The sequence below is a fragment of the Entelurus aequoreus genome, linkage group LG14 (assembly GCF_033978785.1).
Source record: "Entelurus aequoreus isolate RoL-2023_Sb linkage group LG14, RoL_Eaeq_v1.1, whole genome shotgun sequence".
Classification (NCBI taxonomy): domain Eukaryota; kingdom Metazoa; phylum Chordata; class Actinopteri; order Syngnathiformes; family Syngnathidae; genus Entelurus; species Entelurus aequoreus.
The window spans coordinates 3,186,260-3,258,348 of NC_084744.1; the positions used below are offsets into that span (position 1 = coordinate 3,186,260).

At 37.2% G+C, this 72,089-nt stretch overlaps 1 protein-coding gene across 2 annotated transcripts; it reads left to right on the plus strand.

Moving 5' to 3' along the window:
* Positions 1 to 3,646: 3,646 nt before the first annotated feature.
* On the plus strand, positions 3,647 to 45,845 carry LOC133665216 (growth factor receptor-bound protein 14-like). 2 transcript variants are annotated; one of them, XM_062070464.1, is made up of 14 exons: positions 3,647 to 3,714; positions 3,790 to 3,871; positions 10,177 to 10,333; positions 11,558 to 11,679; positions 21,776 to 21,850; positions 21,926 to 22,063; positions 30,200 to 30,310; positions 30,376 to 30,471; positions 31,981 to 32,043; positions 35,423 to 35,539; positions 35,602 to 35,671; positions 35,745 to 35,832; positions 39,128 to 39,221; positions 43,570 to 45,845. In XM_062070464.1, exons 2-14 carry the CDS (start codon positions 3,809 to 3,811, stop codon positions 43,714 to 43,716), a joined length of 1,341 nt encoding a protein of 446 aa, XP_061926448.1. In that variant the 5' UTR covers positions 3,647 to 3,714; positions 3,790 to 3,808; the 3' UTR covers positions 43,717 to 45,845. The 2 variants fall into 2 exon arrangements, with proteins under 2 accessions (XP_061926448.1, XP_061926449.1); XM_062070465.1 differs by lacking the exons at positions 3,647 to 3,714; positions 3,790 to 3,871; positions 10,177 to 10,333 and adding an exon at positions 11,126 to 11,326 and having other exon boundaries at positions 11,500 to 11,679.
* The last annotated feature ends 26,244 nt before the right edge of the window (positions 45,846 to 72,089 follow it).

The following is a 72,089-nucleotide window of genomic DNA, read 5'->3' on the forward strand; positions in this document are numbered from 1 at the left end:
AGAACAACATAATAGTGTGTATAAAGGACATTTATTGTCAGAACAACATAATAGTGTGTATTAAGGACATTTATTGTCAGAACAACATAATAGTGTGTATAAAGGACATTTATTGTCAGAACAACATAATAGTGTTTATTAAGGACATTTATTGTCAGAACAACATAATAGTGTGTATAAAGGACATTTATTGTCAGAACAACATAATAGTGTGTATAAAGGACATTTATTGTCAGAACAACATAATAGTGTGTATAAAGGACATTTATTGTCAGAACTACATAATAGTGTGTATTAAGGACATTTATTGTCAGAACAACATAATAGTGTGTATAAAGGACATTTATTGTCAGAACAACATAATAGTGTGTATAAAGGACATTTATTGTCAGAACAACATAATAGTGTGTATAAAGGACATTTATTGTCAGAACAACATAATGGTGTGTATAAAGGACATTTATTGTCAGAACAACATAATAGTGTGTATAAAGGACATTTATTGTCAGAACAACATAATAGTGTGTATAAAGGACATTTATTGTCAGAACAACATTATAGTGTGTATTAAGGACATTAATTGTCAGAACAACATAATAGTGTGTATTAAGGACATTTATTGTCAGAACAACATAATAGTGTGTATAAAGGACATTTATTGTCAGAACAACATAATAGTGTGTATAAAGGACATTTATTGTCAGAACAACATAATAGTGTGTATAAAGGACATTTATTGTCAGAACAAGATAATAGTGTGTATAAAGGACATTTATTGTCAGAACAACATAATAGTGTGTGTAATGGACATTTATTGTCAGAACAACATAATAGTGTGTATAAAGGACATTTATTGTCAGAACAACATAATAGTGTGTATAAAGGACATTTATTGTCAGAACAACATAATAGTGTGTATAAAGGACATTTATTGTCAGAACAACATAATAGTGTGTATTAAGGACATTTATTGTCAGAACAACATAATAGTGTGTATAAAGGACATTTATTGTCAGAACAACATAATAGTGTGTATAAAGGACATTTATTGTCAGAACAACATAATAGTGTGTATAAAGGACATTTATTGTCAGAACAACATAATAGTGTGTATAAAGGACATTTATTGTCAGAACAAGATAATAGTGTGTATAAAGGACATTTATTGTCAGAACAACATAATAGTGTGTGTAATGGACATTTATTGTCAGAACAACATAATAGTGTGTATAAAGGACATTTATTGTCAGAACAACATAATAGTGTGTATTAAGGACATTTATTGTCAGAACAACATAATAGTGTGTATAAAGGACATTTATTGTCAGAACAACATAATAGTGTGTATCAAGGACATTTATTGTCAGAACAACATAATAGTGTGTATAAAGGACATTTATTGTCAGAACAACATAATAGTGTGTATTAAGGACATTTATTGTCAGAACAACATAATAGTGTGTATAAAGGACATTTATTGTCAGAACAACATAATAGTGTGTATTAAGGACATTTATTGTCAGAACAACATAATAGTGTGTATAAAGGACATTTATTGTCAGAACAACATAATAGTGTGTATAAAGGACATTTATTGTCAGAACAACATAATAGTGTGTATAAAGGACATTTATTGTCAGAACTACATAATAGTGTGTATTAAGGACATTTATTGTCAGAACAACATAATAGTGTGTATAAAGGACATTTATTGTCAGAACAACATAATAGTGTGTATAAAGGACATTTATTGTCAGAACAACATAATAGTGTGTATAAAGGACATTTATTGTCAGAACAACATAATGGTGTGTATAAAGGACATTTATTGTCAGAACAACATAATAGTGTGTATAAAGGACATTTATTGTCAGAACAACATAATAGTGTGTATAAAGGACATTTATTGTCAGAACAACATAATAGTGTGTATTAAGGACATTAATTGTCAGAACAACATAATAGTGTGTATTAAGGACATTTATTGTCAGAACAACATAATAGTGTGTATAAAGGACATTTATTGTCAGAACAACATAATAGTGTGTATAAAGGACATTTATTGTCAGAACAACATAATAGTGTGTATAAAGGACATTTATTGTCAGAACAAGATAATAGTGTGTATAAAGGACATTTATTGTCAGAACAACATAATAGTGTGTGTAATGGACATTTATTGTGAGAACAACATAATAGTGTGCATAAAGGACATTTATTGTCAGAACAACATAATAGTGTGTATAAAGGACATTTATTGTCAGAACAACATAATAGTGTGTATTAAGGACATTTATTGTCAGAACAACATAATAGTGTGTATAAAGGACATTTATTGTCAGAACAACATAATAGTGTGTATAAAGGACATTTATTGTCAGAACAACATAATAGTGTGTGTAATGGACATTTATTGTCAGAACAACATAATAGTGTGTATAAAGGACATTTATTGTCAGAACAACATAATAGTGTGTATAAAGGACATTTATTGTCAGAACAACATAATAGTGTGTATAAAGGACATTTATTGTCAGAACAACATAATAGTGTGTATAAAGGACATTTATTGTCAGAACAACATAATAGTGTGTATAAAGGACATTTATTGTCAGAACAAGATAATAGTGTGTATAAAGGACATTTATTGTCAGAACAACATAATAGTGTGTGTAATGGACATTTATTGTCAGAACAACATAATAGTGTGTATAAAGGACATTTATTGTCAGAACAACATAATAGTGTGTATAAAGGACATTTATTGTCAGAACAACATAATAGTGTGTATAAAGGACATTTATTGTCAGAACAACATAATAGTGTGTATAAAGGACATTTATTGTCAGAACAACATAATAGTGTGTATAAAGGACATTTATTGTCAGAACAAGATAATAGTGTGTATAAAGGACATTTATTGTCAGAACAACATAATAGTGTGTGTAATGGACATTTATTGTCAGAACAACATAATAGTGTGTATAAAGGACATTTATTGTCAGAACAACATAATAGTGTGTATAAAGGACATTTATTGTCAGAACAACATAATAGTGTGTATAAAGGACATTTATTGTCAGAACAACATAATAGTGTGTATAAAGGACATTTATTGTCAGAACAACATAATAGTGTGTATAAAGGACATTTATTGTCAGAACAACATAATAGTTTGTATTAAGGACATTTATTGTCAGAACAACATAATAGTGTGTATAAAGGACATTTATTGTCAGAACAACATAATAGTGTGTATAAAGGACATTTAAGGCCTACTTCTCGTCATCTACATGGTTGGCTACGATCGACCTTCTAGAAGTCCGAGGAGAACATTTGGGGTATATTTCACCAGGAGTCAGCTGCTTATCGGCTTGGAAAGGCGGGACTTATCTTCTTGGGCCGAATGTTCCTGTCGTGTCCACTTCCTGCGAGACTAAACATACTGGATTGGTGATAATAATACGCTCGTCAAATATGGCTGAACAAGTCATCACAGTTTTCTCTCGCACTCAGCGGCCTTGGGTGTGGAAATCAAACACCCAAGCAGCAACCTTTTTTCTGAACCGGTCGACAACGGTAAGCGCTTGCTTCTCCAAGGACGAAGGAGGAGTTTGGGGAGGAAACATGTCTTTTTTTTCCCCTCACACCTTCTTTGCAAACCAGATGACTTTTGTCCATATTCCCTGCAGTACTCATTGAAACAGTGACTATGTATGTATGTATATATATATATGTATATATGTGTGTATATATGTGTGTATATATGTATATATGTGTCTGTTGAAGCGTTACTGAAGACGGCAGCATGAACTTCCGTGCAAGAAGAGTCACCTTGCCGGCCATCACACCTCTGTGTCTGCAGAAGCGGGTAGGAACCCTAAAAAGTCATTTTTTCTTGTTTCCATTGACTCCATTGTGTCGACGCGCTGCCCTCTGGTATGTTCCCAAGTGTCCGTGCTTGTGTAAATGGTAAATAAAAAGAGAATACAACGATTTGCAAATCCTTTTCAACTTATTTTCAATTGAATAGACTGCAAAGACAAGATATTTCATGTTCACACTAAAAAAACTTAATTTTTTTGGCGAAGTGTTTCTGGGTGTTGTTGATAAATAGTTGTGACTTTGCGTGGTAGAGTTTTAACTTTTAACTAGCTATTGCAACGGATTTAGGGTTTACACCATCTACGCTCTGTAATATGTTATGTTATGTTATGTTATGTTATGTTATGTTATGTTATGTTATGTTATGTTATGTTATGTTATGTTATGTTATGTTATGTTATGTTATGTTATGTTATTTTCATTTATTATGCATCATAATATCATCAAAAGGTTCATAGAATCTGGAGAAGTCACTGTCAAAAAGCCACATCAGTGTGTAAAGGATATCACCACATGGGCTCAGGAACACTTCAGAAAACCACTGTCAGCAACTACAGTTGGTCGCTACATCTGTAAGTGCAAGTTAAAATTCTACTATGCAAATCCACGGCCATTTATCAACAACACCCAGAAACGCTTCGACAAGCAACTTATATTCAATTGAATAGACTGCAAAGACAAGATATTTCATGTTCACTCTAAAAAAACTTACTTTTTTTGGCGAAGCGTTTCTGGGTGTTGTTGATAAATAGCTTTTCGCTTCTGTGTAGTAGAGTTTTACCTTTTAACCAGTTATTGCAAGGAATTTAGGGATTTTACCATCTACGCTCCGTTATATCATCAAAAGGTTCAGAGAATCTGGAGAAATCACTGCAGGTAAGCCATGACGTTACGCACCTTGGATCCCTCAGGCGGTACTGCATCAAAAAGCCACATCAGTGTGTAAATGATATCACCACATGGACTCAGAAACACTTCAAAAAACCACTGTCAGTAACTACAGTTGGTCGCTACATCTGTAAGTGCAAGTTAAAACTCTACAATGAAAAGCCATGGCCATTTATCAACAACACCCAGAAACGCTTCGACAAGGAACTTATATTCAATTGAATAGACTGCAAAGACAAGATATTTCATGTTCACACTAAAAAAACTAAAATTTTTTGGCAAAGCGTTTCTGGGTGTTGTTGATAAATAGCTTTTGGCTTCTGTGTAGTAGAGTTTTAACTTTTAACCAGCTATTGCAAGGAATTTAGGGATTTTACCATCTACGCTCCGTTATATCATCAAAAGGTTCAGAGAATCTGGAGAAATCACTGCAGGTAAGCCATGACGTTACGCACCTTGGATCCCTCAGGCGGTACTGCATCAAAAAGCCACATCAGTGTGTAAAGGATATCACCACATGGACTCAGAAACACTTCAAAAAACCACTGTCAGTAACTACAGTTGGTCGCTACATCTGTAAGTGCAAGTTAACACTCTACAATGCAAAGCCACAGCAATTTATCAACAACACCCAGAAACGCTTCGCCAAAATTTTTTTTTTTTTTTAGTGTGGACATGAAATATCTTTCTGGGTGTTGTTGATAAATAGCTTTTCGCTTCTGTGTAGTAGAGTTTTACCTTTTAACCAGCTATTGCAAGGAATTTAGGGATTTTACCATCTACGCTCCGTTATATCATCAAAAGGTTCAGAGAATCTGGAGAAATCACTGCAGGTAAGCCATGACGTTACGCACCTTGGATCCCTCAGGCGGTACTGCATCAAAAAGCCACATCAGTGTGTAAAGGATATCACCACATGGACTCAGAAACACTTCAAAAAACCACTGTCAGTAACTACAGTTGGTCGCTACATCTGTAAGTGCAAGTTAAAACTCTACAATGCAAAGCCATGGCCATTTATCAACAACACCCAGAAACGCTTCGACAAGGAACTTATATTCAATTGAATAGACTGCAAAGACAAGATATTTCATGTTCACACTAAAAAAACTAAAATTTTTTGGCAAAGCGTTTCTGGGTGTTGTTGATAAATAGCTTTTGGCTTCTGTGTAGTAGAGTTTTAACTTTTAACCAGCTATTGCAAGGAATTTAGGGATTTTACCATCTACGCTCCGTTATATCATCAAAAGGTTCAGAGAATCTGGAGAAATCACTGCAGGTAAGCCATGACGTTACGCACCTTGGATCCCTCAGGCGGTACTGCATCAAAAAGCCACATCAGTGTGTAAAGGATATCACCACATGGGCTCAGGAACACTTCAGAAAACCACTGTCAGTGACTACAGTTGGTCGCTACATCCGTAAGTGCAAGTTAAAACTCTACTATGCAAAGCCACGGCCATTTATCAACAACACCCAGAAACGCTTCGACAAGCAACTTATATTCAATTGAATAGACTGCAAAGACAAGATATTTCATGTTCACACTAAAAAAACAAACGTTTTTTGGCGAAGCGTTTCTGGGTGTTGTTGATAGATAGCTTTTGTTCTTAAACAATTTGCTCAGGCATTTGTTGACAAAGTGGTGACCCTCGCCCCGTCCTTGTTTGTGAATGACTGAGCATTTCATGAAAGCTGCTTTTATAGCCAATCATGGCACCCACCTGTTCCCAATCAGCCTGTTCACCTGTGGGATGTTCCAAATAAGTCTTTGATGATTATCAGTCCATCTTAGATGAGCTCGGGCCCAGCGAAGCATTTCTGGTTTCTGGGTGTTGTTGATAAATGGCGTTGGCTTTGCATAGTAGAGTTTTAACTTGCACTTACAGATGTAGCGACCAACTGTAGTTACTGACCGTGGTTTTCGGAAGTGTTCCTGAGCCCATGTGGTGATATCCTTTACACACCGATGTTGCTTGTCGAAGCGTTTCTGGGTGTTGTTGATAAATGGCTTTTGGCTTTGCATAGTAAGAGTTTCTCACATGACTTACCTATTCCCAGGTGTTCCAAATAAGTCTTTGATGAGCGTCAGTCCATCTCAGATGAGCTTGGGCCCAGCCAAGCGTTTCCGGGTGTTGTTGATAAATGGCTTTGGTTGTGCGTAGTCTTTTTTTCCCCCACTTTTTTTGAAACACGTCACAGGCATCAAATCCCAAATGAGCGAATATTTGCAAAAAAATTACAAAAGTTTCTCAGTGTGAACATGAAATATCTTGTCTTTGCAGTCTATTCAATTGAATATAAGTTGAAAAGGATTTGCTGTATTCTCTTTTTATTTACCATTTACACAACGTGACAACTTCACTGCTTTTGGGCTTTTGTACATGTTGCTAGTACGCGACATCAGTGTGTAAAGGATATCACCACATGGGCTCAGGAACACTTCAGAAAACCACTGTCAGTAACTACAGTTGGTCGCTACATCTGTAAGTGAAAGTTAAAACTCTACTATGCAAAGCCACAGCAATTTATCAACAACACCCAGAAACGCTTCGCTAAAAAAATTACGTTTTTTTGGTGTGAACATTAAATATCTTGTCTTTGCAGTCTATTCAATTGAATATAAGTTGAAAAGGATTTGTTGTATTGTCTTTTTATTTGCCATTTACACAACGTGACAACTTCACTGCTTTTGGGCTTTTGTACGTGTCGCTAGTACGCGACATCAGTGTGTAAAGGATATCACCACATGGGCTCAGGAACACTTCAGAAAACCACTGTCAGTAACTACAGTTGGTCGCTACATCTGTTAGTGAAAGTTAAAACTATACTATGCAAAGCCACAGCTATTTATCAACAACACCCAGAAACGCTTCGCCAAAATTTTTTTTTTTTTTAGTGTGGACATGAAATATCTTGTCTTTGCAGTCTATTCAATTGAATATAAGTTGAAAAGGATTTGTTGTATTCTCTTTTTATTTACCATTTACACAACGTGACAACTTCACCGCTTTTGGGCTTTTGTACATGTTGCTAGTACGCGACATCAGTGTGTAAAGGATATCACTACATGGGCTCAGGAACACTTCAGAAAACCACTGTCAGTAACTACAGTTGGTCGCTACATCTGTAAGTGAAAGTTAAAACTCTACTATGCAAAGCCACAGCAATTTATCAACAACACCCAGAAACGCTTCGCTAAAAAATTTTTTTTTTTTGGTGTGAACATGAAATATTTAGTCTTTGCAGTCTATTCAATTGAATATAAGTTGAAAAGGATTTGTTGTATTCTCTTTTTATTTGCCATTTACACAACGTGACAACTTCACCGCTTTTGGGCTTTTGTACGTGTTGCTAGTACGCGACATCAGTGTGTAAAGGATATCACCACATGGGCTCAGGAACACTTCAGAAAACCACTGTCAGTAACTACAGTTGGTCGCTACATCTGTAAGTGAAAGTTAAAACTCTACTATGCAAAGCCACAGCAATTTATCAACAACACCCAGAAACGCTTCGCTAAAAAAATTAAGTTTTTTTAGTGTGGACATGAAATATCTTGTCTTTGCAGTCTATTCAATTGAATATAAGTTGAAAATGATTTGTTGTATTGTCATTTTATTTACCATTTACACAACGTGACAACTTCACCGCTTTTGGGCTTTTGTACGTGTTGCTAGTACGCAACATCAGTGTGTAAAGGATATCACCACATGGGCTCAGGAACACTTCAGAAAACCACTGTCTGGAACTACAGTTGGTCGCTACATCTGTAAGTGAAAGTTAAAACTCTACTATGCAAAGCCACAGCAATTTATCAACAACACCCAGAAACGCTTCGCCAAAAAAATTAAGTTTTTATTAGTGTGGACATGAAATATCTTGTCTTTGCAGTCTATTCAATTGAATATAAGTTGAAAATGATTTGTTGTATTGTCATTTTATTTACCATTTACACAACGTGACAACTTCACCGCTTTTGGGCTTTTGTACATGTTGCTAGTACGCGACATCAGTGTGTAAAGGATATCACCACATGGGCTCAGGAACACTTCAGAAAACCACTGTCAGTAACTACAGATGGTCGCTACATCTGTAAGTGCAAGTTAAAACTCTACTATGCAAAGCCACAGCAATTTATCAACAACACCCAGAAACGCTTCGCTAAAAAAATAAAGTTTTTTTTGGTGTGAACATGAAATATCTTGTCTTTGCAGTCTATTCAATTAAATATAAGTTGAAAATGATTTGTTGTATTCTCTTTTTCTTTGCCATTTACACGACGTGACAACTTCACTGCTTTTGGGCTTTTGTACATGTTGCTAGTACGCGACGTCAGTGTGTAAAGGATATCACCACATGGGCTCAGGAACACTTCAGAAAACCACTGTCAGTAAATACAGTTGGCCGCTATATCTGTAAGTGAAAGTTAAAACTCTACTATGCAAAGCCACAGCAATTTATCAACAACACCCAGAAACGCTTCGCTAAAAAAATTGAGTTTTTTTGGTGTGAACATGAAATATCTTGTCTTTGCAGTCTATTCAATTGAATATAAGTTGAAAAGGATTTGTTGTATTCTCTTTTTATTTGCCATTTACACGACCTGACAACTTCACTGCTTTTTGGCTTTTTTTTTTAGATGCTTGGACTTAGTTAAGCGAAGGTTCTTGTCTTTGTGCGCGAGTCGTTTGGAGTTTTTTGTGCAGCGTGACCAAGCTGGAGGCCACATCACTCTCAGACAGACCGTGGGGTTTAGGTCAGGGTAGCAGCAGACCAGTCTAAGTGGTGCCGTCCTTGAGAGAAGGTCAACACATTTACTTGGTCTGCACGTCGCCTGCTTTTTGTCAGGGATGCATTTATTTTATTTATATGCTCGGAGGTTTTCTTTCCAGCATTTCCTGAGATAAATGCAACAAATCACAAAGCACAATAATACGAGATTAACACCGGGCCTTTTTCATTTGGTATTGGACGGAATAGTACTTGAAATATTTCAATATAAAAAGTAACACATTGGAAAACAATTCACTACAAATTATTTCGCACGGGTAATTACTGTTGTTGTCGGTCTGGACCCCGTCACGCAGAAAGGGCAGGCAACGTGCAGGTGGAATGTTGTGTGGCAGGCGAACAGAGACAGGAAGCGCAGGGAGAGCTGTGCAACATGGAGGCACCGCAACATTGCAAGCACACGCGTCAAGTCATGACGTCATGGCTTGTGAAGCATCCTGATTGGCAACCAGGAACAGCTGTTTGCGTAATAATAAACTTGTTTATTCTCCTGCTTTGTCGTACAAGTATTTGACTTTACACCTCACTGCTCACAAACAGGGGTCTTGTCTCAGAACTGAGGGGTCGCTGTGTGGTTGTGAGTCGCTCATAGCACGTTTGTGTGTGCAGGTCATCAAGATCTACAATGAGGACAACAGCAGCAGAGCAGTGGAGGTCCCCAGCGACATTGTTGCCCGGGACATATGTCACATGTTGGCCTTGAAGGGCCACGCCGTGGACGAACACAGCTTGACTCTGTACGAGCACCTCTCTCACCTGGGAATAGGTAGGTCGTGTGAGAAACTCTTACTATGCAAAGCCAAAAGCCGTTAATCAACAACACCCAGGAACGCTTCGACAAGCGACATCGGCGTGTAGAGGATATCACCACATGGGCGCTTCAGAAAACCACTGTCAGTAACTACAGTCGGTCGCTACATCTGTGAGTGCCGGTTAAAACTCTACCATGCAAAGCCACGGCCGTTTATCAACAACACCCAGAAACGCTTGGCTGGGCCTGAGCTCATTTAAGATGGACTGATGCTCATCAAAGACTTATTTGGAACATCCCACAGGTGAACGGGCTAATTGGGAACAGGTGGGTGCCATGATTGGGTATAAAAGCAGCTTCCATGAAATGCTCAGTCGTTCACAAACAAGGACGGGGCGAGGGTCACCACTTTGTCAACAAATGCCTGAGCAAATTGTTGAAGAACAACATTTCTCAACCAGCTATTGCAAGGAATTTAGGGACTTCACCATCTACGCTCAGTAATATCATCAAAAGGTTCAGAGAATCTGGAGAAATCACTGCACGTAAGCCATGATATTACGCACCTTGGATCCCTCAGGCGCTACTGCATCAAAAAGCCACATCGGTGTGTAAAGGATATCACCACATGGGCCCAGGAACACTTCAAAAGACCACTGTCAGTAACTACAGTTGGTCGCTGCATCTGTAAGTGCAAGTTAAAACTCTACTATGCAAAGCCACGGCCATTTATCAACAACACCCAGAAACGCTTCGACAAGCAACATCGGTGTGTAAAGGATATCACCACATGGGCTTCAGGAACACTCCACAAAACCACTGTCAGTAACTACAGTTGGTCGCTACATCTGTAAGTGCAAGTTAAAACTATGCAAAGCCACAGCAATTTATCAACAACACCCAGAAACCAGAAACGCTTGGCTGGGCCCGAGCTCATTTAAGATGGACTGATGCTCATCAAAGACTTATTTGGAACATCCCACAGGTGAACGGGCTAATTGGGAACAGGTGGGTGCCATGATTGGGTATAAAAGCATGAAATGCTCAGTCATTCACAAACAAGGACGGGGCGAGGGTCACCACTTTGTCAACAAATGCCTGAGCAAATTGTTGAAGAACAACATTTCTCAAGCAGTCATCCAGTGTGACGATGCAAACTAATTCTTTCATTGTTGGAGCAGAACAGGAACAGACGAGGATTTCAATGTTGACTATTGATGTGCATCTGGTCCTGACTAGAGAGGACCATTGAGGACCATGAGTCCATCATGGAAGTCCTCTCCAGCTGGGGGATGGACTCCGACAACCGCCTGCATTTTAGGAAGAACTACGCAAAATACGAATTCTTCAGGAAACCTCTGGTGAGTTAAATAATGTTATTCACACACACACATATACAGTATATATATATATATATATATATATATATATATATATATATATATATATATATATATATATATATATATATATATATATATATATATATATATATATATATATACAGTATATACTTGTTTCTTCAGCATTGTCCACACGTTTAAGTCAGGACTTTGGGAAGGCCATTCTAAAACCTTCATTCTAGCCTGATTTAGCCATTCCTTTACCACTTTTGACGTGGGTTGAAAAGTAGTCTACAGAAAAAAGGGTGGAAATAGGGCTTTGCAAAACCTGGAATTCTGGAAAATCCTGGAATTTTTTTGAACTTGGAAAAATGATAGTTTGAATGTTCAGGATGAGTGGAATGTGTTGAAGGTGGAATGGTTGGAATGGGTTGAAAAATGTGGAAATGGTGCAACTTGGGAAAATGTCCCATTCATTTTGAATGGGGAAAAATGTCCCTGAAAACTGGGAATTATTGGAAATCCGGGAATTTTTTTTAAATTGTTGAAGGAGAGCACACCATTTTGAAAATGTTGAATATTTTGGAGTTGGAACGGTTTGAATCGGATGAAAAATTGTGGAACTTTGAAAAATGTCCCATTGATTTCAATGAGACATTTCATGAAAATGTGGGAATTTTGGAAAAAGCGGGAATTTTTTTTTGAAAATGTTAAAAGACTTGAATGTTCTCAATGAGTTGAAATGGTTGGTGTTGGGATTTTTCAAATCAGTGGAGAAATGTTGAAGTAGTAACATTTTTAATTGAGAAATGGTATTAAGGAATTCCTGGAATTTCGGAAAAACTGGGAATTTTTCCAGTTCAAAAAACAACTTTGTTTTTTTCCTAATTAAGAGGAATGTTTGGACGGTGGAACGCTTGAAGTGGGTTGAAAAATGTGGAAGGAGTAGTCTACAGAAAAAAGGGTGGAAATAGGGCTTTGCAAAACCTGGAATTCTGGGAAATCCTGGAATTTTTTTGAACTTGGAAAAATGATAGTTTGAATGTCCAGGATGAGTGGAATGTGTTGAAGGTGGAATGGTTGGAATGGGTTGAAAAATGTGGAAATGGTGCAACTTGGAAAAATGTCCCATTCATTTTGAATGGGGAAAAATGTCCTTGAAAACTGGGAATTATTGGAAATCCGGGAATTTTTAAAAAATTGTTGAAGGAGAGCACACCATTTTGAAAATGTTTGAATATTTTGGAGTTGGAACGGTTTGAATCGGATGAAAAATTGTGGAACTTTGAAAAATGTCCCATTGATTTCATTGGGAGATTTCATGAATATGTGGGAATTTTGGGAAAAGCGGGAATTTTTTTAGAAAATCTTAAAAGACTTGAATGTTGTGAATGAGTTGAAATGGTTGGTGATGGGATTTTTCAAATCGGTCAAAAAATGTTGAAGTAGGAACATTTTTAATTGAGAAATGGTATTAAGGAATTCCTGGAATTTCGGAAAAACCGGGAATTTTTCCAGTTCAAAAAACAACTTTTTTTTTTCCTAAGTAAGAGGAATGTTTGGACGGTGGAACGCTTGAAGTGGGTTGAAAAATGTGGAAGGAGTAGTCTACAGAAAAAAGGGTGGAAATAGGGCTTTGGAAAACCTGGAATTCTGGAAAATCCTGGAATTTTTTTTAACTTGAAAAATGATAGTTTGAATGTCCAGGATGAGTGGAATGTGTTGAAGGTGGAATGGTTGGAACGGGTTGAAAAATGTGGAAATGGTGCAACTTGGAAAAATGTCCCATTCATTTTGAATGGGGAAAAATGTCCCTGAAAACTGGAAATTCTTGGAAATCCGGGAATTTTTAAAAAATTGTTGAAGGAGAGGACACCATTTTGAAAATGTTTGAATATTTTGGAGTTGGAACGATTTGAATTGGATGAAAAATTGTGGAACTTTGAAAAATGTCTAATTGATTTCATTGGGAGATTTCATGAAAATGTGGGAATTTTGGGAAAAGCGGGAATTTTTTTAGAAAATCTTAAAAGACTTGAATTTTCTGAATGAGTTGAAATGGTTGGTGTTGGGATTTTTCAAATCGGTCAAAAAATGTTGAAGTAGGAACATTTTTAATTGAGAAATGGTATTAAGGAATTCCTGGAATTTCGGAAAAACCGGGAATTTTTCCAGTTCAAAAAACAACTTTTTTTTGGTCCTAATTAAGAGGAATGTTTGGACGGTGGAACGCTTGAAGTGGGTTGAAAAATGTGGAAGGAGTAGTCTACAGAAAAAAGGGTGGAAATAGGGCTTTGGAAAACCTGGAATTCTGGAAAATCCTGGAATTGTTTTGAACTTGGAAAAATGATAGTTTGAATGTCCAGGATGAATGGAATGTGTAGAAGGTGGAATGGTTGGAACGGGTTGAAAATTGTGGAAATGGTGCAACTTGGAAAAATGTCCCATTCAATTTGAATGGGGAAAAATGTCCCTGAAAACTGGAAATTCTTGGAAATCCGGGAATTTTTTTTTAATTGTTGAAGGAGAGCACACCATTTTAAAAATTTTGAATATTTTGGAGTTGGAACGGTTTGAATCGGATGAAAAATTGTGGAACTTTGAAAAATGTCCCATTGATTTCAATGGGGATTTCATAAAAATGTGGGAATTTTGGGAAAAGCGGGAATTTTTTTAGAAAATCTTAAAAGACTTGAATGTTCTGAATAAGTTGAAATGGTTGGTGTTGGGATTTTTCAAATTGGTCAAACAATGTTGAAGTAGTAACATTTTTAATTGAGAAATGGTATTAAGGAATTCCTGGAATTTTGGAAAAACAGGGAATTTTTCCAGTTCAAAAAACAACTTTGTTTTTGTCCTAATTAAGAGGAATGTTTGGACGGTGGAACACTTGAAGTGGGATGAAAAATGTGGAAGGAGTAGTCGCCAGAAAAGAGGGTGGAAATAGGGCTTTGCAAAACCTGGAATTCTGGGAAATCCTGGAATTTTTTTTAACTTGAAAAAATGATAGTTTGAATGTCCAGGATGAGTGGAATGTGTTGAAGGTGGAATGGTTGGAATGGGTTGAAAAATGTGGAAATGGTGCAACTTGGAAAAATATCCCATTCATTTTGAATGGGGAAAAATGTCCCTGAAAACTGGGAATTCTTGGAAATCCGGGAATTTTTAAAAAATTGTTGAAGGAGAGCACACCATTTTGAAAATGTTTGAATATTTTGGAGTTGGAACGATTTGAATTGGATGAAAAATTGTGTAACTTTGAAAAATGTCCCATTGATTTCAATGGGAATTTCATAAAAATGTGGGAATTTTGGGAAAAGCGGGAATTTTTTTAGAAAATGTTAAAAGACTTGAATGTTCTGAATGAGTTGAAATGGTTGGTGTTGGAATTTTTCAAATCAGTCAAAAAATGTTGAAGTAGGAACATTTTTAATTGAGAAATGGTATTAAGGAATTCCTGGAATTTCGGAAAAACCGGGAATTTTTCCAGTTCAAAAAACAACTTTTTTTTGGTCCTAATTAAGAGGAATGTTTGGACGGTGGAACGCTTGAAGTGGGTTGAAAAATGTGGAAGGAGTAGTCTACAGAAAAAAGGGTGGAAATAGGGCTTTGGAAAACCTGGAATTCTGGAAAATCCTGGAATTGTTTTGAACTTGGAAAAATGATAGTTTGAATGTCCAGGATGAATGGAATGTGTTGAAGGTGGAATGGTTGGAACGGGTTGAAAATTGTGGAAATGGTGCAACTTGGAAAAATGTCCCATTCAATTTGAATGGGGAAAAATGTCCCTGAAAACTGGAAATTCTTGGAAATCCGGGAATTTTTTTTTAATTGTTGAAGGAGAGCACACCATTTTAAAAATTTTGAATATTTTGGAGTTGGAACGGTTTGAATCGGATGAAAAATTGTGGAACTTTGAAAAATGTCCCATTGATTTCAATGGGGATTTCATAAAAATGTGGGAATTTTGGGAAAAGCGGGAATTTTTTTAGAAAATCTTAAAAGACTTGAATGTTCTGAATAAGTTGAAATGGTTGGTGTTGGGATTTTTCAAATTGGTCAAACAATGTTGAAGTAGTAACATTTTTAATTGAGAAATGGTATTAAGGAATTCCTGGAATTTTGGAAAAACCGGGAATTTTTCCAGTTCAAAAAACAACTTTGTTTTTGTCCTAATTAAGAGGAATGTTTGGACGGTGGAACACTTGAAGTGGGATGAAAAATGTGGAAGGAGTAGTCTACAGAAAAAAGGGTGGAAATAGGGCTTTGCAAAACCTGGAATTCTGGGAAATCCTGGAATTTTTTTTAACTTGAAAAAATGATAGTTTGAATGTCCAGGATGAGTGGAATGTGTTGAAGGTGGAATGGTTGGAATGGGTTGAAAAATGTGGAAATGGTGCAACTTGGAAAAATATCCCATTCATTTTGAATGGGGAAAAATGTCCCTGAAAACTGGGAATTCTTGGAAATCCGGGAATTTTTAAAAAATTGTTGAAGGAGAGCACACCATTTTGAAAATGTTTGAATATTTTGGAGTTGGAACGATTTGAATTGGATGAAAAATTGTGTAACTTTGAAAAATGTCCCATTGATTTCAATGGGAATTTCATAAAAATGTGGGAATTTTGGGAAAAGCGGGAATTTTTTAGAAAATGTTAAAAGACTTGAATGTTCTGAATGAGTTGAAATGGTTGGTGTTGGGATTTTTCAAATCAGTCAAAAAATGTTGAAGTAGGAACATTTTTAATTGAGAAATGGTATTAAGGAATTCCTGGAAATTCGAGAAAACCGGGAATTTTTCCTGTTCAAAAAACAACTTTGTTTTTGTCCTAATTAAGAGGAATGTTTGGACGGTGGAACGCTTGAAGTGGGTTGAAAAATGTGGAAGGAGTAGTCTACAGAAAAAAGGGTGGAAATAGGGCTTTGCAAAACCTGGAATTCTGGAAAATACTGGAATTTTTTTGAACTTGGAAAAATGATAGTTTGAATGTCCAGGATGAGTGGAATGTGTTGAAGGTGGAATGGTTGGAATGGGTTGAAAAATGTGGAAATGGTGCAACTTGGAAAAATGTCCCATTCATTTTGAATGGGGAAAAATGTCCCTGAAAACTGGGAATTATTGGAAATCCGGGAATTTAAAAAAAAATGTTGAACGAGCGCACACCATTTTGAAAATGTTGAATATTTTGGAGTTGGAACGGTTTAAATCGGATGAAAAATTGTGTAACTTTGAAAAATGTCCCATTGATTTCAATGGGACATTTCATGAAAATGTGGGAATTTTGGGAAAAGCGGGAATTTTTTTAAAAAAATGTTAAAAGACTTGAATGTTCTGAATGAGTTGAAATGGTTGGTGTTGGAATTTTTCAAATCGGTGGAGAAATGTTGAAGTAGTACCATTTTTAATTGAGAAATGGTATTAAGGAATTCCAGGAATTTCGGGAAAACCGGGAATTTTTCCAGTTCAAAAAACAACTTAGTTTTTGTCCTAATTAAGAGGAATGTTTGGACGGTGGAACGCTTGAAGTGGGTTGAAAAATGTGGAAGGAGTAGTCTACAGAAAAAAGGGTGGAAATAGGGCTTCGGAAAACCTGGAATTCTGGAAAATCCTGGAGTTTTTTTAACTTGGAAAAATGATAGTTTGAATGTCCAGGATGAGTGGAATGTGTTGAAGGTGGAATGGTTGGAACGGGTTGAAAAATGTGGAAATGATGCAATTTGGAAAAAATGTCCCAATCATTTTGAATGGGGAAAAATGTCCCTGAAAACTGGGAATTCTTGGAAATCCGGGAATTTTTTAAAAATTGTTGAAGGAGAGCACACTATTTTGAAAATGTTTGAATATTTTGGAGTTGTAACGGTTTGAATCGGATGAAAAATTGTGGAACTTTGAAGATTTCATGAAAATGTGGGAATTTCGGGAAAAGCGGGAATTTTTTTTTTAAAGAAAATGTTAAAAGACTTGAATTTGGAGGTAATCCTCCTTTTTCATCCGATTCAAACCGTTCCAACTCCAAAATATTCAACATTTTCAAAATGGTTTGCTCTCCTTCAACAATTTAAAAAAATTCCCGGGTTTCCAAAAATTCCCAGTTTTCAGGGACATTTTTCGTCATTCAATATGAATGGGACATTTTTCCAAGTTGCACCATTTCCACATTTTTCAACCCATTCCAACCATTCCACCTTCAACACATTCCACTCATCCTGGACATTCATTCATTTCATTTTTCCAAATTCAAAACAATTCCAGGATTTCCCAGAATTCCAGGTTTTGCAAAGCCCTATTTCCACCCTTTTTCTGTAGACTATTCCTTCCACATTTTTCAACCCACTTCAAGCGTTCCACCGTCCAAACATTCCTCTTAATTAGGACAAAAACTAAGTTGTTTTTTGAACTGGAAAAATTCCCGGTTTTCCCGAAATTCCTGGAATTCCTTAATACCAATTCTCAATTAAAAATGTTACTACTTCAACATTTCTCAACCGATTTGAAAAAATTCCATCACCAACCATTTCAACTCATTCAGAACATTCAAGTCTTTTAACATTTTCAAAAAAAATTCCCGCTTTTCCCAAAATTCCCACATTTTCATGAACTTCCCATTGAAATAAATGGGACATTTTTTAAAAAGTTCCACAATTTTTCACCCGATTCAAACTGTTCCAACTCCAAAATATTCAACATTTTCAAAATGGTGTGCTCTCCTTCAACAATTTAAAAAAATTCCCGGATTTCCAAGAATATCCATTTTTCAAGGACATTTTTCCCCATTCAAAATGAATGGGACATTTTTCCAAGTTGCACCATTTCCACATTTTTCAACCCATTCCAACCATTCCACCTTCAACACATTCCACTCATCCTGGACATTCAAACTATCATTTTTCAAAGTTCAAAACAAGTCCAGGATTTTCCAGAATTCCAGGTTTTGCAAAGCCCTATTTCCACCCTTTTTTCTGTAGACTACTCCTTCCACATTTTTCAACCCACTTCAAGCGTTCCACCGTCCAAACATTCCTCTTAATTAGGAAAAAAACAAAGTTGTTTTTTGAACTGGAAAAATTCCCGGTTTTTCCAAAATTCCAGGAATTCCTTAATACCATTTCTCAATTAAAAATGTTACTACTTCAACATTGTTTGACCGATTTGAAAAATCCCAACACCAACCATTTCAACTCATTCAGAACATTCAAGTCTTTTAACATTTTCAAAAAAAAATTCCCGCTTTTCCCAAAATTCCCACATTTTCATGAACTTCCCATTGAAATTAATGGGACATTTTTCAAAGTTCCAAAATTTTTCATCCGATTCAAACCGTTCCAACTCCAAAATATTCAACATTTTCAAAATGGTGTGCTCTCCTTCAACAATTTAAAAAAAATTCCCGGATTTCCAATAATTCCCAGTTTTCAGAGACATTTTTCCCCATTCAAAATGAATGGGACATTTTACCCAAGTTGCACCATTTCCACATTTTTCTACCCATTCCACCTTCAACACATTCCACTCATCCTGGACATTCAAACTATCATTTTTCCAAATTCAAAAAATTCCAGGATTTCCCAGAATTCCAGGTTTTGCAAAGCCCTATTTCCACCCTTTTTTCTGTAGACTACTCCTTCCACATTTTTCAACCCACTTCAAGCGTTCCACCGTCCAAACATTCCTCTTAATTAGGACAAAAACTAAGTTGTTTTTTGAACTGGAAAAATTCCCGGTTTTCTCGAAATTCCTGGAATTCCTTAATACCATTTTTCAATTAAAAATGTTACTATTTCAACATTTCTCCACTGATTTGAAAAATTCCTTCACCAACCATTTCAACTCATTCAGAACATTCAAGTCTTTTAACATTTTCAAAAAAAATTCCCGCTTTTCCCAAAATTCCCACATTTTCATGAACTTCCCATTGAAATAAATGGGACATTTTTTAAAAAGTTCCACAATTTTTCATCCGATTCAAACCGTTCCATTTCCAAAATATTCAACATTTTCAAAATGGTGTGCTCTCCTTCAACAATTTTTAAAAAATTCCCGGATTTCCAAGAATATCCAGTTTTCAGGGACATTTTTCCCCATTCAAAATGAATGGGACATTTTTCCAAGTTTCACCATTTCCACATTTTCAACCCATTCCAACCATTCCACCTTCAACACATTCCACTCATCCTGGACATTCAAACTATCATTTTTCAAAGTTAAATTTTTTTTCCAGGATTTCCCAGAATTCCAGGTTTTGCAAAGCCCTATTTCCACTCTTTTTTCTGTAGACTACTCCTTCCACATTTTTCAACCCACTTCAAGCGTTCCACCGTCCAAACATTCCTCTTAATTAGGACAAAAACAAAGTTGTTTTTTGAACTGGAAAAATTCCCGGTTTTCCCGAAATTCCTGGAATTCCTTAACACCATTTCTCAATTAAAAATGTTACTACTTCAACATTTCTCAACCGATTTGAAAAAATTCCATCACCAACCATTTCAACTCATTCAGAACATTCAAGTCTTTTAACATTTTCAAAAAAAATTCCCGCTTTTCCCAAAATTCCCACATTTCCATGAACTTCCCATTGAAATAAATAAGACATTTTTCAAAGTCCCACAATTTTTCATCCCATTCAAACCGTTCCAACTCCAAAATATTCAACATTTTCAAAATGGTGTGCTCTCCTTCAACAATTAAAAAAAGTTCCCGGATTTCCAAGAATATCCAGTTTTCAGGGACATTTTTTCCCATTCAAAATGAATGGGACATTTTCCCAAGTTGCACCATTTCCACATTTTTCAACCCATTCCAACCATTCCACCTTCAACACATTCCACTCATCCTGGACATTCAAAATATAAATTTTCCAAATTCAAAAAAATTCCAGGATTTCCCAGAACTCCAGGTTTTGCAAAGCCCTATTTCCACCCTTTTTTCTGGCGACTACTCCTTCCACATTTTTCAACCCACTTCAAGCGTTCCACCGTCCAAACATTCCTCTTAATTAGGACAAAAACAAAGTTGTTTTTTGAACTGGAAAAATTCCCGGTTTTCCCGAAATTCCTGGAATTCCTTAATACCATTTCTCAATTAAAACTGTTACTACGTCAACATTTCTCAACCGATTTGAAAAATTCCATCACCAACCATTTCAACTCATTCAGAACATTCAAGTCTTTTAACATTTTCAAAAAAAATTCCCGCTTTTCCCAAAATTCCCACATTTTCATGAACTTCCCATTGAAATCAATGGGACATTTTTTTTAAAAGTTCCACAATTTTTCATCCGATTCAAACCGTTCCAACTCCAAAATATGCAACATTTTCAAAATGGTGTGCTCTTCTTCAACAATTTAAAAAAATTCCCGGATTTACAAGTATATCCAGTTTTCAGGGACATTTTTCCCCATTCAAAATGAATGGGACATTTTCCCAAGTTGCACCATTTCCACATTTTTCAACCCATTCCAACCATTCCACCTTTAACACATTCCACTCATCCTGGACATTTAAACTATCATTTTTCCAAGTTCAAAAAATTTCCAGGATTTTCCAGAATCCCAGGTTTTGCAAAGCCCTATTTCCACCCTTTTTTCTGTAGACTACTTTTCAACCCACTTCAACCGTCAAATAATTCCTCTTAATCAGGACAAAAAAAACAACTAAGTTGTTTGTTGAACTGGAAAAATACACCTCAAAAGTGGTAAAGGAATGGCTTAATTTAGGCTACAATGAAGGTTTTAGAATGGCCTGTAAAAATTATATATATATATATATATATATATATATATATATATATATATATATATATATATATATATATATATATATATATATATATATATATATATATATATATATATATATATATATATATATATATATATATATATATATGTATATATATATATATATATATATATATATATATATATATATATATATATATATATATATATATATATATATATGTATATATATATATATATATATATATATATATATATATATATATATATATATATATATATATATATATATATATATATATATATATATATATATATATATATATATATATATATATATATATATATATGGTAAATATACTGACATCCATCCTAGGACTTCTTCCCGGACCACATGGTGTCCATACCCAGCGAGAGCAACAGAGTGGTGGATCACTCCCAACTTGTGCAGGTCCCAATCTCCTTAGTGGTATTTCTTCTGCTGCTCTGGACAAGCTCACCACAGATATTTCTCCACCCGACGCAGATCTTCCTCAGCTCCAGCACCGGTCCAGAGATCCATGGACACCTCCACACCAAGGAACCCAGCCGGAAGTCCTGGAAGAAGTTGTACTTTGTCCTGCGCAGGTCTGGGCTCTATGTTTCCAACAAAGGGACTTCTAAGGTCAGTCGACGTCGGCGTTACACTTCCAGATATTTTCATAGTTGGAGCATAAATACATTTTATAATACAGGAAATCGACTCCTTTCACCCTGTATCGTAGTCTAGAGTTTGTTGTGTGGTAGATCACCGTAGTCATACATAGGGTTGTACGGTATACCAGTACTAGTATAGTATCGCGGTACTAATGAATCAAAAACGGTACTATACTCTGTTTGAAAAGTACCGCTTCGAGAGCATGACATTGCTGGTTTTACCAGCAGAGGAGCATGTTCGGCAGTGCACGCACACAGAGTACTTATAGGCAGACACAGTGTGTAGACAGAAAAGGGAGAATGGACGCATTTTGGTGTCAAAAAGTCAAGATAAAGGTGAAGTTATAACACTGAAACACCCTCAGGAAGAGCTGCTTTAAGACATGGCTAGCTAGCTAGCGGCTAACATCCATCCACAGTGTTTTGGCTACTTCTAAATCACTAATCCTGGCCTCCCGTTATCACTGGAGGAGGAGGAATAGCTAAACATGCTTCACTACACACCGTAGGAGGATACAATAGCTCACCGCCGTCACAATGTAAACAAACGCCATGGGTGGATCTACACCTGACATCCACTGTAATGATACCAAATACTACATTGATATTTTTAGCATCATTTAAAAAAAAAAAATATATATATTATGTTTATAAAGTCAGTAAATACGTCCCTGGACACATGAGGACTTTGAATATGACCAATGTATGATCCTGTAACTGCTTGGTATCGGATTGATACCTAATTGTGTGGTATCGTCCAAAACTAATGTCAAGTATCAAAGAAGAGAAGAATAAGTGATTATTACATTTTAGCATAAGTGTAGATAGAACATGTTCAAACAGAAAACAGCGCGACACCTACCCTTTACATCAGTATTTTTTAACCATATTATTATTGGTTTATTAGGTATTATATTTTATTGTATGATCCTGTAACTACTTGGTATCGAATTGATACCTAATTGTGTGGTATCGTCCAAAACTAATGTAAAGCATCAACGAAGAGAAGAATAAGTGATTATTACATTTGAACAGAAGTGTAGATAGAACATGTTCAAACAGAAAATAAGCAGATATTAACAGTAAACAAACAAGTGGATGAATAATCAATTTTTTACAGTTTGTCCCTCATAATGTGTACAAAATAATAAGTGTATAAATGACACAATATGTTACTGCATACGTCAGCACACTAATTAGGAGTCTTTGTTTGTTTACTTACTACTAAAAGACAAGTTGTCTAATATGTTCACTATTTTATTTAAGGACTGAATTGGCAAACAACTGTCTGCAGTGATCACTTTGGAAAATGTTTGTATGGCCAATTTAGGGCCAATTAGGGCCAACTTAGGGTAAATTAGGGCAAATTAGGCAAATTAGGCCAATTAGGCCAATTAGGGCCAATTTAGGGCCAATTTAGGGCCAACTTAGGGCCAACTTACGGCCAACTTATTTCGGGCCAATTTAGGGCCAATTTAGGGCCAATTTAAGCAAATTTAAGAACATTAGGGCCAATTTAGGCAAATTAGGCAAATTATGGCAAATTATGGCAAATTATGGCAAATTAGGCCAATTAGAGCCAATTTAGGGCCAACTTTGTTTGTTTACTTACTACTAAAAGACAAGTTGTCTAGTATGTTCGCTATTTTATTTAAGGACTAAATTGGCAAACAACTGTCTGTAGTGATCACTTTGTAAAATGATTGTAGGGCCAATTTAGTGCCAATTTAGAGCCAATTTAGAGCCAATTTAGGGCCAACTTAGGGCCAACTTATTTAAGGCCAATTTAGGGCCAATTTATTTAGGGCCAATTTAGGGCCAATTTAAGGCCAATCAGGGCCAACTTAGGCAAATTAGGCATTTACTTTGTAAAATGTTTGTAGGGCCAATTTAGAGCCAATGTAGGGCCAATTTAGAGCCAACTTAGGGCCAACTTATTTAAGGCCAATTTAGGGCCAATTTATTTAGGGCCAATTTAGGGCCAATTTAAGGCCAATCAGGGCCAACTTAGGCAAATTAGGCATTTACTTTGTAAAATGTTTGTAGGGCCAATTTAGAGCCAATTTAGAGCCAATTTAGGGCCAATTTAGGGCCAACTTAGGGCCAACTTATTTAAGGCCAATTTAGGGCCAATTTATTTAGGGCCAATTTAGGGCCAATTTAGGGCCAATCAGGGCCAACTTAGGCAAATTAGGCATTTACTTTGTAAAATGTTTGTAGGGCCAATTTAGAGCCAATGTAGGGCCAATTTAGGGCCAATTTAGGGCCAATTAGGGCCAATTTAGAGCCAATTTAAGAAAATTAGGGCCAATTTAGGCAAATTAGGCAAGATTGGGCCAATTAGGGCAAATTAGGCCAATTAGACACAATTTAGGGCCAATTTAGGGCCAACTTTGTTTGTTTACTTACTACTAAAAGACAAATTGTTTTTTAAGGACTAAATTCAATCAATCAATCAATCAATGTTTATTTATATAGCCCTAAATCACTAGTGTCTCAAAGGGCTGTACAAGCCACAACGACATCCTCGGTGTCGAGTGGGTCTGACATAATATTGTGAAAGTCCAACACATCATCGAAAGTCCAGTCCATGGTGGGGCCACCTCCACTCGGGGAACCATCCCGAGTGGAGACGGGTCAGCAGCGTAGAGATGTCCCCATCTGATGGACAGGCTAGCGGTCCACCCCGGAGCAGAGTAGAAAAGAAAAGAAAAGAAACGGCAGATCAACTGGTCTAAAAAGGGAGTCTATTTAAAGGCTAGAGTATACAAATGAGTTTTAAGATGAGACTTAAATGCTTCTACTGAGGTAGCATCTCTAACTTTTACCGGGAGGGCATTCCATAGTATTGGAGCCCGAATAGAAAACGCTCTATAGCCCGCAGACTTTTTTTGGGCTGTGGGAATCACTAATAAGCCGGAGTTCTTTGAACGCAGATTTCTTGCCGGGACATATGGTACAATACAATCGTCAAGATAGGCAGGAGCTTGACCGTGTAGTATTTTATACGTAAGTAGTAAAACTTTAAAGTCGCATCTTAGGTGCACAGGAAGGAATTGGCAAACAACTGTCTGTAGTGATCACTTTGTAAAATGTTTGTAGGGCCAATTTAGAGCCAATGTAGGGCCAATTTAGGGCCAATTTAGGGCCAACTTAGGGTCAACTTATTTAAGGCCAATTTAGGGCCAATTTATTTAGGGCCAATTTAGGGCCAATTTAGGGCCAATCAGGGCCCACTAAGGCAAATTAGGCATTTACTTTGTAAAATGTTTGTAGGGCCAATTTAGAGCCAATGTAGGGCCAGTTTAGAGCCAATTTAGGGCCAACTTAGGGCCAACTTAGGGCCAACTTATTTAAGGCCAATTTAGGGCCAATTTATTTAGGGCCAATTTAGGGCCAATTTAAGGCCAATCAGGCCCAACTTAGGCAAATTAGGCATTTACTTTGTAAAATGTTTGTAGGGCCAATTTAGAGCCAATTTAGAGCCAATTTAGAGTCAATTTAGGGCCAACTTAGGGCCAACTTATTTAAGGCCAATTTAGGGCCAATTTATTTAGGGCCAATTTAGGGCCAATTTAAGGCCAATCAGGGCCAACTTAGGCAAATTAGGCATTTACTTTGTAAAATGTTTGTAGGGCCAATTTATAGCCAATTTAGAGCCAATTTAGAGCCAATTTAGGGCCAACTTAGGGCCAACTTATTTAAGGCCAATTTAGGGCCAATTTATTTAGGGGCAATTTAGGGCCAATTTAGGGCCAATCAGGGCCAACTTAGGCAAATTAGGCATTTACTTTGTAAAATGTTTGTAGGGCCAATTTAGAGCCAATGTAGGGCCAATTTAGGGCCAATTTAGGGCCAATTTAGGGCCAACTTATTTAGGGCCAATTTAGGGCCAATTTAGGGCCAATTAGGGCCAATTTAGAGCCAATTTAAGAAAATTAGGGCCAATTTCGGCAAATTAGGCAAGATCGGGCAAATTAGGGCAAATTAGGCCAATTAGGCCAATTAGAGACAATTTAGGGCCAATATAGGGCCAACTTTGTTTGTTTACTTACTACTAAAAGACAAATTGTCTAGTATGTTCACTATTTTATTTAAGGACTAAATTGGCAAACAACTGTCTGTAGTGATCACTTTGTAAAATGTTTGTAGGGCCAATTTAGGGCCAATTTAGAGCCAATTTAGTGCCAATTTAGAGCCAATTTAGAGCCAATTTAGGGCCAACTTAGGGCCAACTTATTTAAGGCCAATTTAGGGCCAATTTATTTAGGGCCAATTTAGGGCCAATTTAGGGCCAATTTAAGGCCAATCAGGACCAACTTAGGCAAATTAGGCATTTACTTTGTAAAATGTTTGTAGGGCCAATTTATAGCCAATTTAGAGCCAATTTAGAGCCAATTTAGGGCCAACTTAGGGCCAACTTATTTAAGGCCAATTTAGGGCCAATTTATTTAGGGCCAATTTAGGGCCAATTTAGGGCCAATCAGGGCCAATTTAGGCAAATTAGGCATTTACTTTGTAAAATGTTTGTAGGGCCAATTTAGAGCCAATGTAGGGCCAATTTAGGGCCAATTTAGGGCCAACTTATTTAGGGCCAATTAGGGCCAATTTAGAGCCAATTTAAGAAAATTAGGGCCAATTTAGGCAAATTAGGCAAGATTGGGCAAATTAGGGCAAATTAGGCCAATTAGAGACAATTTAGGGCCAATTTAGGGCCAACTTTGTTTGTTTACTTACTACTAAAAGACACATTGTCTAGTATTTCACTATTTTTTTTAAGGACTAAATTGGCAAACAACTGTCTGCAGTGATCACTTTGTAAAATGTTTGTAGGGCCAATTTAGAGCCAATTTAGAGCCAATTTAGGGCCAACTTAGGGCCAACTTATTTAAGGCCAATTTAGGGCCAATTTATTTAGGGCCAATTTAGGGCCAATTTAAGGCCAATCAGGACCAACTTAAGGCCAATTTAGGGCCAATTTATTTAGGGCCAATTTATTTAGGGCCAATTTAGGGCCAATTTAAGGCCAATCAGGGCCAATTTAGGCAAATTAGGCATTTACTTTGTAAAATGTTTGTAGGGCCAATTTAGAGCCAATTTAGAGCCAATTTAGAGCCAATTTAGGGCCAACTTAGGGCCAACTTATTTAAGGCCAATTTAGGGCCAATTTATTTAGGGCCAATTTAGGGCCAATTTAGGGCCAATCAGGGCCAACTTAGGCAAATTAGGCATTTACTTTGTAAAATGTTTGTAGGGCCAATTTAGAGTAAATGTAGGGCCAATTTAGGGCCAATTTAGGGCCAACTTATTTAGGGCCAATTTAGGGCTAATTTAAGTGGCCAATTAGGGCCAACTTAGGCCAATTAGGGACAATTTAGGGCCAATTTAGACAAATTATGCTAATTAGGGCCAATTTAGGAAAATTTGGAAAATTAGGAAAATTAGGCAAATCAGGCCAATTTAGGGCCAATTTAGGTTGAACATTTGAAAAACTTTCTGTGATGGAATCCAGTTGATTCTGTACTATATTAGTAGTGTTTGAGATCAGAACTAAACGTGAGAAAAGGGAGAAGAGCTGACACATCAATGCTCAAGCAAATTGAACTGCATCCAAACAATATCCTGTCATGTTTACATTTATGGATCGAAACGTCACAGATGAATTTCATGCGAGAGGATCAGGACGTCCGGGGGGAATCTATAGGGGGGAGACTTGGAACACTTTGGGGCCCCTGACTGACTGACAGAGGCCCCCACAAAATAGGAGTGTGGTGACAAACGCTGTCCACTGCTATTTGGATTCCAAAACTAGCAAAACATGTTTTGGACCAAACAGTGCTTTAGTTCCTGTCTTGCGCTGTTATTTTGGTGGGCCCTTCCTGTTTTGTTGATGTTCCCCTGTATCAGCTTCACGCCTTCCTTTGAGCGCCATTCCCCGCACCTGCTCTGTTTTCGCAATTAAGACCGTTCAAGTCTTTGCTGTCGTCCAGCATTCTTTTTTTTGTTTACTTTGCGGCCAGTTCAGTTTTACTTTCGTTTTGCACAGCCATCCCGATGCTTCATGGCCTTTTCCTTTCCGTTTTGTTCATTTTTGGTTTAAGCATTAGCTACCTTTTTACCTGCACACCGCCTCCAGCTGTGCTCTGCGTATCGGGATCACGACAAACCATCCTCGTCTCGCCCGACACGTTCCGACTTCTACAAAGCTATTCCCCGCACCTGCTCTGTTTTCGCAATCAAGACTGTTGCAGTTGTGTGGACGCCGTCCTTCTTTGTGGGGACGTTGTTGATTGCCATGTCGTGTACGGGCGCACTTTGTGGACGCCGTCTGCTGCTCCACAGTAAGTCTTTGCTGTCGTCCAGCATTCCGTTTTTTGTTTACTTTGCGGCCAGTTCAGTTTTACTTTCGTTTTGCACAGCCATCCCGATGCTTCATGGCCTTTTCCTTTCCGTTTTGTTCATTTTTGGTTTAAGCATTAGATACCTTTTTACCTGCACGCCGCCTCCCGCTGTGCTCTGCGTATCGGGATCACGACAAATCATCCTCGTCTCGCCCGACACGTTCCGACTTTCACAAAGCTATTCCCCGCACCTGCTCTGTTTTCGCAATCAAGACTGTTCCAGTTGTGCGGACGCTGTCCTTCTTTGTGGGGACGTTGTTGATTGCCATGTCGTGTACGGGCGTACTTTGTGGACGCCGTCTGCTGCTCCACAGTAAGTCTTTGCTGTCGTCCAGCATTCCGTTTTTTGTTTACTTTGCAGCCAGTTCAGTTTTACTTTCGTTTTGCACAGCCATCCCGATGCTTCATGGCCTTTTCCTTTCCGTTTTGTTCATTTTTGGTTTAAGCATTAGATACCTTTTTACCTGCACACCGCCTCCAGCTGTGCTCTGCGTATCGGGATCACGACAAACCATCCTCGTCTCGCCCGACACGTTCCGACTTCTACAAAGCTATTCCCCGCACCTGCTCTGTTTTCGCAATCAAGACTGTTCCAGTTGTGCGGACGCCGTCCTTCTTTGTGGGGACGATGTTGATTGCCACGTCGTGTACGGGCGTACATTGTGGACGCCGTCTGCTGCTCCACAGTAAGTCTTTGCTGTCGTCCAGCATTCCGTTTTTTGTTTACTTTGCAGCCAGTTCAGTTTTACTTTCGTTTTGCACAGCCATCCCGATGCTTCATGGCCTTTTCCTTTCCGTTTTGTTCATTTTTGGTTTAAGCATTAGATACCTTTTTACCTGCACGCCGCCTCCCTCTGTGCTCTGCGTATCGGGATCACGACAAACCATCCTCGTCTCGCCCGACACGTTCCGACTTCTACAAAGCTATTCCCCGCACCTGCTCTGTTTTCGCAATCAAGACTGTTCCAGTTGTGTGGACGCCGTCCTTCTTTGTGGGGACGTTGTTGATTGCCATGTCGTGTACGGGCGCACTTTGTGGACGCCGTCTGCTACTCCACAGTAAGTCTTTGCTGTCGTCCAGCATTCCGTTTTTTGTTTACTTTGCGGCCAGTTCAGTTTTACTTTCGTTTTGCACAGTCATCCCGATGCTTCATGGCCTTTTCCTTTCCGTTTTGTTCATTTTTGGTTTAAGCATTAGATACCTTTTTACCTGCACGCCGCCTCCCGCTGTGCTCTGCGTATCGGGATCACGACAAATCATCCTCGTCTCGCCCGACACGTTCCGACTTTCACAAAGCTATTCCCCGCACCTGCTCTGTTTTCGCAATCAAGACTGTTCCAGTTGTGCGGACGCTGTCCTTCTTTGTGGGGACGTTGTTGATTGCCATGTCGTGTACGGGCGCACTTTGTGGACGCCGTCTGCTGCTCCACAGTAAGTCTTTGCTGTCGTCCAGCATTCTTTTTTTTGTTTACTTTGCGGCCAGTTCAGTTTTACTTTCGTTTTGCACGTTCCGACTTTTACAAAGCAATTAGCTTACCTGCTGCCACCTACTGATTTGCAAAAAAAAATATTTTGGACCAATTAGGTGAATTTGCATAACTTCCCAGTGCAGTGGTTGAAAAACACTGATGTAGAGAACATTCTGGATGTATTGACTCCAACATACAGAAAGATGTGGTGCACTAACTAAACTATGTCACAGGAACCGTGGCATCTTCAGTTCCTGGCGGACTTTACTGACCGGAGCGTCTTCACACTTTTGTCCGGCAAAAAACTCCACGGAGCCCCGACTGACTTCTGCTTCTGTGTGAAGGTAGTCGGCCTCGTCTTGCCACCATGAACGTGGTCTCTCTTGTTTCATGCCTGCTTCATTCCTAGTCCATGAAGTGTTCTTCACCCCGGGACATGAAGCTGCTTTGTGCGGACGACGAACAGACCAGGACCTGTTGGATCACAGCCGTGCGCTTGTTTAAGGTTATTATTCTCATTATTGTTACTTGTGGCATTGCTGGTTTTACCAGCTGAGGAGCATGTTGGGCAGCGCACACACACAGAGTACTTACAAGCAGACACGGCGTGTAGACAGAAAAGGGAGAAAGGACGCATTTTGGTGTAACAAGTCAAGATAAAGGTGAAGTTATAACACTGAAACACCCTCAGGAAGAGCTGCTTTAAGGCATGGCTAGCTAGCTTGCGGCTAACGTCCATCCGCAGTGTTTTAGCTACTTCTAAATCACTAATCCTGGCCTCCATGGTGACAAAGTGAGTTTCATACACTGACCGTGGTCCATGATCATGTTTCAGAGGTCCATGATCATGTTTCAATGTTCCTGTTTCAGTGGTCCATGGTCATGTTTCAGTGGTCCATGGTCATGTTTCAGTGGTCCATGGTCATGTTTCAGGAGTCCATGGTCATGTTTCAGGGGTCCATGGTCATGTTTCAGTGGTCCATGGTCATGTTTCAGGGGTCCATGGTCATGTTTCTGTGGTCCATGGTCATGTTTCTGTGGTCTCTGGTCATGTTTCTGTGGTCCATGGTCATGTTTCAGTGGTCCATGGTCATGTTTCAGGGGTCCATGGTCATGTTTCAGGGGTCCATGGTCATGTTTCCGTGGTCCCTGGTCATGTTTCTGTGGTCCATGGTCATGTTTCAGTGGTCCATTGTCATGTTTCCGTGGTCCATGGTCATGTTTCCGTGGTCCATGGTCATGTTTCAGTGGTCCATTGTCATGTTTCTGTGCTCCCTGATCATGTTTCCGTGGTCCATGGTCATGTTTCCGTGGTCCCTGGTCATGTTTCTGTGGTCCATGGTCATGTTTCCGTGGTCTCTGGTCATGTTTCTGTGGTCCATGGTCATGTTTCCGTGGTCCCTGGTCATGTTTCTGTGGTCCATGGTCATGTTTCAGTGGTCCATGGTCATGTTTCAGTGGTCCATTGTCATGTTTCCGTGGTCCATGGTCATGTTTCTGTGCTCCCTGATCATGTTTCTGTGGTCCATGGTCATGTTTCAGTGGTCCATGGTCATGTTTCAGTGGTCCATTGTCATGTTTCCGTGGTCCATGGTCATGTTTCTGTGCTCCCTGATCATGTTTCTGTGGTCCATGGTCATGTTTCCGTGGTCTCTGGTCATGTTTCTGTGGTCCATGGTCATGTTTCAGTGGTGCATGGTCATGTTTCAGTGGTCCATGGTCATGTTTCAGTGGTCCCTGGTCATGTTTCAGTGGTACATGGTCATGTACATGTATTTCCAGACGTTTTACAATATGAATGTTATTAATGTGCTATTTGAAGATGGACATGCTTCGTTTAGAGTGAGCATCAAGCTTTATGGTGAACACCAACTCCATATTGTCTTGTTTGCTTCTTCCAGTGCCCCATCAACTGCTCATTTGCATATGCAACACAGCAACACAACAAGCATACAACATGTTCATCATGTGGTTAATAAGAAATTACTTGGAATAACTCTTGTTTCTCTTTCAGTACGGCATGCAGCTGTACCACAACTTCATGCTGCCACACCACAAACAAAAACCTTCTCCAATGGTAATTATTGTGTAAATATACTAATTATGACAGGTGTCGTTACTCTATAATAATAAATATGTATTGTTGTACTATAAATATAAACACAACACTTTTGTTTTTGCTCCCATTTTTCATGAGTTGAAGTCAAAGGTGTAAAACTTTGACTATACACTCAAAAGACCTCTCAACTGTCTAAATCTGTGTTAGTGAGCATTTTTTCTTGGCCAGGGTAATCCACCCCACCTCACAGGTGTGGCATATGACTTTTATTTTTTTATTTTGTCCTGTCCAGCTACTCAGGCAAATCATATTGTTGATGTAGATGATACACATCATATTGTTGATGTAGATGATACAAATCATATAGTTGATGTAGATGATACAAATCATATTGTTGATGTAGATGATACAAATCATATTGTTGATGTAGATGATACAAATCATATTGTTGATGTAGATGATACACATCATAGTGTTGATGTAGATGATACAAATCATATTGTTGATGTAGATGATACAAATCATATAGTTGATGTAGATGATACACATCATATTGTTGATGTAGATGATACAAATCATAGTGTTGATGTAGATGATACAAATCATATTGTTGATGTAGATGATACACATCATATTGTTGATGTAGATGATACAAATCATATTGTTGATGTAGATGATACAAATCATATTGTTGATGTAGATGATACACATCATATTGTTGATGTAGATGATACAAATCATATTGTTGATGTAGATGATACAAATCATATTGTTGATGTAGATGATACACATCATATTGTTGATGTAGATGATACACATCATATTGTTGATGTAGATGATACAAATCATATTGTTGATGTAGATGATACACATCATATTGTTGATGTAGATGATACACATCATATTGTTGATGTAGATGATACACATTATATTGTTGATGTAGATGATACACATCATATTGTTGATGTAGATGATACAAATCATATTGTTGATGTAGATGATACAAATCATATTGTTGATGTAGATGATACACATCATATTGTTGATGTAGATGATACACATCATATTGTTGATGTAGATGATACAAATCATATTGTTGATGTAGATGATACACATCATATTGTTGATGTAGATGATACACATCATATTGTTGATGTAGATGATACACATTATATTGTTGATGTAGATGATACAAATCATATTGTTGAATTAGATGATACAAATCATATTGTTGATGTAGATGATACAAATCATATTGTTGATGTAGATGATACAAATCATATTGTTGATGTAGATGATACACATCATATTGTTGATGTAGATGATACACATCATATTGTTGATGTAGATGATACACATCATATTGTTGATGTAGATGATACACATCATATTGTTAATGTAGATGATAATCATCATTTTGTTGATGTAATGCAGCTGAGATAGGCTCAGCACCCCCCTATTATTACAATATAAAACAGTACTATTATACTATTATTATATTACAATTACAATATTACTACAATACTATTATTACAATATGATTACAATACTATTATACTATTATTTTACTATTATTACAATACTATTATATTATTATCACAATATAAAACAATACTATTATACCATTATACTATTATTACAATACTATTATACTATTATTACAATATAAAACAATACTATTATGCTTTTATTACAACACAATTACAATACTATTATACTATTATTACAATACTATTATACTATTATTACAACAAATTTAAAATACTATTATACTATTATTACAATATTATTATAATATTATTACAATAAAATTACAATACTATTATTCTATTATTATACTATTATTACAATACTATTATACTATTATTACAATATAAAACAATACTATTATACTATTATTACAATACTATCATACTATTATTACAACACAATTACAATACTATTATACTATTATTACAATACCATTACAAAAATATTATTACAATAAAATTATAATTATATTACAATACAATTACAATAGCATTATACTATTATTACATTACTATTATACTATTATTACAACACAATTACAATACTATTATACTATTATTACAATACAATTACAATGTTAATATACTATTATCATACTATTATTACAATACTATTACAATACAATTACAATACTATTACTCTATTACAATAAAATTACAATACTATTATACTATTATCAAAATACAATTACAGTACTATTATATATTATTACATTACAATTACATTACTAATATTACAATACAATTACAATACTATTATAAAAATACAATTACAATACTATTATTACAATACTATTATACTATTATTACAACACAATTACAATACTATTATACTATTATTACAATACTATTATACTATTATTACAACACAATTACAATACTATTATACTATTATTACAATACAATTACAATGTTATTATACTATTATTGTACTATTATTACAATATTATTACAATACAATTACAATACTATTACTCTGTTATTACAATACTATTATACTATTATCAAAATACAATTACAGTACTATTATATATTATTACACTACAATTACATTACTAATATTACAATACAATTACAATACTATTATAAAAATACAACTACAATACTATTATTACAATACTATTATACTATTATTACAACACAATTACAATGTTATTATACCATTATTATACTATTATTACAATACTTTTACAATACAATTACAATACTATTACACTGTTATTACAATACAATTACAATACTATTATACTATTATTAAAATACAATTACAATACTATAATACTATTATTACATTACAATTACATTACTAATATTACAATACAATTACAATACTATTATTACAATACTATTATACTATTATTACAACACAATTACAATACTATTATACTATTATTAAAATACAATTACAATACTATTATACTATTATTACATTACAATTACATTACTAATATTACAATACAATTACAATACTATTATAAAAATACAATTACAATACTATTATTACAATGCTATTATACTATTATTACAACACAATTACAATACTAACATATATTTCTTTGTGACTTTGCTTCATTTATCGCTTCATAACTTGTCAAAGGTCCTTCAATTTTATTCTCTTACTTTCCATTCATCGCTATTAACACTATTATTCTCGCTATTTAGGATTTTGTTTATATTCTAATCTATATTTAATTTTTGTACATATATTTTGAATGAAATGTTTTATATTGTTTTGTTACTCACCAGTGTGGAGTATTTTATTGTATTATTATTATTATTATTATTACTGTGCATTCATGATCCTAAAGCAGTATTTATTGATGCATGTTGTGAGAAGTGCAGCCCTCCTAAAGATGTCACTCCTGCAGAGGAGCATCTCTGAGAACTCCCTGGTGGCCATGGACTTCTCGGGCCAACACAGCCGTGTGATCGAGAAGCCCTCGGAAGTCCTGTCTGCGGCTGTGGAGGAAGGCCTGGCCTGGCGGGTGAGTCCTGCAACACCCGAGGTCGGCGGTGACAAACAAATGCAGTCTGAATTGTGTTTTAGAGGAAGGGCTGCCAGCGTCTGAGTGCCCACGGAAGTCCGTCTGCGTCCCAGAGCTCCGTCTGCTCTCTAGGTGCCACTCTTGTCTGCTCCATGTCAACAACACCCGTCCCAAAGTGAAAGCACTGACTCGTTACGTGTATCAGCTCTCCATTTAGCGCAGCCTTGGTTCTACGGCCGATTGTCCCGGGATGAAGCTCAGCTCCTCATCACCCAGCAGGGTCCTGTGGACGGGTAGGGGGCGCTGTTGCATGACATCACAACATGACTTAAAGCAGACATGCAAAGGTCTCCTGAGAATAATAATAATAATACATCCATTTTCTACCGCTTGGGGTTCTTTACTTTTTGCACCTCGGTTCCCAACTTTTCCACTAGACAGCTTGTGCGTTTCCTACCTAGGCCTTCAGTGACGTCCTACCTAGTCCGACTTCAATAAACACCCCTCGAAATACCATCATTGACGTCACCGCATGACCACGGCTGGAGAAATACTACACAGAAACACACCAAAACAGTTTTAAAAATCAATAAACCCGCATCAGCATTTTAAAACATATCGTACGTGCTACTGTCAAAATTAAATGATTGTAAAAAAAACATATTAAATGTGGAAAATTAAATAAATTCAATTAAAAAATTGAGAACCGATTATTTCTCCGCTGGCCGGGTATGGCCCCAGTGCCAAAAACATATCTTACGTGCTACTGTCAAAATTAAATGATTGTAAAAAAAAACATTAAATGTGGAAAATTAAATAAATAAAATTAAAAAATTGAGAACCGATTATTTCTCCGCTGGCCGGGTACGGGTATGGCCCCAGTGCCAAAAACATATCTTACGTGCTACTGTCAAAATTAAATGATTGTAAAAAAAACATATTAAATGTGGAAAAATAAATAAATAAATCAAATATATAGTTAAAAAATTGAGAACCGATGATTTCTCCGCTGGCCGGGTATGGCCCCGGTGCCACTTCCTGCTTTTCGCAAATTGAAAACTTGTGATTGGATACTCGCTCGGGAAAATCCAATCGCAGTCACGTTTAACGTAAGGCTACCTAGGCCTTCAGTGACGTCCTACCTAGTCCGACTTCAATAAACACCCCTCGAAATACCATAATTGACGTCACCGCATGACCACGGCTGGAGAAATACTACACAGAAACACACCAAAACAGTTTTAAAAATCAATAAACCCGCATCAGCATTTTAAAACATATCGTACGTGGTACTGTCAAAATTAAATGATTGTAAAAAAAACATATTAAATGTGGAAAATTAAATTAATACAATTAAAAAATTGAGAACCGATTATTTCTCCGCTGGCCGGGTATGGCCCCGGTGCCACTTCCTGCTTTTCGCAAATTAAAAAATTGTGATTGGATACTCGCTTGGGAAAATCCAATCGCAGTCACGTTTAACGTAAGGCTACCTAGATGGGCTACTGTCAACAACTCGTCATCCGATTGGCTATCGCAACCGGCAGACTGATTAGCACTCCAACAAGTCAATAACATCAACAGAGCTCACCTTTGCGCATTCACGCACAGCGTAAAACGTTTGGCGGACAAAATGAGACGAAGAGGGCGTCTTTCTGTGGCAGCGTGGGAGAAAGTTGTGCATGTAAACAAACTACGGTGAGTTCAAGGATCGCTGAAATTAGTAGGACAAAACGGTGCTTGCCGACTTCTCTCATCAGTGAAGCATGTTTAGTACAAACTGGGGGATTTCTAACAATTAGGAAGGACTTGGAGAAGGCATTCGACCCTGTCCCTCGGAGAGTCCTGTGGGGAGTGCTCAGAGAGTATGGGGTATCGGACTGTCTGATTGTGGCGGTCCGCTCCCTGTATGATCAGTGTCAGAGCTTGGTCCGCATCGCCGGTAGTAAGTCGGACACGTTTCCAGTGAGGGTTGGACTCCGCCAAGGCTGCCCTTTGTCACCCATTCTGTTCAGAACTTTTATGGACAGAATTTCTAGGCGCAGTCAAGGCGTTGAGGGGATCTGGTTTGGTGGCTGCAGGATTAGGTCTCTGCTTTTTGCAGATGATCTGGTCCTGATGGCTTCATCTGGCCAGGATCTTCAGTTCTCACTGGATCGGTTCGCAGCCGAGTGTGAAGCGACTGGGATGAGAATCAGCACCTGAAAGTCAGAGTCCATGGTTCTCACCCGGAGAAGGGTGGAGTGCCATATCCGGGTTGGGAGGAGACCCTGCCCCAAGTGGAGGAGTTCAAGTACCTCGGAGTCTTGTTCACGAGTGAGGGAAGAGTGGATCGTGAGATCGACAGGCGGATCGGTGCGGCGTCTTCAGTAATGCGGACGCTGTATCGATCCGTTGTGGTGAAGAAGGAGCTGAGCCGGAAGGCAAAGCTCTCAATTTACCGGTCGATCTACGTTCCCACCCTCACCTATGGTCATGAGCTTTGGGTTATGACCGAAAGGACAAGCGGCCAAAATTAGTTTCCTCCGCCGGATGGCGGGGCTCTCCCTTAGAGATAGGGTGAGAAGCTCTGTCATCCGGGGGGAGCTCAAAGTTAAGCCGCTGCTCCTCCACATGGAGAGGAGCCAGATGAGGTGGTTCGGGCATCTGGTCAGGATGCCACCCGAACGCATTCCTAGAGAGGTGTTTAGGGCACGTCCGAATGTTAGGGGAAGACCCAGGACACGTTGGGAAGACTATGTCTCCCGGCTGGCCTGGGAACACCTCGGGATCCCCCAGGAAGAGCTGGACGAAGTGGCTGGGGAGAGGGAAGTCTGCCCCCGCAACCAGACCTCGGATAAGCAGAAGAAGATGGATGGATGGATGGATAGGAAGGTTTGTGTCCTCCTACAGAAACCATAGTAAAACAAAAAATATACTTTTTTTCCCCATATTTTTCCATTTTCACACATCTCTAAAAGAGGTCCATGGAGCCACTAGGGGGGCGCTGACCCAAACCTAACCCCCTAACCCTACGGTTCAGAAACAGTGAGAGGCAAACGTGTTTTCTTACCTTACCTTTCTTCTATCCTAAAGTGACGTTCGTGTCGAGCGAACGTGAAGTGTTTTATTTTGGGTGTGTAGCTAGCCGAGCCATCCATACACATTTCTCAATTCAATCACTGCAAAAATTTATTTTATCTCAACATTTATGATGTCGACCCAGAGAGGGACAAGCGGTAAAAAATTGATTTAAATTAAATAAAAAAAATAGACATTTCCTGAGCTTACAGTATGCTATGATCAAGTGGCCCCCTAGTGGTTGTGGCCTTAAACAACCACATAGACTCTAATAAACATTTATAATGCAGCTGAGATAGGCTCCAGGACCCCCCGCCACCCCAAAAGGGACAAGCGGTAGAAAAATGGATGGATGGGATAGAGTAGACAGCACACTTCTCCAACACTGCAGTAGCAACTAAACCCCACCAGGTGGCAGTGCTACCTAGTGAATAACCCAGATAATGACAGTGTCTGCTTATAATCATTCAAAAATATTTTTTTTGGTGATAAAAATACGTGATGTCAATGTTTATGTTTTGTTTTCAGGTTGTTTCTTGTGCGGGAAAGCCAAAGCAAGCCCAAGACCTTCGTGCTGTCGCTGTGCCACATGCAGAAAGTCAAACACTTCCAAATATTACCGGTGAGTGAGCGCCTTAAACACAATACAAGTCATTATCTCTTATTCTTTAGCAAGTCCGTCAGGATTTATTCATGGGCGTGGGTCAGACGGAGGTCGGTGTGAAAGACTCGTCATTAGAAAGTCTTACAATATTCATTGCGGCAATAAATTGAAGCTGAACGTGCCGGTTTGAAATGGGTATGGCTCACGTTTTCCAAATCGTCCTAACAAAATGGGCAAATTAAACTATCAATTGTCACAATATTGATTTAATACAAAACATATTTTCAAAAGAATGCAGAAATAGCATTGTAGTGTTGTCCCGATACCAATATTTCGATACTTTTCGATACTTTTCTAAATAAAGGGCACCACAAAATGTTTTATTATCGTCTTTATTTGAACAAAAAAATCTTAGTGTACATGAAACATATGTTTATTATTGTAATTTAGTCCTTAAATAAAATAGTGAACATACTAGACCAGTGGTCTAGTATGTGTCCCACGGACCGGGGGATAAATATATATTTATATATATATTTTTTTCTTCTCATAAAGAAATACAATCATGTGTGCTTACGGACTGTATCCCTGCAGACTGTATTGATTTGTATTGATATATAATGTATATATTGTGTTTTTTATGTTGACTTAAAAAAAAAAAAAAAAAAAAAAAAAAAAATCTATTTTTTTTTTTTTAATGTATATATTGTGTTTTTTATGTTGACTTAAAAAAAAAATAAATAAAATAAAAAAAAAAATATTTTTTTCTTTTTTTTTTTTTTTTTCTTGTGCTGCCGCGGCCCGGTACCAATCGGTCCACGGACCGGTACTGGTGGTTGGGGACCACTGTACTAGACAACTTGTCTTTTAGTAGTAATAATAATAATATATTTTATTTGTAAAAAAAACACTTTACATTGAGCAAACAACTTCAAAATGCTACAGTGTATTAAAAAAAAAAAAAAAAAAAAAAAAAAGAAATTTAAAAGAAAATTAAAAGATAATAAAAATCAATAAAAATAAAAACTAGAGCAGCCTAATATCTAGAACTAGTATGCATACATCTAATAAAAGGCTTTTTTAAAAAGAAGGGGTTTTTAAGCCTTTTTTAAAGCATCCACAGTCTGTGGTGCCCTCAGGTGGTCAGGGAGAGCGTTCCTACAGACTGGGAGCGGCGGAGCAGAAAGCCGGGTCTACCATTGCAAGTAAACAAACAAAGACTTGTAATTAGTCTGCAGTAACATGTTATGTCATTTATACACCTATTATTTTGTACACATTATGAGGGACAAACTGTAAAAAATGGATGATTAATCCACTTGTTCATTTACTGTTAATATTTGCTTATTTTCTGTTTTAACATGTTCTATCTACACTTCTGTTCAAATGTAATAATCACTTATTCTTCTCTTCTTTGATACTTTACATTAGTTTTGGACAATACTGCACATTTAGGTATGGATACGATACCAAGTAGTTACAGGATCATACAATAAAATATAATACCTAATAAACAAATACTGATGTAAAGGGTAGGTGTCGCGCTGGTTTCTGTTTGAACATGTTCTATCTACACTTCTGCTAAAATGTAATAATCACTTATTCTTCTCTTCTTTGATACTTGACATTAGTTTTGGACGATACCACACATTTAGGTATCGATCTGATACCAAGCAGGATCATACATTGGTCATATTCAAAGTCCCCTTGTGTCCGGGGACGTATTTCCTGACTTTATAAGCATAATATGATTTTTTTTAATTGAATAAATATAGTATAAAGTAGTATCGACTCGATACGCTCCTGTGCTTGGTATCATTACAGTGGACGTCAGGCGTAGATCCACCCATGGCGTTTGTTTACATTCAGTTGCGCTAGCTTTTGTTAGCGGCGAGCTATTGCGATAATAATACTTGTAAGAAACATACTTTATTTGTCACCATGGAGGCCAGGATTAGTGATTTAGAAGTAGCTAAAACACTGCGGATGGACGTTAGCCGCTAGCTAGCTAGCATGTCTTAAAGCAGCTCTTCCTGAGGGTGTTTCAGTGTTATAACTTCACCTTTATCTTGACTTTTTACGCCAAAATGCGTCCATTCTCCCTTTTTTGTCTGCTTGTAAGTACTCCGGGGGAACCGGTACTTTTTAGAGGTGGTATAGTACCGAATATTATTCATTAGTATCGCGGTACTATACTAGTACCGTGATAGTTGGAAAATACTTCATTTGACGCATCTTAACTCCGACTGAGCCAATCAAATGGTCAGTAATCAGTATCGACCTACTTTCGTGAAATAGTACACGTGATCGCTACAAAAGTATATCCTTAAGATTTTACCGATACCAATATCGATATTCCAACCAGTTTTAATTGGTACTCTTATTGGATTAAATAAAAATGCCTTTTCTATTGCCATTTTGTAATAGCACAGAGACTGTAGACCACCAACATCATGTAGCATCCTTTGAGGAGGAATTATTGTTGTTAAAGTACTTTTCTGTGGTGTTGCTTCCTTATTTGTCATCATTCCAAGTCTTCTTTTTTTACGCCGCACCTACAAGTAAGTGAATTCAACACCCTGCCGTAATTACGGGTTAGGGTTCTATGAATGAAGAAATAAAAAATACCAATAGCTGTAACATTTGTCCTTCTGTACCAACCCAATTAGGAACCGGTACCAACAAATACCGGTACTAAGTATACATCCCGAGTTATCGCGGTTGATGATCCATGGCTTTTAATACTAATCCCCTCTGGTTGACACCGTGTTTGTTTTCAGTCTCCCGGCTAACAAGCTGGCAGCTATTTATGTGCCCCCCCTACTCAGTGTGCCGCCACTCCTCCTAAGTTAATTACCATCCAAAAACGATGGAATTTAAAATATCTTAAGTGTTACTATAAAGTATCATCATCAAGTGATGTTAACGCTGGAAGATGAGACTAAACATGTTACACACCGAGAGCAGGCATGCTAATAACTAAGCTAACCGCTAAGCTAGCTTGAAACAACATAAGAAAGTGGAAGTATTTATTCAGGTTTAAGCGGAAATGCGCTAATATTGACAGGAAATGAACATTAATAATAGTTCTATAGAGGATAACATAGCAATAAGGGTTGCGTTGTCACGGTCGCTACACGGCCTGTCCACAACACCCGTGAAGTCGTCAGGTTGTGTAAATGGTAAATAACAAGAGAATACAACAAATCCTTTTCAACTTCTATTCAATTGAATAGACTGCAAAGACAAGATATTTCATGTTCACACTGAGAAACTTTGTTATTGTTTGCAAATATTAGCTCATTTGGAATTTGATGCCTGCAATGTGTTTCAAAAAAGCTGGCACAAGTGGCAAAAAAGACTGAGAAAGTTGAGGAATGCTCACCAAAGACTTATTTGGAACATCCCACAGGTGAACAGGCTAATTGGGAACAGGTGGGTGCCATGATTGGGTATAAAAGCAGCTTCCGTGAAATGCTCAGTCGTTCACAAACGAGGACGGGGCGAGGGTCACCACTTTGTCAACAAACGCCTGAGAAAATTGTTGAAGGACAACATTTCTCAACAAGGAATTTAGGGATCTCACCATCTACGCTCCGTAATATCATCAAAAGGTTCAGAGAATCTGCAGAAATCGCTGCACGTAAGCCATGATATTACGCACCTTGGATCCCTCAGGCGGTTCTGCATTAAAAAAGCCACATCAGTGTGTAAAGGATATCACCACACGGGTTCAGGAACACTTCAGAAAACCACTCTCAGTACATACAGTCGGTCGCTACATCTGTAAGTGCAAGTTAAAACTCTACTATGCAAAAGCCACATATATTTATCAACAACACCCAGAAGTGCTTCGCCAAATTTTTTTTTAATTTTTTTTTAGTGTGAACATGAAATATCTTGTCTTTGCAGTCTAGTCATTTGAATTAGGTTGAAAAGGATTTGCAAATCATTGTATTTTATTTTTATTTATCATTTACACAACGGCTCTAGGTCGTGTAAGAGGAGGGTGGATCCATCCATACATCAAAGGTGTGGATAAACAAGTATGTGATATCAGGATGTGATCGGTACTAGAGTGATCAGGTCAATAGATTTATTTCATCAAAATCACTTTTTTTGTTGTTTTTGTAAACGTTGACACGTCCAGGCACTAATTGTCTGGACAAAGGAGGACTTTGAGGGCAAAAAGAGTCCTAGACTGTAATAGTTGTATTACTGGCTCCATGTCCATAGCACCATGGGAGAGGCAGCACCCTCTGGTGGCCACATGGAGCAAAGGTGACCCTCTGTATGAGTCCCATGGTGGACGTCAACCGTCTGGTTCTGGTGTTGGTTCTCATCTCCATCTTGTACCACACTGCAGGTCCAGGATGAAGGGGACTCGGTCCACAGTCTGGACGATGGTCACACCCGCTTCTTGGACTTGATTCAGCTGGTGGACTTCTACCAGCTCAACCGGGGTGTGCTGCCCTGCAAACTCAAACAACACTGTACCAGGACCACCTTGTGACAACCAGGACCACCTTGTGACAACCAGGACCATACTTTGACAACCAGGACCACCTTGTGACAACCAGGACCACCTTGTGACAACCAGGACCGTACTTTGACAACCAGGACCACCTTGTGACAACCAGGACCATACTTTGACAACCAGGACCACCTTGTGACAACCAGGACCACCTTGTGACAACCAGGACCGTACTTTGACAACCAGGACCACCTTGTGACAACCAGCACCGTACTTTGACAACCAGGACCACCTTGTGACAACCAGGACCGTACTTTGACAACCAGGACCACCTTGTGACAACCAGGAACATACTTTGACAACCAGGACCATACTATGAAAACCAGGACCAGTGTGTGACAACCAGGAACATACTTTGACAACCAGGACCATACTATGAAAACCAGGACAACCTTGTGACAACCAGGACCATACTATGAAAACCAGGACAACCTTGTGACAACCAGGAACATACTTTGACAACCAGGACCATACTATGAAAACCAGGACCAGCGTGTGACATCCATGACCATACTTTGACAACCAGGACCATACTATGAAAACCAGGACCAGCGTGTGACAACCAGGAACATACTTTGACAACCAGGACCATACTATGAAAACCAGGACCAGCGTGTGACAACCAGGACCGTACTTTGACATCCATGACCATACTTTGACAACCACGACCAGCGTGTGACAACCAGGACCATACTTTGACAACCAGGACCACCTTGTGACAACCAGGACCATACTATGAAAACCAGGAACAGGGTGTGACAACCAGGACCACCTTGTGACAACCAGGAACATACTTTGACAACCAGGACCAGACTTTGACAACCAGGACCATACTTTGACAACCAGGACCGTACTTTGACAACCAGGACCACCTTGTGACAACCAGCACCGTACTTTGACAACCAGGACCACCTTGTGACAACCAGGACCGTACTTTGACAACCAGGACCACCTTGTGACAACCAGGAACATACTTTGACAACCAGGACAACCTTGTGACAACCAGGAACATACTTTGACAACCAGGACCATACTATGAAAACCAGGACCAGTGTGTGACAACCAGGAACATACTTTGACAACCAGGACCATACTATGAAAACCAGGACAACCTTGTGACAACCAGGACCATACTATGAAAACCAGGACAACCTTGTGACAACCAGGAACATACTTTGACAACCAGGACCATACTATGAAAACCAGGACCAGCGTGTGACATCCATGACCATACTTTGACAACCAGGACCATACTATGAAAACCAGGACCAGCGTGTGACAACCAGGAACATACTTTGACAACCAGGACCATACTATGAAAACCAGGACCAGCGTGTGACAACCAGGACCGTACTTTGACATCCATGACCATACTTTGACAACCACGACCAGCGTGTGACAACCAGGACCATACTTTGACAACCAGGACCACCTTGTGACAACCAGGACCATACTATGAAAACCAGGAACAGGGTGTGACAACCAGGACCACCTTGTGACAACCAGGAACATACTTTGACAACCAGGACCAGACTTTGACAACCAGGACCATACTTTGACAACCAGGACCATACTTTGACAACCAGGACCACCTTGTGACAACCAGGACCATACTTTGACAACCAGGACCACACTTTGACAACCAGGACCATACTTTGACAACCAGGACCACACTTTGACAACCAGGAACATACTTTGACAACCAGGACCAGACTTTGACAACCAGGACCAGACTTTGACAACTAGGACCATACTTTGACAACCAGGACCAGACTTTGACAACCAGGACCAGACTTTAACAACCATGACCAGGGTGTAACAACCAGGACCAGGACCAGGACCAGGGTGTGACAACCAGGACCAGCAGAGCCTCACAGGATCAAGACTACCCTACAAGAGATCCTGGTGTACATTACATGAATGTAGTTGATCAGTTTTAGTCCAGGTCAGTATTTGGGATTACTTGGAGAGGTTTGGACATTTTTTATTTGAACACTTTTATTTCTTCTAAACTACAAGCAGTATGATATCATTCAGGGAATCTCCTTTAAGATGTTCTGTATCATCTGGTCATCTCCTGCTGACTTCATAAAGTCTTTTTGTGTGAATATATATGTGTCTTTTTATAGCTACTAATTATCTTCATATCGACTCTGATACTGTGTCCATCAGACAGTCTGATACTGTGTCCATCAGACAATATGATACTGTGTCCATCAGACAGTCTGATACTGTGTCTATCAGACAATCTGATACTGTGTCCATCAGACAGTCTGATACTGTGTCTATTAGACAATCTGATACTGTGTCTTTCAGACAATCTGATACTGTGTCTATCAGACAATCTGATACTGTGTCCATCAGACAGTCTGATACTGTGTCTATTAGACAATCTGATACTGTGTCTTTCAGACAATCTGATACGGTGTCTATCAGACAATATGATACTGTGTCCATCAGACAATATGATACTGTGTCTATCAGACAATCTGATACTGTGTCTATCAGACAATATGATACTGTGTCTATCAGACAATCTGATACTGTGTCTATTAGACAATCTGATACTGTGTCCATCAGACAATATGATACTGTGTCTATCAGACAATCTGATACTGTGTCTATTAGACAATATGATACTGTGTCTATCAGACAATCTGATACTATGTCTATCAGACAATCTGATACTGTGTCTATCAGACAATCTGATACTGTGTCCGTCAGACAATATGATACTGTGTCTATCAGACAATCTGATACTGTGTCTATCAGACAATCTGATACTGTGTCTATCAGAGAATCTGATACTGTGTCCGTCAGACAATCTGATACTGTGTCTATCAGCCAATCTGATACTGTGTCTATCAGACAATCAGATACTGTGTCAATCAGCCAATCAGATACTGTGTTGATCAGCCAGTCTGATACTGTGTCTATCAGCCTATATATATATCATATACACATGTATATACATCATTTATACACATGATGTATGATATATATATATATATATATATATATATATATATATATATATATATATATATATATATATATATATATATATATATATATATATATATATATATATATATATATATATATATATATATATATATATATATATATATATATGTATATATATATATATATCATGTATACATACAGTATATGTAGAGTATATGTAGACTATATATATATATATATATTGGGCAGCTGAATCTAGGATGCAGTTATAAAGAATGACCGCCAGATGGCAGTAGAATCAAGGTGTTGGCTCCAATGCAGTTTTCAGTTTGCTATGACAGATCCAACATTGTTGACTGCAAAGTATAAATGATGCAAAACATGTTTGTCACTCAACTTTGTCTCTTATTGCACATTGTTGATGCACCTTATTATCATTATAACCTGCTCCTTTGTGCTGATATCAACCTGCTCCTTTGTGCTGATATCAACCTGCTCCTTTGTGATTATATCAACCTGCTCCTTTGGGATGATATCAACCTGCTCCTTTGTGCTGATATCAACCTGCTCCTTTGTGCTGATATCAACCTGCTCCTTTGTGCTGATATCAACCTGCTCCTTTGTGCTGATATCAACCTGCTCCTTTGTGCTGATATTAACCTGCTCCTTTGTGCTGATATCAACCTACTCCTTTGTGCTGATATCAACCTGCTCCTTTGTGCTGATATCAACCTGCTCCTTTGTGCTGATATCAACCTGCTCCTTTGTGCTGATATCAACCTGCTCCTTTGTGATGATATCAACCTGCTCCTTTGTGCTGATATCAACCTGCTCCTTTGTGATGATATCAACCTGTTCTTCAACCTGCTCCTTTGTGCTGATATCAACCTGCTCCTTTGTGATATCAACATGCTACTTTGTGCCAAAACCAACCTTCTCATTTTTGCTGATATCAACCCGCTCCTTTGTGCTGATATCAACCTGTTCTTCAACCTGCTCCTTTGTGCTGATATCAACCTGCTCCTTTTTGCTGATATCAACCTGCTCCTTTGTGCTGATATCAACCTGCTCATTTATGATATCAACATGCTACTTATTGCTTAAACCAACCTTCTCATTTTTGCTGATATCAACCTGCTCCTTTGTGCTGATATCAACCTGTTCTTCAACCTGCTTCTTTGTGCTGATATCAACCTGCTCCTTTGTGCTGATATCAACCTGCTCCTTTGTGATATCAACATCTACTTTGTGCTAAAACCAACCTTCTCATTTGTGCTGATATCAACGTGCTCATTTGTGATATCAACATGCTACTTATTGCTTAAACCAACCTTCTCATTTTTGCTGATATCAACCTGCTCCTTTGTGCTGATATCAACCTGCTCCTTTGTGCTGATATCAACCTGTTCCTCAACCTGCTCCTTTGTGCTGATATCAACCTGCTCTTTTGTGCTGATATCAACCTGCTCCTTTGTGCTGATATCAACCTGCTCTTTTGTGCTGATATCAACCTGCTCCTTTGTGCTGATAACAACCTCCTACTTTGTGCTGATATCAACCTGCTCATTTGTGCTGATATCAACCTGCTCCTTTGTGCTGATATCAACTTTGCTCCTTTGTGCTGATATCAACTTTGCTCATTTGTGCTGATGTGCTGATATCAACTTTGCTCCTTTGTGCTGATATCAACTTTGCTCATTTGTGCTGATATCAACCTGCTCCTTTGTGCTGATATCAACTTTGCTCATTTGTGCTGATATCAACCTGCTCCTTTGTGCTGATATCAACCTGCTCATGTGTGCTGATATCAACCTGCTCTTTTGTGCTGATATCAACCTGCTCCTTTGTGCTGATAACAACCTCCTACTTTGTGCTGATATCAACCTGCTCATTTGTGCTGATATCAACCTGCTCCTTTGTGCTGATATCAACTTTGCTCCTTTGTGCTGATATCAACTTTGCTCATTTGTGCTGATGTGCTGATATCAACTTTGCTCCTTTGTGCTGATATCAACTTTGCTCATTTGTGCTGATATCAACCTGCTCCTTTGTGCTGATATCAACTTTGCTCATTTGTGCTGATATCAACCTGCTCCTTTGTGCTGATATCAACCTGCTCATGTGTGCTGATATCAACCTGCTCCTTTTTGCTGATATCAACCTGCTCCTTTGTGCTGATATCAACCTGCTCCTTTGTGCTGATATCAACCTGCTCCTTTGTGCTGATATCAACCTGCTCCTGGTTCCTAAGGACTCAGGTCCACAAAAAGATCCTAAAAGTTGTTGGAAATTTTCCTGCCATGGATCGGTGCTGGCAGCTGTATGGACGTTATGGATCCATCAGCACCCACAGCCTGTGGACTCCCAGAATGCTTCACTCTGCTTGCGATCCTTCGCCTTGGTCTTCACGTACACACACACAGTACTTCACACTACTGCATATTGTGTGTACCTGTAGTATTTTACAACAACAACTACATACACATTATAAACACAGTAATATAACTATACACCAGTACTACTTTTTAATTGTAGTATTTTACAACAACAACTACATGCACATGTTAAACACAGTAATACAAGTACACAGTAGTAGTACTATATAATTGTAGTACTTTACAAACACAACTACAAACACATGTAAACACAGTAATACACAGTAGTAGTACTATATAATTGTAGTACTTTACAAACACAACTACATGCACATGTTAAACACAGTAATACAAGTACACAGTAGTAGTACTATATAATTGTAGTACTTTACAAACACAACTAGAAACACATGTAAAACACAGTAATACACAGTAGTAGTACTATATAATTGTAGTACTTTACAAACACAACTACATGCACATGTTAAACACAGTAATACAAGTACACAGTAGTAGTACTATATAATTGTAGTACTTTACAAACACAACTACAAACACATGTAAACACAGTAATACAAGTACACAGTAGTAGTACTATATAATTGTAGTACTTTACAAACACAACTACATACACATGTAAAACACAGTAATACACAGTAGTAGTACTATATAATTGTAGTACTTTACAAACACAACTACATACACATGCTAAACACAGTAATACACAGTAGTAGTACTATATAATTGTAGTACTTTACAAACACAACTACAAACACATGTTAAACACAGAAATACAAGTACACAGTAGTAGTACTATATAATTGTAGTACTTTAAAAACTCAACTACAAACACATGTTAAACACAGAAATACAAGTACACAGTAGTAGTACTATATAATTGTAGTACTTTACAAACACAACTACATACACATGTAAACACAGTAATACAAGTACACAGTAGTAGTACTATGTAATTGTAGTACTTTACAAACACAACTACAAACGCATGTTAAACACAGAAATACAAGTACACAGTAGTAGTACTATATAATTGTAGTACTTTACAAACACAACTACATACACATGTTAAACACAGTAATACACAGTAGTAGTACTATATAATTGTAGTACTTTACAAACACAACTACATGCACATGTACAACACAGTAGTACACAGTAGTAGTACTATATAATTGTAGTACTTTACAAACACAACTACATACACATGTAAAACACAGTAATACACAGTAGTAGTACTATATAATTGTAATACTTTACAAACACAACTACATACACATGTAAAACACAGTAATACACAGTAGTAGTACTATGTAAGTGTACAACATGTGATGCACGTCAACAATGATGTCGCACATGATGACAATGTTGTTGCTAGGCAGACTTCACAGGTTTTAATGATGACAAGAAAACATGACATCATACACCAACACTTTCACTCTCCAGTAAGTAAACAACACCAAACAAGATGGCACAAACAAAATGTATATATATATATATATATATATATATATATATATATATATATATATATATATATATATATATATATATATATATATATATATATATATATATATATATATATATATATATATATATATATATATATGTGTGTGTCTGTGTGTGTATTTATTTGTATGTATATATGTGTGTTTATGTGTATTTACATATATGTATATATATATACAGGTATATATATATATATATATATATATATATATATATATATATATATATATATATATATATATATATATATATATATATATATATATATATATATATATATATATATATATATATATATATATATATATATATATATATATATATATATATATATATATATATATATATATATATGTATAGTTTCCGATGAGAGTAGAACATTATTGATCGGGTTATTCCGTCAGCGGTTAAAGTGCTTTTTATTTGCCAATTAAGGCCATTGAGTTTTTATAGACATTGGCTTAGCAATCATCTTGTCTGAGAAGATCAGTGCTGGGGTCACGGGGAGGTCGTGGAGAGGAGATACTTCCTGGTTGTTCTGGAGCTCAAACAATGAAGTAATAATGAGGGACTGACTCATCACAGATGGAAATATGCATCATACATCCCATAATACTTTCCATCCCTGCCATATTGATCTGAGGATGCACCAGTAATGTCCTTCAGATGGACATCTTGTCTTCTCAATGTGAGGTTCTCTTGTCTTCTCAATGTGAGGTTCTCTTGTCTTCTCAATGTGAGGTTCTCTTTTCTTCTCAATGTGAGGTTCTCTTGTCTTCTCAATGTGAGGTTCTTTTGTCTTCTCAATGTGAGGTTCTCTTGTCTTCTCAATGTGAGGTTCTCTTGTCTTCTCAATGTGAGGTTCTCTTGTCTTCTCAATGTGAGGTTCTCTTGTCTTCTCAATGTGAGGTTCTCTGGTCTTCTCAATGTGAGGTTCTCTTGTCTTCTCAATGTGAGGTTCTTTTGTCTTCTCAATGTGAGGTTCTCTTGTCTTCTCAATGTGAGGTTCTCTTGTCTTCTCAATGTGAGGTTCTCTGGTCTTCTCAATGTGAGGTTCTCTTGTCTTCTCAATGTGAGGTTCTCTGGTCTTCTCAATGTGAGGTTCTCTGGTCTTCTCAATGTGAGGTTCTCTTGTCTTCTCAATGTGAGGTTCTCTTGTCTTCTCAATGTCAGGTTCTCTGGTCTTCTCAATGTGAGGTTCTCTTGTCTTCTCAATGTGAGGTTCTTTTGTCTTCTCAATGTGAGGTTCTCTTGTCTTCTCAATGTGAGGTTCTCTTGTCTTCTCAATGTGAGGTTCTCTGGTCTTCTCAATGTGAGGTTCTCTTGTCTTCTCAATGTGAGGTTCTCTGGTCTTCTCAATGTGAGGTTCTCTGGTCTTCTCAATGTGAGGTTCTCTTGTCTTCTCAATGTGAGGTTCTCTTGTCTTCTCAATGTGAGGTTCTCTGGTCTTCTCAATGTGAGGTTCTCTTGTCTTCTCAATGTGAGGTTCTCTTGTCTTCTCAATGTGAGGTTCTCTTGTCTTCTCAATGTGAGGTTCTCTTGTCTTCTCAATGTGAGGTTCTCTGGTCTTCTCGATGTGAGGTTCTCTTGTCTTCTCGATGTGAGGTTCTCTTGTCTTCTCAATGTGAGGTTCTCTTGTCTTCTCAATGTGAGGTTCTCTTGTCTTCTCAATGTCAGGTTCTCTGGTCTTCTCAATGTGAGGTTCTCTTGACCTGCTGGAACAGGAAGTGCTGGTCATTACAATCACAACATGTCCGCTCATCCAGGAATCAACCAGGAGCATGCCTGCCTCCTGTGGAGGATTTCCCTTGCAAATATGTTCCACCGTCTCAAATATGTTCCATCATCTCACATATGTTCCATCATCTCAAATATGTTCCACCATCTCAAATATGTTCCATCATCTCAAATATGTTCCATCATCTCAAATATGTTCCATCATCTCAAATATGTTCCACCATCTCAAATATGTTCCATCATCTCAAATATGTTCCACCATCTCAAATATGTTCCATCATCTCAAATATGTTCCACCATCTCAAATATGTTCCACCATCTCAAATATGTTCCATCATCTCAAATATGTTCCACCATCTCAAATATGTTCCATCATCTCAAATATGTTCCACCATCTCAAATATGTTCCACCATCTCAAATATGTTCCATCATCTCAAATATGTTCGACCATCTCAAATATGTTCCATCATCTCACATATGTTCCATCATCTCACATATGTTCCATCATCTCAAATATGTTCCACCATCTCAAATATGTTCCACCATCTCAAATATGTTCCATCATCTCAAATATGTTCCACCATCTCAAATATGTTCCATCATCTCAAATATGTTCCACCATCTCAAATATGTTCCACCATCTCAAATATGTTCCATCATCTCAAATATGTTCGACCATCTCAAATATGTTCCATCATCTCACATATGTTCCATCATCTCACATATGTTCCATCATCTCAAATATGTTCCACCATCTCAAATATGTTCCATCATCTCAAATATGTTCCATCATCTCAAATATGTTCGACCATCTCAAATATGTTCCATCATCTCACATATGTTCCATCATCTCACATATGTTCCATCATCTCAAATATGTTCCACCATCTCAAATATGTTCCATCATCTCAAATATGTTCCATCGTCTCAAATATGTTCCACCATCTCAAATATGTTCCACCATCTCAAATATGTTCCATCATCTCAAATATGTTCCACCATCTCAAATATGTTCCATCATCTCAAATATGTTCCATCATCTCAAATATGTTCCATCATCTCAAATATGTTCCACCATCTCAAATATGTTCCATCATCTCAAATATGTTCCATCATCTCAAATATGTTCCACCATCTCAAATATGTTCCATCATCTCAAATATGTTCCATCATCTCAAATATGTTCCACCATCTCAAATATGTTCCATCATCTCAAATATGTTCCACCATCTTAAATATGTTCCACCATCTCAAATATGTTCCACCATCTTAAATATGTTCCACCATCTCAAATATGTTCCACCATCTCAAATATGTTCCATCATCTCAAATATGTTCCATCATCTCAAATATGTTCCATCATCTCAAATATGTTCCATCATCTCAAATATGTTCCACCATCTCAAATATGTTCCATCATCTCAAATATGTTCCATCATCTCAAATATGTTCCACCATCTCAAATATGTTCCATCATCTCAAATATGTTCCACCATCTCAAATATGTTCCATCATCTCAAATATGTTCCACCATCTCAAATATGTTCCACCATCTCAAATATGTTCCATCATCTCAAATATGTTCGACCATCTCAAATATGTTCCACCATCTTAAATATGTTCCACCATCTCAAATATGTTCCACCATCTCAAATATGTTCCACCATCTCAAATATGTTCCACCATCTCAAATATGTTCCATCATCTCAAATATGTTCCATCATCTCACATATGTTCCATCATCTCACATATGTTCCATCATCTCAAATATGTTCCACCATCTCAAATATGTTCCATCATCTCAAATATGTTCCATCATCTCAAATATGTTCCACCATCTCAAATATGTTCCATCATCTCAAATATGTTCCATCATCTCACATATGTTCCATCATCTCACATATGTTCCATCATCTCAAATATGTTCCACCATCTCAAATATGTTCCATCATCTCAAATATGTTCCATCATCTCAAATATGTTCGACCATCTCAAATATGTTCCATCATCTCACATATGTTCCATCATCTCACATATGTTCCATCATCTCAAATATGTTCCACCATCTCAAATATGTTCCATCATCTCAAATATGTTCCATCGTCTCAAATATGTTCCACCATCTCAAATATGTTCCACCATCTCAAATATGTTCCATCATCTCAAATATGTTCCACCATCTCAAATATGTTCCATCATCTCAAATATGTTCCATCATCTCAAATATGTTCCATCATCTCAAATATGTTCCACCATCTCAAATATGTTCCATCATCTCAAATATGTTCCATCATCTCAAATATGTTCCACCATCTCAAATATGTTCCATCATCTCAAATATGTTCCATCATCTCAAATATGTTCCACCATCTCAAATATGTTCCATCATCTCAAATATGTTCCACCATCTTAAATATGTTCCACCATCTCAAATATGTTCCACCATCTTAAATATGTTCCACCATCTCAAATATGTTCCACCATCTCAAATATGTTCCATCATCTCAAATATGTTCCATCATCTCAAATATGTTCCATCATCTCAAATATGTTCCATCATCTCAAATATGTTCCACCATCTCAAATATGTTCCATCATCTCAAATATGTTCCATCATCTCAAATATGTTCCACCATCTTAAATATGTTCCATCATCTCAAATATGTTCCATCATCTCAAATATGTTCCACCATCTCAAATATGTTCCATCATCTCAAATATGTTCCATCATCTCAAATATGTTCCACCATCTCAAATATGTTCCATCATCTCAAATATGTTCCACCATCTCAAATATGTTCCATCATCATCAAACTTTATCATTTCTTACATGAACTTATTGACATAATCATTGTTGACATGAACTTATTGACATAATCATTGTTGACATGAACTTATTGACATAATCATTGTTTACATGAACTCATTGACATAATCATTGTTGACATGAACTTATTGACATAATCATTGTTGACATGAACTTATTGACATAATCATTGTTTACATGAACTTATTGACATAATCATTGTTTACATGAACTTATTGACATAATAATTGTTGACATGAACTTATTGACATAATAATTGTTTGCATGAACTTATTGACTTAATCATTGTTTACATGAACTTATTGACATAATCATTGTTTACATGAACTTATTGACATAATCATTGTTGACATGAACTTATTGACATAATCATTGTTGACATGAACTTATTGACATAATCATTGTTGACATGAACTTATTGACATAATCATTGTTTACATGAACTTATTGACATAATCATTGTTGACATGAACTTATTGACATAATCATTGTTTACATGAACTTATTGACTTAATCATTGTTTACATGAACTTATTGACATAATCATTGTTTACATGAACTTATTGACATAATCATTGTTGACATGAACTTATTGACATAATCATTGTTGACACGAACTTATTGACACAATCATTGTTGACATGAACTTATTGACATAATCATTGTTGACATGAACTCATTGACATAATCATTGTTGACATGAACTTATTGACATAATAATTGTTTGCATGAACTTATTGACTTAATCATTGTTTACATGAACTTATTGACATAATCATTGTTGACATGAACTTATTGACATAATCATTGTTGACATGAACTTATTGACACAATCATTGTTGACATGAACTTATTGACACAATCATTGTTGACATGAACTTATTGACATAATCATTGTTTACATGAACTTATTGACATAATCATTGTTTACATGAACTTATTGACATAATCATTGTTGACATGAACTTATTGACATAATCATTGTTTACATGAACTTATTGACATAATCATTGTTGACATGAATTTATTGACATAATCATTGTTGACACGAACTTATTGACACAATCATTGTTGACATGAACTTATTGACATAATCATTGTTGACATGAACTTATTGACAAAATCATTGTTGACATGAACTCATTGACATAATCATTGTTGACATGAACTTATTGACATAATAATTGTTTGCATGAACTTATTGACTTAATCATTGTTTACATGAACTTATTGACATAATCATTGTGGACATGAACTTATTGACACAATCATTGTTTACATTAACTTATTGACATAGTCATTGTTGACATGAACTTATTGACATAATCATTGTTTACATGAACTTATTGACATAATCATTATTGACATGAACTTATTGACATTATCATTGTTTACATGAACTTATTGACATAATCATTGTTTACATGAACTTATTGACATAATCATTGTTTACATGAACTTATTGACATAATCATTGTTTACATGAACTTATTGACACAATCATTGTTTACATGAACTTATTGACATAATCATTGTTGACATGAACTTATTGACATAATCATTGTTGACATGAACTTATTGACATAATCATTGTTTACATGAACTTATTGACATAATCATTGTTTACATGAACTTATTGACATAATCATTGTTGACATGAATTTATTGACATAATCATTGTTGACACGGAACTTATTGACACAATCATTGTTGACATGAACTTATTGACATAATCATTGTTGACATGAACTTATTGACAAAATCATTGTTGACATGAACTCATTGACATAATCATTGTTGACATGAACTTATTGACATAATAATTGTTTGCATGAACTTATTGACTTAATCATTGTTTACATGAACTTATTGACATAATCATTGTGGACATGAACTTATTGACACAATCATTGTTTACATGAACTTATTGACATAATCATTGTTGACATGAACTTATTGACATAATCATTGTTGACATGAACTTATTGACATAATCATTGTTTACATGAACTTATTGACATAATCATTGTTGACATGAACTTATTGACACAATCATTGTTTACATGATCTTATTGACATAATCATTGTTGACATGAACTTATTGACATAATCATTGTTTACATGAATTTATTGACATAATCATTATTGACATGAACTTATTGACATAATCATTGTTGACATGAACTTTTTGACATTATCATTGTTTACATGAACTTATTGACATAATCATTGTTTACATGAACTTATTGACATAATCATTGTTTACATGAACTTATTGACATAATCATTGTTTACATGAACTTATTGACATAATCATTGTTGACATGAACTTATTGACATAATCATTATTGACATGAACTTATTGACACAGTCATTGTTTACATGAACTTATTGACATAATCATTGTTGACATGAACTTATTGACATAATCATTGTTTACATGAACTTATTGACATAATCATTGTTTACATGAACTTATTGACACAATCATTGTTGACATGAACTTATTGACATAATAATTGTTTACATGCATCGTGAAATGCTTCAAGATCTTCCCAGCTGAGAAAATGTTATTTGACACAATGGTCCTGGAATGAAAAGAGTCGACTATAAATGGTCAAAACGCAATAAAAGAGAAACATGTGGGTACATAAAACTGCAGACAAAATTGTACGACATTAAAATAAAATCAATCAAATGAAATACATGAAGAAAATGGATGCAGCGATTTGGCAATAACGTTGTTCATTAGCATAATACACTGTGATGTTCAAAAATACACATATGAATATTAATGCATATTTTTGCTATTAAAATGATGACAAAACATATTTATATTCAAATGTCATGATCCATAATTAATAATACTCTGAATAATTCATCCTGATTATGATCATGTCATGTATTAACTCAGAAAATGCCATCCATCCATCCATCCTCTTCCGCTCATCCGAGGTCGGGTCGCGGGGGCAGCAGCCTAAGCAGGGAAGCCCAGACTTCCCTCTCCCCAGCCACTTCGTCCAGCTCTTCCCGGGGGATCCCGAGGCGTTCCCAGGCCAGCCGGGAGACATAGTCTTCCCAACGTGTCCTGGGTCTTCCCCGTGGCCTCCTACCGGTCGGACATGCCCTAAACACCTCCCTAGGGAGGCGTTCGGGTGGCATCCTGACCAGATGCCCGAACCACCTCATCTGGCTCCTCTCCACGTGGAGGAGCAGCGTCTTTACTCTGAGCTCCCCCCGGATGACAGAGCTTCTCACCCTATCTCTAAGGGAGAGACCACCACCCGGCGGAGGAAACTCATTTGGGCCGCTTGTACCCGTGATCTTGTCCTTTCGGTCATAACCCAAAGCTCATGACCATAGGTGAGAATGGGAACGTAGATCGACCGGTAAATTGAGAGCTTTGCCTTCCGGCTCAGCTCCTTCTTCACCACAACGGATCGATACAGCGTCCGCATTACTGAAGACGCCGCACCGATCCGCCTGTCGATCTCACGATCCACTCTTCCCTCACTCGTGAACAAGACTCCGAGGTACTTGAACTCCTCCACTTGGGGCAGGGTCTCCTCCGTAACCCGGAGATGGCACTCCACCCTTTTCCGGGCGAGAACCATGGACTCTGACTTGGAGGTGTTGATTCTCAAACCCAGTCGCTTTGCACTCAGCTACGAACCGATCCAGTGAGAGCTGAAGATCCTGGCCAGATGAAGCCATCAGGACCACATCATCTGCAAAAAGCAGAGACCTAATCCTGCAGCCACCAAACCGGATCCCCTCAACGCCTTGACTGCGCCTAGAATTTCTGTCCATAAAAGTTCTGAACAGAATGGGTGACAAAGGGCAGCCTTGGTGGAGTCCAACCCTCACTGGAAACGTGTCCGACTTACTGCCGGCGATGTGGACCAAACTCTGGCACTGATCGTACAGGGAGCGGACCGCCACAATCAGACAGTCCGATACCCCATACTCTCTGAGCACTCCCCACAGGACTTTGCGAGGTACACGGTCGAATGCCTTCTCCAAGTCCACAAAGCACATGTAGACTGGTTGGGCAAACTCCCATGCACCCTCAAGGACCCTGCCGAGAGTATAGAGCTGGTCCACAGTTCCACGACCAGGACGAAAACCACACTGTTCCTCCAGAATCCGAGGTTCGACGATCCGGCGTAGCCTCCTCTCCAGTACACCTGAATAGACCTTACCGGGAAGGCTGAGGAGTGTGATCCCACGATAGTTAGAACACACCCTTCAGTTCCCCTTCTTAAAGAGAGGAACCACCACCCCGGTCTGCCAATCCAGAGGTACCGCCCCCGATGTCCACGCCATGCTGCAGAGTCTTGTCAACCAAGACAGCCCCACAGCATCCAGAGCCTTAAGGAACTCCGAACAAACAACATATGTTGACATACAACCACATGGTATGTTTTACATCCAACATATGTTGACATACAATAGTAACAATAATAATAACAATAATATTATTATTATTATATTAATAATAACAGTAATAATAATAATATGAATAATCATCATCATCATCATAATAATAATATTAATAAAAATAAGTATAATAATAATATTGATAATACTACTGCTACTAAAAATAATCATGATATAATAATAACAATGATAATACAAAAAAATAATAATCATCAACATCATCATCATCATTATAATAATAATAATAACAAAAGTAATACTACGCTACTACTACTACTGCTAATAATAATAATATAACAATAATGATAACAATGATAATAATAATAATAATCACAATAATAATAATAATCATCATCATCATCATCATCATAATAATAATAAAAATAATAATGATAATCATCATAATAATAATACTAATAAAAACAATGATATTAATAATTATAATACTACTACTACTACTAATAATAATAATAATAGTAATAATAATTATAATAACAAAAATAAAAATAATAATAACAATAACAATGATAATAAAAAGACATATAATTATTATAGTAATTATAATAGTAATTATAATAAAAACAATAATAACAATAATAATAATAATAATAATAATAATAATATTAATATTAATAATATAAGTAATAATAATAATAATAAGAATAATACTACTCATCATCATAATAATATTAACAACAATGATGATACAAATAATAATAATCATCATCATCATCATCATCATAATAACAATAAAAATTATAATAATAATAATAATTATTATTATTATAATAATAACAACAATACTAATAATACCTCCAAAGACATGCACCTGGGGATAGGCCCCTCCCACCTCCAAAGACATGCACCTGGGGATAGGCCCCTCCCACCTCCAAAGACATGCACCTAGGGATAGGCCCCTCCCACCTCCAAAGACATGCACCTAGGGATAGGCCCCTCCCCCCTCCAAAGACATGCACCTGATAGGTTGATTGGCAACACTAAATGGTCTCTAGTGTGTGAATGTTGTCTGTCTATCTGTGTTGGTCCTGTGATGAGGTGGTGACTTGTCCAGGGTGTATCCCGCCTTCCTTGTCCAGGGTGTACACCGCCTTCCGCCCGAATGCAACTGAGATAGGCTCCAGCACCCCCCGCGACCCCAAAAGGGTAGAAAATGGATGGATGGATAAAAATATTAATAATAATAATCATCATCATCATCATCATCATCATAAGAAAAATAATAATAATAATATTAATAATTATAATAATAATAATAATAATAATAATAATGATGATGATGATAACAATAATAATAATAATCATAATTATAATAGTTATAATAATAATAATAATATTAATAATAATAATAATAAAAATAATACAATAACAAAATAATAATAATAATAATAATAACAATAATAATAATAACAATAATAATAATGATAATACTAATAATAATGATAATAATAATAATAATAACAATAATAATAATAACAATAATAATAATGATAATACTAATAATAATGATAATAATAATAATAATAATAATAATGATAATAATAATAATAATACTCATAATCATAATAATTCTAACAACAATGACAAATAATACTAATAATAATAATAATAATAATAATAATACAAATAATAATAATTATACTACTACTAATAATAATAACAACACTGATAATAATATTAATAACAATAATAATAATACTCATCATCATCATCATCATCATAATAATAATAATAATAATAATAATAATAATAATATTACTAATACTAATAATAACAATACTAATTATGATAATAATAATAAAAACAACAATAATAATAATAATAATAAAAATATAATAATAATAACAATAGCAATAATAATTATAATGATAATAAAATAATAATCAAAATAATAACAATAAAAATAATAATAATAATAACAATAACAATAATACTAATAACAATAATACTCATAACAATAATAAAAATAACACTTGCTATACTGCTTGTGTCTGCTGAGCGTCAGACATCCACCTCCACTCTGTCCTCTGTGATCCACAACAAGTAGACAGAGCACGTTTGATTCCCTGCGGGCCTTCTGCTCCTCCAGCGGGGTTCCTCCTATTCTGTGTTGGACCCTGAAACACTTCTTCATGTCCTTGAGGAATTAACATGGGAGGACTGGCTCTGCTCCAAGGGAGCCCTATTGAGGCCACGTACCGTCCACACCCCCACATAATCCTCCTCGGAGACACACCTCCACGGGCCAGACCAGACCAGCAGGACCGCTGTTTACAAGATAGTCCACAATGTCCTCCCATTCTAATTGTTGACTTGGAAACCTTTGTGGAAGTCAGCCAGGCATTGAAGGACTTGGACCAGGCACAGAAGAACAAACTGTGGCCTCCCAGAACCTGGACTGCATGGACCAGGTAAAACCTGCTCACGTGTCCCACATGGAATTAGTCCTCCAGGTAAAACCTGCTCACCTGTCCCACAAGGAAGTAGTCCTCCAGGTAAAACCTGCTCACCTGTCCCACATGGAAGTAGTCTTCCAGGTAAAACCTGCTCACCTGTCCCACACGGAATAGTCCTCTAGGTAAAGTTAAAGTGCCACTGATAGTCACACACACACTAGGTGTGGTGAAATTATTCTCTGCATTCAACCCATCCCCTTGTTCCACCCCCTGGGAGGTGAGGGGAGCAGTGAGCAGCAGCGGTGGCCGCGCTCGGGAATCATTTTGGTGATTTGGTAAAACTATATTATGTTATATTACAAGATCATAGTATAATACACTATCATAAAATATTATGTTATAATACAAGATAATAGTATAATATAATATCATAAAATAATATTATGTTATAATACAAGATACTATTGTAAAATAATATCATAAAATAATATTTTGTTATAATACAAGATAATATTGTAATATATTATCAAAAAAATAATGTGTTATATTACAAGATAATAGTATATTATATCATAAAATAATATTATGTTATATTACACGATAATATTATATTATAATATCATAAAATAATATGTTATATTACAAGATAATAGTATACTATAATATCATAACATAATATTTTGTTATATTACAATATAATAGCATAATATCTTAACATAATTTTTATGTTATATTACAAGGTATTACTATAATATAATATCATGAAATAGTATTATTTTATATTACAAGATAATAGTATAATATCATATCATAAAATAAAGTGTTGTATTACAAAACAAGAGTATATTATATCATCATAAAATAATATGTGATATTACAAGAAAATAGTATAATACAATATCATCAAATATTATGTTATAATACAAAATAATAGTGTAATATAATATAATAAAATAATATAATGTTATATTGCAAGATAATAGTATATACTATCATAAAATAATAGTGTGTTATAATATAAGACAATATTATATTATAATATCATAAAATAATATGTTATAATACAAGATACTGGTATAATATAACATCATAAAATAATATTATGTTATATTACACGATAATAATATATCATAATATCATAAAATAATATGTTATATTACAATATAATAGTATAATACCTTAGCATAATATTATGTTATATTACAAGATAATAGTATAATATAATATCATAAAACAATATTTTGTTATATTACAAGATAATAGTATATTATATCATACAATAATTGTATGTTATAATACAAGATAAATAGTATAATATATTATCATGAAATAATATTATATTACATTACAAGATACTAGCATAATATCATATCATAAACTAATATGTTATATTACAAAATAATAGTATAATATAATATCATTAAATAGTGTTATATTACAAGATAATAGTATAATATAATATCATAAAATAATGTTATATTACAAGATAATAGTATAATATCCATCCATTTTCTACCACTTTAATAGTATAATATAACATCATAAAATAATATTTAGTTTTATTACAAGATAATAGTATATTATAATATCATAAAACAATATAACATATTACAAAATAATAGTATAATACCATAACATAATATAATGTTATATTACAAGATAATAGTATAATATAATATCATAAAATAATATTATGTCATATTAAAAAAGTAAGATAAAGTATTATTTTCATGACCTGTGACACTCAGTGACATAAATGCTGATAAAAAAAAGTTTTTTTGGAAACATACTCTAAACGTGTGTACCTAATGTTGTGGCCTGGTGAATCTACTTCATGTTTACCACGTTTATTTTCCACCGTGTCTGTAAAGAAAATACTTCAAGATGCAAATTTAAACGATGTGCATTTTCAAAAAAGACACATTCTGATATTTTCCAAGAGGGTGGGGCGTGGTTTCATTTGCAATCTAGGAACGCCTCCGGAATTGAACATTTTAGACCTTGTTTGTACTGCTAAGGTTATCCGGGGTAAATCCCCCCTAACCTTACCCTTGTCCACACACACACTGTTATGGTTGGAGGAGGAGTTGTGACGGCACATAACCACAAGGGGGCGGTATAGCTCTATGTCTTTTATTATATATATTATAATATATATATAATAATCAACAATAACACTATAAATAACTAAAGAATGGCATGTGAATAATTCAAAAGTGTGTGTGTGAGGCTATGTGTGTGATTAGCTGTTGTGTTTTACCAAATGTTGAACGAGGAGAAGGAACACGGCAGGAAGGCAGTCCGTGAGCAGGCGGAGATAGTCAGGGAGAACGGCGAGGCGTCAGAAGTTTGTGCCAAAGCGGAGGTTGAGGATAAAGGGAGGCAGTCCAGAGTCCAGAGGGGAACAACAGGGGATCACAGGAGAACTCGGGAAAGTACTGCAGGAGGACAACATGGACATCAGATACGGAAACAAGGAAGTCACAGGGGGAGAGCGAGTATGTAGGATAGAAACCAGACAAGGGGTGCTTACTAGGTACAGACGACTAAGTTCCGGCCAGGATCCTTGGTCTTTTTACAGCTCCCCCACATCAGTCCCAGGTGTGCAGATTGCTGATAGCCCACAGCCTTGCCGGCATGTGGGCGTGACGCGGCCAGCGCGAGCAGGGGCGTGTCTCGGCGTGCTGCCAACGGAGGTGCTGGCAGACCCAGCTGCCAGAGAAAAGCGGGTTCGAGCCCGCGCCGTGAAACACACAGTGGTCATTTAAGACCTAATACGCATGCATGTCATAGTCACCTCCAGTGTAGCTTTGTGTGCAAGTTCTTACATGTAACTTATCTGAACCATATCCAGTGCTGTGGTATTTCAATGAACTGGAATCCAGTGTGACTATTGTAGTGAATCACACCTGAGACATCATAAATTAATCACATCTTTATTCGACACAAAATTTAACCATGTGATAAAGAACATTTAACATTAATCAATCTAGGGATGTAGATATCTGGTCAGGACACTCCTCACTCTTTTGCCTTCACCTTCATTGTCCATTCCTTTTTGGTGACTTTATATACTCTGGACCTAGACGTTGAGTTTGAGACATACATGGCGGACAATAACTGATACAGTCTGCTTTGCCAGTCCAAAAGCACTCAATGTTTTCCGTGGTCATTCCCTCGACGGCCAGGTAATAGAAAGCACACGCTACCTTTTTTTAAATCACATCCACGGGAGCCAGAATTCTCGTTGACTCTCCTTGGACAAATGGACCAAGTTTTTCGGTAAGTAGAATCACAGCTGACTGTCATGGCGTGGGTTCGAACCCGCTTTTCCCGGGCAGCTGGGTCTGCCAGCACCTCTGTTGGCAGCCCGCCGAGACACGCCCCTGCTCGCGCTGGCCACGTCACGCCCACATGCCGGCAAGGCTTTGGGCGAACAGCAATCTGCACACCTGGGACTGATGAGGACGATCTGTCACTTCATTTCTGTTTGTTTTCCTTGTTTTTGTAATTACTTCCTATCAGTGCTCTTATTTTGGTTTCCACTTCCTGCTTGTTCCACTGAGCACTGTTTTTTTCCTCACCTGCCGTTGATTGGCATCCGGTCCACACCTGCTACCAATCATCTTATGTTCTATTCATGCCTTGTCTCGAGAGCACTCCTCTGTGCTCGAAGATCACACGCTTTATGTTGTGGAACGTTTTGTATGCAAGACTGCTTCATTTTCTGTTTGTATGAGATTAAAACTCATCTTACCTCCTCTTCGCTCTCCCGGTTCCTGCATCTTGGGGTCACAAAAACGGCAGCCATGCGAGTTCCTAACAGGATCTTGGAGCCAGACTGTTGTGTCCTCGCAAGAACCCCTGTCGGCAAAGCACAGCCGACGTTCTGGACCACACAATTCATGGAGGACTTAAAAGCCAGGTTTGTGCGGTCCCAGCCCACAGAAGGGTCAGACTTTCTCCCTCCGCCTCGACCGCCGGTTCCGGCTCTCTGACCGGCTAGGCCACCGCCGCCTTCGCTCTTCCCGGCTTGGCCGCCGGTTCCGGATCTCCGACCGACGCGGCCACCGCAGCCATCTTCCCCGTCGCCTACTGTGCCACCTCCTGTACCGGCTCCACGGCAATCGCCTGTGCCGGCGCCTCGACCCCCGGTTCCCACACTGCGTCACACGCCGGTCGCAGCCCCACGTCGCACGCCGGTTGCGGCGCCACGACGACCAACACCGACTGAACCCCCAGCACCTGTTCCTGCTCTAAGACGGCTTCCAGCAGCTGCACCACAGCTGCTCTCGCTGCCAGCACCCGCTCGTCCTGCCAGTCCGGCGAAGGCTCCATTGGAGCCCACCGTGATGTCCTTCCTGGCCTCCTGCTGGGACTCGGCGAGTGACGTGTCGTTTTCCCTCCTCCTGGCCCCCTTCAGCCCGTCCCTGGTTTTCGCACCGGGGGATATCTTCAAACAGGAACTCCTTCGCCCAGTGGTGGACGGCATCTGGCATCCGCCTAGTGGCCAGGGGGCTACTTTCGGCAGCGGTGCAGTGAAGCACACGTCGCTGTCATCCCCGCCATCGTCTCCTCCCACGAAGACATCATCGTCTCTGGCGGGCTTTTGTACGGCGCCGCCATCTCCCTCATCATCGGTGGGACTCCGTACGACACCGCCATCTTCCTGGTCGGCAGCGGATCCACCCACGACAACATTTCTGGCGGGCTTTCGCAGGGCGGCGCCATCTTCATTGTCGTCATCATGGTCGACGACTCCGCCCATGACGCTGTCAGTGTCATCGTCGACGGCTCCTCCCACGACGCTGTTGTCATCATTGTTGCCGCCGGCTATGCAACCTCCTCCTCGTCGGCCAAAGATGCGGCCGTGTTGTGGACTTCCTCCTCGTCGGCCACTGATGTGGCCGTTCAGTGGTCGCCCGCCTCGCCAGTTGCAGCTGCATTCAACGCGTCGCTGCCACCTGACTCTCCCTCGCTGGCTGCGGGGTTCTTGGCCTGGCGACCCTCCGCCAAGTCCTCCCTCCGCCTTCCCTTAACTTTTTGACTTTTTTCCGCTCTTTTTCCAGGGAACATCTGGAATCTGTTCCTTGGGGGGGAGGGGCGGTCCTGTGACGATCTGTCACTTCATTTCTGTTTGTTTTCCTTGTTTTTGTATTTAATTCCTATCAGTGTTCTTATTTTGGTTTCCACTTCCTGCTTGTTCCGCTGAGCACTGTTTTTTTCCTCACCTGCCGTTGATTGGCAGACGGTCCACACCTGCTACCAATCATCTTATGTTTTATTTATGCCTTGTCTCGAGCATTCCTCAGTGCTGGAAGATCAAATGCTTTATGTTGTGGAACGTTTTGTATGCAAGACTGCTTCATTTTCTGTTTGTATGAGATTAAAACTCATCTAACACAGTGGACCCAAGGATCCTGGCCTGAACTTAACCATTAGTTACTCTAGTAAGCACCCCTTGTCTGGCTTCTATCTGGTACTCGCTCTTCCCCTGTGACTTCCTTGTTACCGTGTCTGATGTCCGTGTTGTCCTCCCGCAGGGCTTTTCCAGAGTTCTCCTGTGATCCCCTGTTGTTCCCCCTCTGGATTCTGGACTGCCTCCCTTGGATCTCGACCTCTCGCATTGACACGGACCTTCTTCGCCCCGCTTAGCCCCCGACTATCTGCCTGACCAAGGACTGCCTTCCTGCTTTTGTCCCTCCTCACGCCCAACACAACACAAGGTAACGCACACTACAGCTAATTACACACATAGCCTCACACACGCACTCTTGGATTTTGTCACACACTATTCTATAGTTTATTAGTATGTTTTATTATTATTATATATTATATTGTGTATATATATATATAATAAATCATAGAGCAACATTGCCCTCTTTTAGAACTGTGTCGTCACAACTCCCTCCCCCAACCATAAAACTGACCTGGAAATTGAAAAGTTCTCTTGCGGTTAATCAAGGTTTGTGGCTAGCCGATGGAATAATGATTATAAGGAAGGCGCTGGAGTGAGTGGAGAGGAGCGTGAGGGTCTGGCAACCTGACGGCTGTGCTGGACCAGGCGAGGGCTGCACATGCACGCCGGGTCAGGGAGCAAATCTGAAGATGTTATTTTTCCAGCACGATTGGAGGGTGTGAAGCACATTTGCACACGCACTCCACCGCTTCACCTGCTTTTTTTTCCCCTTCCTCATTTACATGCTGTGCGAGTGACTCCTGAACAGAGTGGGAAGTCTGCTGGAAGAAGCAGGAAACGCTCCATCGTCGAGTAGAAGCATGTTGGCATTTCATGCACCGATCGATGAATAACCCAGAGCCATGTTTTGCACTGACGATTGGCAGCCCTTCTTTAGCTCTGGGCGTGCGTGTGCGTAGTGTGTGTGTAAGTGCGTGTGTAAGTGTGTGTGTGTGCGTGTGTGTGCGTGTGTGCATGTGTGTGCGTGTGTATATATATACAGTATATATATATATATATATATATATATATATATATATATATATATATATATATATATATATATATATATATATATATATATATATATATATATATATATATGTGTGTGTGTGTATAAGTGTGTGTGTGTGCGTGTGTGCATGTGTGTGCGTGTGTATATATATATATATATATATATATATATATATATATATATATATATATGTGTGTGTATAAGTGTGTGTGTGTGTGTGTGTGTGTGTTCTTGTATTCCTACCCTTCTTGAGACATCAAAAAGGAAAATTATCTTCCATATTAGGACCGCAAATCATGGTCCCAATTAGGGATGTCCGATAATGGCTTTTTGCCGATATCCGATATGCCGATATTGTCCAACTCTTTAATTACCGATACCGATATCAACCGATACCGATATCAACCGATATATACAGTCGTGGAATTAACACTTTATTACCGTATTTCCTTGAATAGCCGCAGGGGCGCTAATTAATTTAGAACCTCTTCTCACTCCTGCGGTTACCAAAACCATGCGGAATGGGCAAGCATGCGCTAATTATTTTAAAACCTCTTCTCACTCCGGCGCATACCTTATCATGAAAAGCACATTTAATAAAAAAAAACTTTATTATGATCTTACCTTTACTTGTAAATGGGTCCATGTGCAGCTGCTTCTGATCAAAGGCAGTCTTTCTTATCTTTCTTCAGTTTTAAAAGTCTCTGGAGATATTACTTTAAGTATTACCTCCTGCTTCGATTGAAAGTCCAGTTTAGAAAACTGTTTTATTTTAGATATGTAATCCTCCATGTTAAAAGTGCAAGCAAACAATCGCTGCTCATGCTTGCTGCTTGTTGTCTTCTTCTGCAGTACCTGTCTCCTGCAGTACTGGTAGTCGCAAGAAGGATCACTAGCGCCCTCTACCACCAGGAGGCGGGAGTCATTTAATGACTCATATTTGACCCGGCGGAAGTGCCAAGCATGCGCTAATTATTTTGCGAAACGAGTTTGACGCGGCTGTAATTCTAGGCAGGCGAATACTATATTCCCGGCGCCAATTCAAGGAAATACATAATGCCTAATTTGGACAACCAGGTATGGTGAAGATAAGGTACTTTTTAAAAAAAATTAATCAAATAAAATAAGATAAATACATTACAAACATTTTCTTGAATAAAAAAGAAAGTAAAACAATATAAAAACAGTTACATAGAAACTAGTAATTAATGAAAATTTGTAAAATTAACAGTTAAAGGTTAGTACTATTAGTGGAGCAGCAGCACGCACAATCATGTGTGCTTACGGACTGTATCCCTTGCAGACTGTATTGATATATATTGATATATAATGTAGGAAGCAGAATATTAATAACAGAAAGAAACAACCCTTTTGTGTGAATGAGTGTGAATCTTGTGTTTTTTATGTTGATTTAATTAAAAAAAACAAAAAAAACAAACAAACAAAAAAAACGATACTGATAATTAAAAAACGATACCGATAATTTCCGATATTACATTTTAACGCATTTATCGGCCGATAATATCGGCAGACCGATATTATCGGACATCTCTAGTCCCAATACGCAAAACCATCACCAAAATTAATTTAAAAAAATAAAATATGTATATAGAGACATACTGTAATAACTTTAAATAAATAATACAGATTAAAAAACAATTACAAACAAAAAAATCAACCAAAAAAAAAAAAAAAAAGCTTTTTTATATTTGCATAGTATGTATATATTATTAATGTTGTAAATACACTTCTTTATATATCTAGAAAGGCTGGTCCTAAAGAGGGAGGCTTTTTTCTCAGCTCTCAAGGAGGTCATAAATACAAGAATTTGTGTGTGTGTGTGTGTGTTTGTTCTTGTATTTCAGCCCTTCTTGAGACACGAAGAAGGAAAAGTAGCTTCCATATTAGGACCAAAATCATGGTCCCAATACGCAAAACCATCACCAAAATGAATAAAAAATAATGAAATATGTATATACAGACATACTGTAATAACAAAGTAAATAATGAAGATTAAAACCAATTCCAAAAATTTAAATAAATAAATAAATAAAGGTAGGCATTTTTCGGAGGTCTCAAGAAGGTAACAAATACAAGAATGTGTGTGTGTGTGTGTGTGTGTGTGTGTGTTTGTATTTATATCCTTCTTGAGGCATGAAGAAGGAAAAGTATCTTCCATATGAGGAGGTGTGAACATATTAGGACCTAAATCATGGTCCCAATACACAAAACCATCACCAAAATTAATTAAAAAAAAAAAAAAAAAGTATATAGGGACATACTGTAATAAATTGAAGTAAATAAAAAATATTAAAAACCAATTACAAACAAAAAAGTCAACAAAAAAATAATAACAAGCTTTTTTATATTTGCATAGTATGTATATATTATTAATGTTGTAAATACACTTCTTTATATATCTAGAAAGGCTGGTCCTAAAGAGGGAGGCTTTTTTCTCAGCTCTCAAGAAGGTCAGAAATACAAGTATGTGTGTGTGTGTGTGTGTGTGTTCTTGTATTTTAGCCCTTCTTGAGACATGTAGAAGGAAAAGTAGCTTCCATATTAGGACCGCAAATCATGGTCCCAATACGCAAAACCATCACCAAAATGAATAAAAAATAATAAAATATGTATATAGAGACATACTGTAATAACAAAGTAAATAATGAAGATTAAAAACCAGTTACAAACAAAAAAATACCAAATGAACTAAAAGCAGTCTTTTTCTCACAATGTGTCGACTTTTTTCTTACACAATTGGGAACAATTTCTCATATTCTTTCTGTTTCTGTAATATTGCAATATTTTCTCTTAAAATTATCACTTTTTTCATGTAAAATATTAACTTTTTAATGCAAAATGCTGACATTGGTCATATAAAATTCTGACTTTTATCACAATATTGCCAACTTTTTTGCTGTCCTTGTAAAATAGTGACATTTTTTAAGTAAAATGATGACTTTTGTCATCATTTTGCAAAGCAAAATTCCAATTATGATTATAATTTTGCCAACATTTTAAAGCTTTCTCATAAAATTGTGGCTCGTCGAGTAAAATTCCAACTTTTATCCTAAAAATGCCAAAATGTTAAGCTTTTCTTGTAAAATTGCGACTGTTATTGAGTAAAATCCCAACTTGTATCATAATATTGCAAAAATGTTCAGCTTTTCTTTTGCAACATTTTGACTTGCGTTGAGTAAAATGACGACTTTTATTATAATACTGACAAAATTCTAAGTTTTTCTCGTGAAATTGTGACCTTTTTCTTGTGAAATTCCAACTCATTTTTCACAACAATCTTTTTTATATTTGCATAGTATGTATATATTATTAATGTTGTAAATACACTTCTTTATATATCTAGAAAGGCTGGTCCTAAAGAGGGAGGCATTTTTCTCAGCTCTCAAGAAGGTAACAAATACAATAATGTGTGTGTGTGTGTGTGTGTGTGTGTGTGTGTGTGTGTGTGTGTGTGTGTGTTCTTGTATTTCAGCCCTTCTTGAGACATGAAGAAGGAAAAGTAGCTTCCATATTAGGACCAAAATCATGGTCCCAATACGCAAAACCATCACCAAAATGAATAAAAAA

What these genes read in the sequence shown, in the direction of transcription:
- LOC133665216 (XM_062070464.1), top strand. Translation starts at nt 3,809, where the DNA reads ATGAACTTCCGTGCAAGAAGAGTCACCTTGCCGGCCATCACACCTCTG. An exon ending in CCTCTCTCACCTGGGAATAG is followed by an intron (nt 10,334 to 11,557) that starts GTAGGTCGTGTG and finishes GGTCCTGACTAG; the next exon opens with AGAGGACCATTGAGGACCAT. An exon ending in AACAAAAACCTTCTCCAATG is followed by an intron (nt 32,044 to 35,422) that starts GTAATTATTGTG and finishes TCACTCCTGCAG; the next exon opens with AGGAGCATCTCTGAGAACTC.